The sequence below is a fragment of the Benincasa hispida genome, chromosome 12 (genome assembly GCF_027475165.1).
Source record: "Benincasa hispida cultivar pf3 chromosome 12, pf3_genome.v1.1, whole genome shotgun sequence".
Classification (NCBI taxonomy): Eukaryota; Viridiplantae; Streptophyta; class Magnoliopsida; order Cucurbitales; family Cucurbitaceae; genus Benincasa; species Benincasa hispida.
The window spans coordinates 27,152,073-27,224,161 of record NC_143489.1 but is presented as its reverse complement, the minus strand read 5'-3'; the positions used below and the strand labels follow the sequence as shown (position 1 = coordinate 27,224,161).

General features: G+C 32.7%; 1 protein-coding gene and 1 long non-coding RNA gene across 4 annotated transcripts; one reads left to right on the top strand and one right to left on the bottom strand.

The window, feature by feature from the left end:
• The first annotated feature begins 3,558 nt into the window (after positions 1-3,558).
• Positions 3,559-6,316, top strand: LOC150031900 (uncharacterized). Its single transcript, XR_016525174.1, has 2 exons — positions 3,559-5,359; positions 5,696-6,316. It is a non-coding gene; the product is annotated as an uncharacterized LOC150031900 (long non-coding RNA).
• Positions 6,317-44,065: 37,749 nt separating this feature from the next.
• Positions 44,066-68,587, bottom strand: LOC120092929 (protein CROWDED NUCLEI 1). 3 transcript variants are annotated; one of them, XM_039051173.2, is made up of 9 exons: positions 68,407-68,550; positions 67,979-68,294; positions 66,516-66,725; positions 58,927-59,180; positions 54,800-55,070; positions 54,575-54,658; positions 51,909-53,953; positions 44,675-44,837; positions 44,066-44,590 (listed from the first exon to the last, which is right to left on the bottom strand). In XM_039051173.2, the coding sequence occupies exons 2-9, from the start codon at positions 68,276-68,278 to the stop codon at positions 44,390-44,392; spliced, it is 3,528 nt and encodes a 1,175-aa protein (XP_038907101.1). In that variant the 5' UTR covers positions 68,279-68,294; positions 68,407-68,550; the 3' UTR covers positions 44,066-44,389. The 3 variants fall into 3 exon arrangements, with proteins under 3 accessions (XP_038907101.1, XP_090164366.1, XP_038907102.1); XM_090308240.1 differs by having other exon boundaries at positions 44,066-44,578; XM_039051174.2 differs by having other exon boundaries at positions 44,066-44,578; positions 67,979-68,587.
• Between the last annotated feature and the right edge of the window lie 3,502 nt (positions 68,588-72,089).

Sequence of the window (72,089 nt, the reverse complement as noted above, 5' to 3'; positions counted from 1 at the left end):
ACAATTCTTGCTAACGATACTCGAGTATGCTGACAATCCCAGCCAAATCATACTGACAATCCTAATCAGTCCTCAAGGTATGCCAACACTACCAGTCAATACCAGGGTACAATTTCAGTTTCCCAACAAATCAAATCAAACATGCTTCAAGCAAATCCAGGGTCAAAACAGTCATTCAATTAAGACAATAGAAAACTAGTGATTAATTTCCAAGAAAACACATTTTCTGATCATGCCAAATTTTTCAAACCATAAATATATATAATATCATATATTTATATAGATTTATCCAAAAAAAATAAAATAAAACATTTACAGTTCACCAGTAAGGGTTTTCTAAGTTCCCTAGTTTCCTATTTCCTCCTGAATCTCGAGTTTGTATTAATCTAGTAATTAACTTAGAATCCCATGTTTAGGGTTAAAAATAATCTTAAAATATCTACTTAACCCTAAACCTAGCTTACCCATCTTATTAGACCCAAATTAAACCTTTGGATTGGCAAAAACAATTACGGACACAGGGCAACTTCCTCTCAACGCATAGACAGTCTCAGCTCAATGCATGGTACACTAACTCAACACATAGACAACCTCAGCTCAACGCATAGACAGCCTCAGCTCAAGCAGACCACTTTCAAACCCTAACTCATCCTCCAACACTCCCTTTTTAAGTCTTTTTTTAGATAACTTTGAGTTATTAGGTGAAATGAGACTCCCTCGGGGTATTTATAGGCCTTAGAAAACCATTCCCATCATCCTCTCACAGTATGGTTTCAACACTCAGTCAAATTTCTTCTTATTTACTATGTTGTGACTTCATAGCATAGTTTACATACTTAGTCAAAATTTTAGCTTAAACCTAATATACTCCCAACTTTTCCTTCACTATTTGTATACAACATTTTGTACCTATTCTCAACCACATGATCTCGACACTTAGGAAATATTTTTCTTAAGTGTCAACACTTTTTGAATGGAAGAGTTCGAGGGCTTACAAAAAGGCACTTTGATATTCTAAGACAATCTTCAGTAATGCTACCTTGAGCCTATTAGCAATAACTTTTGCGATAGTTTTGTAATTAACGTTACACATGCTAATAGGTCTAAAGTCTGATGTATCCTTTGGGATTTTTTCTTAGGAATAAGCACAATGAACATGTTATTAAATGGGCTGACAGAGGCCTTACTATTCAGCACATCCAAACAAGCCATGACAATTTTTCCTTCACGATCACCCAATATTTTTTATAAAACAACGCAGGAAAGCCATCCGAGTCAGGGCTTTGGATGCCCCCATTTGAAACACAGCATTGTAAATCTCTTCCTTCATGTAAGGCCTAATCAAGAAATCATTCATCTCACTAGTTACCTTTCTCTTAACAAAACCAATAGCAAATTCCATCTAATCATATCCATCACAGGTTGACAAAAAAAAAACTGAAAATACTGAAAAAATATTGATTCAATTTGTTCAGCATTTGAGGTCCACCCACCATCTCCAACCCGATTCCCTTTAATTTTATTTTTCTAATGATGGATCGAAGCTTTTTTATGAAACAAATTGGTATTTCTTTCACCCCGTTTCAGCCAACATTCTCTCGATCACTGTCTCTAATAAATCTCATCCATTTCTAACACCTTGTCAAGCCCACCTTCCAATGAGTGAATAAGGTTAAAGTCAGGTCTATCCATAGCATTCATAACAACCTGAATTTGATCACGAATACACTCAACCTCCTTAGAATAATTTTTTTGCTTGTTTTGCCCTTCATTTCTAGAGATGGCATCCACAATGAATAAGAGCTTCAATTATCTTATATTCATTATTAACATACCCACCAGTCAATACCGCAACATCAGTCTTCTTTTTATTAATTAGGATCCCACACTTCTCATCTTCTCCTCACACCTCTTCAAACTTGAAAATTTTAGTACTATGTTTCCATACCATCTGCTCTTGTTCAACATTTAACTCAAGGAAAATAGGTATGTGGTCAGAAAAATACCACTTTAAATGCCTAGCCTAGAGTTTTGAAAATAACTCTATGAAAACCTCATTTTCCACAAAATGATCAAGCCATTTAAATATGGGAGGTCCTGAAGAGCATTTGTTCACCCAGACAAAAGGTTTCCCAAAATAACCCAGATCAAATAGCCTTTCCTCTTCAAAAACTTCTCTTACATTAGTCATGCTTGATCTAGAACAAGATGCCCCGCCCTTTTGCTCACCGTCCCAAAAAGCTTCATTCAAGTCTCCACCAACAATCCAAACCGAATCATCTTTATCATGTAGACGCCTAATTAGCTCACATGTGAATGTGTTGTTTCGAGGTTGCGGATATCGATATAGCCTAGTAAACCACCAATGGAAACCTTCCCAGTGAACCCTACAATCAATATGACCCTTCAAAAAAAGATCGAATAGTAATCTCCCCTCCCTCCACCTCCCCTCCATAGTAAACCCAGCCCACCACTTCTCCCTTCACACCCAACAGTGAAACAACCTGCATACTATAACCATCCTCTAATATTCTCCAACCTACGAGCTACACGTTTAGTTTCAGATAAAAATAAAATAAGGAGATCATATTTATCAACCATATGTTTCAACTCCCTAAACACTGTCAGGTTTTCCATACCTCGAGCGTTCCAACATAAAATTTTCATTACGATTGGTAGGGCCCTGTTTAGGTCTCTGCCGATATCTCAGATTCCACCTCCTCACCCTCTACTCCTATTTTTTGACATAAAGTGGTTCGAGTTAATTAATAGCAATGCAATCTGTAAACATCTTTTGTTTTCCTTTTGTCAGACAATTTTCATTCCCAAACACCTCAGTTTCTCTCATCATGTTCTTAACCTTCTGAAAACATTTCAGTGGACTATTATGTACCTCCTTTTCATTAGCCAACTCCAATCCATTAGTTGGCCTTACTTCCCGTTCCTCGCATATCTCATCTGTAATAACAAGAATCATTACATTATTCACTTCTATACCCTATCTCCCATTAATCTCACTAGCCCCTGTCTCTTTGTCATTGGACAAATGAGTCTCTTCTCCCTCTCATCCTCCACCCTCTTTTAGCCCTCTTCATCACAATTCCCCTTTCCAACTCTCATATGCTCTGTACTCCCTAATTCTCCTCCCACCTTTTCATCCTCATATGATCTCCCTCTTTCCTCCTCCCTCACTACTATAAATTTGGTCTTTCATGATGTAGAGAATTTTTGTTTTCTTGATGGTCATGGCAAAAGACCATCAAGAAAAGTATATTTCTTGATGCAATTAATTTTTATATTTAACTTGACGTATATGCACATTAAGAAAAATATATTTTGACACAAAAATAGTAAGTTTCCTCAAAATAGTAAATTCTCGATTTTTGGATTCATTGATAGCCAAAAACTATCAAGAAAACCTCTTTCTTGATGGGTGATGGCCATCAAGAAAGAAGCAATACTTGACGGGTACGGTCCATTAACGAATCTATCCATCAAAACAAATATTTAATTCGTGCACGATTTCAATTTTTGTCGTGTGGATGTAGTCAAGTGAAAACGGCGTCGTTTCCATGTAAGCTTTTTTTCATGGGCAATGACCTTTAAGAAAAATGGTTTCATTGATGGGCAAAAGCCATCAAGGAATCTTGGGCCCTCCTTTCCAAAAATAAATTTGTTTCGGTATCTCCCCTAAATCATTAGGAACCCTAGTATTGTTGCCGCCCAAATGAAGATTGTTGCTATCGCTACCCAAGTGAAGATCGTTGTCGCCATCGCCATGAAGAATGTTGTTACTGACGTCGTCGTGAAGATCAACTGTGTCGCGTCGCCCATATGAAGAACGATTGCTGCCGTGTTGCCCAAATGCAGATCGACTACTGTCACACCGCCCAATTGGCCATGATGTTCGATTACTGCTCAAAATCAAACCTAATCTGCCGCCGTGACTTAGAATAGTGATCTGCCACCATGACTTAGAACACAGTCGTCGTGACACGTCGATTTGATCCAACCGATTTGTTTCTAAATCGATTTCTTAGCTTCTATTTCATTATGTGGTGTATGGTTCTGTTTTGTGGAATTTATGTTTGTGTTTGTTGTTGTGTTTTCTTAGTTTCTAATGTTATTGTGCAAAAGATTGAATTTAATTTCTGAAAAAATTATAATTCTCAAACCTTTGAAAGAACAAAAAAATGACCAAATTACTCTCGATCTATGAGATTTAGTCTTAGTATATATATTTTGTTTATAACATTTCAATTTTCTAACTATATTGATTAATAATTTGGTTTCAATACTTTAAATTTTGTTTTTATCATATGAAAAATATTATTAAGATTTGATGAGATTTCTTACCAATATGTATTTGATAAACTCATTAGAGGTCAATATATTTGCAAACAACGAAAACTATATTAACAATTAAAATATAGGATCTTAATTGTTATAATATACTCAACCTTCGGACATAATTGTTATGAATTAAATATACATAAACTAATTTGTGAAGTTAACCTACTAAATGGAACAAGACTAAAAGCATAAGGACTAAAAAATGTTTCAAGTTTTGTTCCTTGCTCTTTTTTTTTTTTTTTTTTTTTTTTGTAGATTTGCTTTGTACGCTATGGAATGACTATCTTACAGTTATGGTAGTCACTTAACTTCTTTTTTTAAGGAGTTACTTATATAGGTTGATTAATTTAGTTATGGAATGACTATCCTGCAGTTATGATAGTCACTTAGATACTTTGTTATAAGTTTAGTTTAAGTTAAGGGTGACTCTCTCCCCCAATTTTATTTAACTTCCTTATATTAGATAATGTGGTTTGTGTCATAGGTTTACTTTTTCAAGAATGACTATATATTGATAGTTTTGTCTCATTGGCCTCATTGATTTAATGAAATCGAAGATCGATGCGTTAAAATTGCCAATAGCGATAAGGTTCGTGTTGAGACTTATGAATGAGGAGATGGAAAATGAATATCTTCATATCCCAATTCCTAAGCAGATTTTTTGGTATCAATTTAATTACTACTTGATGAAGGATAACATCAAACAGTTTTGTCAGATGGAGGAATTAGCACTTTAGTTATAACGAGTTATATAATATATGTACTAATTGCTAAAATCATTTATATTACTAATATATTAAAACATTTCTAATCTTAAAGTTTTTTTTGTTTTGCTCTTTAGATGTTTATGTGAATCTGATCCAAGTATTATGGAGGAATATGCATTCATCCATCCTACACAAATTTCAAGTGGTTCAGGCACTGATGAGCAGAGATCTCGATTATTCATGTGTGATAGGTCGGTGTCGATGAAAAATAAGTTATTGATATGTCCGTGTAATTCCAGGTAAGTTTAGAAAATGAGTATTTTTCTTTATAGTTTTTTAATTGGAAATATTTTTATTTAACTTTATTGAGATGTCTTTTATATAGATTTAATTGGGTAGTGTTTGTTATCTCCTTTCAAACTAATACAGTGAATTCAATTGACTCTATGGGACATGGTGTCCAAGAAGGGGTGAAGACTATGGTCAATATTTATAAGTATATAATAGTTATATCACATTATGTATATTATGTAAACATTCTGATAGCTTGTTGTTGGAGCTATAAAAGCACTATTTCCTTAGGCTTAATTTCGGCTCGTTAATGGATTTTACATGTTAATTATGTTATTTTGTAGGTATTAAGCACCAAAGGGGTAGAATCGAGCTTAAGATATCAAATGAGGATAAGTTGAAGCAATTTGGAGGTAGTTTGAGCATCCGGACTTCAAATGAGGATAAATGACCAAAATACCCCTGATCGAAGTGTTACAACCCTCATTCGTCGCTATAATGCAACGTTGTAAGGCAGTAGGCTCGTATACAGGGTAGCATCGCAACGTTACTCCTAGCGTTGCAACGCTGCAAAGATTAACAGAACACCAACACATCCGCGTGCGCGCTCGCCACAAGAAAGCATCACGCCTCTACCTCAACGCTCGAGGGCTGGATCGACAAGAATGTTGAGAATGTCGTAACATTCCTACTAGCATTGCAACACTGTAGGTGTAATATAAATTATCTCTTTCTGAATTAGATAGGAGGGAAGAGAGTTAGGCCATCTTAGAGAGCATGTTGCTCGTTTTTGGCCATTTCAGGCCAAAACTCATGAGACTTTTTTTAATTTTGAGTTGTAATTGTTAAATCTTGGCATCGTAAGTCGGATTTGAGGAATAGTTGAAGGCCAGGACGTCGATTTTTTAGGTTTGTAGGGATTTTCTTGAATTTTATGAGATTTGTTATGGATTTTTTATTGGATCTTTCTATTTCTTTATGATTTTTATTCTTTGATTCAATTTCTAGCACAAGCATATAGGATGATAAATTGAAGACTCAAATTTCTTGTATGTTTGTCTTTGCTATATGTGTTTTTTATGTTCGCAATGGTATTGAAAGCATGATTAATTCAATGGCAATAGGTTTTAGTTTGAATTATGGCATGATTTCTAGGCTATCTAGGATCACCTAATTGATAACAAAACCTAAAGATCGGGAATGCATTAGGATAGAATTTCCATTCTTGCTTAATGTTTTAATCAATCCAAGAATATTATGCAATTAACTAAGTAAGTTGTCTTTGTAACAAGCTTACTTAATTTAGAGATTAACGACATGTTGATTCTCATTGGGGAGTTTGTATGGCCTGCCCCTACATTTGATTAAGCTTAAGAAATAGTTAGTTCATAATTATTTTCATAATTAATCAATGACTAGATTCATAGAAAACCCTATGATCTCTAAATCGGCGAAGGTAATCTTGTGTTCAATCTCTCTTTTTCTCAATCTATCTTACCTTTTCGTATTTTAATTCCCACATTTAGTTTTTCTATCAATCAAACAACAAAATCCCTCATTTTTATTGCTTTCCATAGTCAAATTAAGCTTAAGAGAGATTTAATTCTTGGCTTCCCTATGGTTTAATCCAAGACTTGCCACTTATATTACTAGTTGGTATAAGAAGAGGTTCGGTGATTACAAATTTATTTGTTTAGGTTTAGGTTTTATTAACGACGTAAATTAGATCGGACAAATTGGCGTCATTGCTGGGGAGGCAAGCCAATTAATATCTTTTAGTTAAATTTGACTTGTAAAGTTTAAGAACCCCAAAAATATTTTTCTTTTTCTTGTATCTGCTTGTTTTATCATGGTAGATGATTTAAACATTTATTATGCACTTCTTGCGAGGGAAGCAACTTAGAAATAAAATGTCTGAACTAACCTCTCTTGTGCAAGTTATGGCTACTATGCAATTGCAGGAGCTTGAAATAGGTCGAGTCTATTTACTTCAAGGACCTTCATCCGAAGCATGTCCTCAACTTTTGTATGGTTTTGTGTGCGATACCTATTTTCCCTTGGAGATGCCTAGCCCGAGCTTGACGTCGATGCATTATCTTTCTGTCAGTTCAAGTAAGTCATTAGAAGAATTGGTTATGGAGATTTCTAACAACTCTTATGAGTTTTCTCAGGAAATCCATAGGCAATGGGAATTTTCGTTGTAACCATCCTCTGATCATACCAAGCTAAGCAGTGAGTTAACCGACATCGACTATCATATTGAGCAGCTAATTCCTCAAGCTTCCGGTCAAGGTAAGATGTTAGATAATATAATGTGTAAACTTGCTAATGGTTCTTCTCAATGTGAGTAGGAGACTATTGAGTCTCACTTGGAGACTCAAGCTCCCATGCTAGTTGAGATCGATCCTATCCCTCAGCTTGCACATTTTGTGCTAACATTGGAGAGTCATTTAGAGCATCCCTATCGTCTGTGGCATCGAGGTCGATCTTATTAAGGAATTCTCATGGACCGATGATGATGAAGATGTTTATTCACTGTCATGCCAAGAACAAGTCTGTGAGGTTAAGTATGAGTTTGGACTTTATTTCAAGGAGCCTTGGAGTTAGAGGCTACCAAGCCTCATCCTATTTTTTCTCTAGCTTCTCATTTAATTCTAAACATTGCTCATCTTTACCTCATGAGTCCGAGTCTTTATTTTCATTTGAGTCAGTCGAGTCTGCATCTATTTTTTTAAAAACAAAAAAATTCAAAAATATTTCTGTCTCTGGAGCCCTTGAATGCTTCGAAAACTCACTTCCATTGTACAGCTTCGTGGATTCAAGGAAGAAAGGGCTCAAGAAATATGAGAATTTTTTCGTACCTTGACAGAAAAATAATGTCGAGAAAATGATGTTAAAAATTTGTCCTTCCATGAAGGAGCCAAGTGAACAAATTTACTTGCTTTCTTTTATTGCTTTCCTAACTTAGTTTTTAGTTTTCTTTTATAAGTCCCTCTCCTTGATCCTGAAGAAGAAAGAATAATCAAATGAAGTCGTCATCTTACCCACGATCCCATGCATGTAAATGTTATCAAGGGAGATTTTCTGTTCCCTTGTTTTATTTTTCGTTAAGCTAACTAGAAATATATTGGGGACAATGTATCAACTTAAGTTAGGGGTAGGGTACCCGTTAAGTAGTTTATATATTAACTTGGGGTTCTTAAGCGTTGTGCTCGGACAATGTTGTGTACTTAATTATTATCTTGCTCTGTTGCTTAGTTTGTTATGGTGATAGTTTATGACGCACTCTTCCTATGATAAAATTTGCATGAAATAAAGTTAGGAGAGCATATCATAATTTTTAACCCAATTTTAAAAAATTTTCTTGTCTCTCATGCATCTTTAAGTTATTACTCTTGCGAAATTAAATTCTTGCATGCTTAGAATTGTATTATCTGGTTTGTATTCATGTTGTCACTCCAAAAGGCCCACCTTTGGCTTAGGAGTAACCCTACTTGTTTTCGAGCAAAACTAGACAAAGTGGATAAAAAGGGGGCCTAGTGTGAATAAAAAAAAACGATTAGTTGATCCAAAAAAAAAAAAAAGAGAAAAACTAGAAATAAAAAAGTGAGACAATTGCTAACTTTCCTGCATATATATATATATAATAGTATTTATGTGTGTGCATGGATAGATGCAAAAAGAGTTGCCTTCGCCGTGTCGAGTTAGGGCCCCGCAAGAAAAGAGTTGATAGCTTCTCGGCGGTTGAGTGTGAAAGCTAGCCCTCTAAGTAAAATCAAATACCTTCTATGTTTTGTGTACGTGAGTTTAGGCATCCTTGTCTTAGGATATCAAATAGGATACATTTGAAGCAATTTGGAGGTAATTTGAGCATCCGGACTTCAATGGAGGAAAAATTACCAAAATACCCCTGACCAGAGCATTGCAACCTTCACTTAAATATAATTGGATGTGATAAAAAATGAAAGAGTCTATGATTGATTCCCGTTTCAAATATAGATAAACAACCCCAAATGTAATCTGATGAGACTCATTTGTATGTAGATAAATGCGGCATTAGTTCCAAACTAGGACATTCTTAATTTCTTTTTGACAAGAATTTTAGAAACAATTTAGTTAAATTACAAGTTTAGTCCCTAAACTTTCAAGTTTGTATCCGAAAAGTCCTAAACTTCAAAAAAAAAAAAAATCCAATAAGTCCTTAAACTTAGTTTTGTGTCATAAAGATCATTGAACTTTTCAAAATGTCTAAGAAATTTTTAAATTTTCAATGATTTTTTTGTCTAATAAATCCTCTCATATTCAATTTAAAAAAAAAAAAAATTAACTAGTATATTAAATATAAATTGTATTTTATGTATGGTGGAGCTCTAAATTTTAAGTTTAGTATCTAGTAAGTTTGTAAATTTTAAAAAGCGTCCAACTAGTGAAGAATCTATTTACCACTAAATTAAAATTTTAAGAATTTATTACACACGCAATTTAAAGTCTAAAAATCTATTATATGGATTTTAAATTTTATACACTAAAAAAATACAAATTTGAATGTAAACCATTTTTTTGGGGGGGACAAAAAATTTGAATGTAAACTTATTATTTATCTTACATCTCTAATTTCCAAATTGACGGTAATAAATGAATGAAATAAAAGTTTGACTCCTTCCAAAGAGTCAAAAAAAAAAAATGCTACTCACCATAAGAAATCGGTGAAAATTACTCTAAACGATTTTTTTTCTTTTTCTAAAAAATCAACCCTATAGCACCAAAATCTAACGGACCTTTAATATTAATATTGTTGTTTTCAAAACTTATTAGAGAAATATTGTTATTTTGAAACTTATTAGAGAAATATTGTTGTTTTGGGAGTTCGAGGCTAGAAGTCGAGGGTTGAGGATTCGATTAGTGTAGAGGTCGAACGTTGAGAACTCGACAAACAAATAAAAACTTGGAAACAATACGTAAATTAGGGTTGTCGAGGGTTGAAGTTTCGACAAACAAAGAAACACTTTAGGGTTGTCGAGGGTTGAAGTTTCGACATACATGGAAATCTCGCTAATTTTGTGATGAGGATCTCGCTCTAGAAAGAAATCTCGCTAATTTTGTATAGTCTTGACATACATAAGTTGAAACTTCAACCCTCGACAAGGAAGATAAGTGGGTGAAGCAGATTGTAAAAGAGAGCGAGATTGAGAGAGCAAGATTGAAAGCGAGATTGTAGAAGAGAGCGGCCATGACTAATGCTCTTTACACAATCAGGATAGGCTTAGTTGAATTAATCCTATGCAATCATCCCATATCCTCAACATTTCTCATACATACGTTGTTAAAAGGTTTTAATTAATTTAACCATAAGAACTATCATTAATGGATGCTATGTTATCATTAATTAATACACTTTGAATTAACTCAAGATGTTACATATCTGTACGGTAAAATGTTCAAACTTCCATCTTTTATATAATTAAACTAAAAACAAAGGTTTAGTTATGCAAGTTACCACGCTCGAGAACGGACTTTCATCTAACATGATTTACATACAAACAAAATAACCAAAATTCTGAGAAAATAATGATAAATTCTCTCAGTAGGCAACGGCTGAGATAAATTCAATGATCGAATGAAATAACGAAAGATTGATTCTCAAAGATGGGTTTGTATATTACTTCCATTGGAGCTTCCATTCTCAGAGATTGTAGGAGAGAGCGAGATTGTAGGAGAGAGTGAGATTGAAGGAGAGAGCGAGATTGAGAGTATCTCGCTGAACATCTCGCTTTCTCAATCTCGCTCTCTCCTACAATCTCGTTGAACATCTCGCTCTCTCAATCTCGCTCTCTCCTATTGTATATTCAATTTTTTTATATTATAAAGTTGTACATTATTCTTTTAATTAAATTGTACATTATTATTTTAATTAACTTGTACATTACTCTTTTAATTAACTTGTACATTATTCTTTTAATTAACTTGTACATTATTCTTTTAATTAACTTGTACATAACTTTTAATTAACTTGTCTTGTACATTATTCTTCTAATTAAGTTATACATTATTCTTCTAATTAAGTTGTACATTATTCTTTTAATTAAGTTGTACATTATTCTTCTAATTAAGTTGTACATTATTCTTTTAACTAAGTTGTACATTATTCTTCTAATTAAGTTGTACATTATTCTTTTAATTGAGAAACAAATATTTTTTTTAATTGAGAAATAAATATTTTTTTTTTTAAGATCATGGCTTTAAACCCATGACCTGTTGATCCCGATGTTTTGTACAACCAGTCCATTCATCGATCATCTGTTGTATGGCGAGATTGTACTACTGGAGAAATATCTTGCAGGCGTCGAGAGACAGTTCTCCAGCACACTATCCAGCTCCACCCTCGAATACTACCGCTACTGCGCACATCTGGATTCTATGGGGTTGTTAGATTGGTGTTTATTCAGTTGAACTGACATCTAATCATAGCCTTGGTCGAAAGATGAAGGCCCGAGACGTATACATTTCATATGTCTGTTGGAGAGTGCACTATCACTCTACAAGACATAGAAGTGTTGTTGAAGTTACCTGTTGACGGTGTGATGTACGATGACTGGTTAGAAGTTTGTCAACTGTATCTCGGTGCTACCCCATCTGCTGACAAGATTAAAGGATCGAGGTTAAGTTTAATATGGTTAGGAACACAATTTCGTCAGCTCACAGATGATGCAGACGAGGAAACCGTCATAAGATATGCGCGAGCATATATACTACAAATGATGGGTGGAAGTCTGTTTTCAGATAAATCAAGTTATTTTGTTCACTTGATGTTCCTGCCACTGTTAGCTAACCTCCATGATGCGGGGTGGTATTGGTGGGGTGGAGCATGCTTGGCATGGTTGTATAGACAATTATGCAAAGCAACAAGACCTGAGGTTCGAAAAATAGCTGGGCCTCTCATACTTTTGCAACTATGGGCTTGGGAGCGATTTTCGACAATGACTCCACAGCTACATGTTAATGACGCTCAATTAGTTGGACGAGTCTACGGTTCTTGGTATGTTGTTTTAATTCAATTTAATTTTTATATCACTGATCTAGTTAATTTAAATTCTAAATCATCAATTTAAAAATTTAGGTGGAGAGACAAATTTTGTGTGACTAGGACAGCCACACATGTAGTCAGCCAGTATAGATACATGTTTGATCTGCTTCAACATGAACAGATATATTACACTGAACCTAATTGATTATTTTATACACATTTTTATTGTATTTGTCTTTAATATTCTCTAATATAATATTTTGTGTTTCAGGTTATTTGGGAGCTGTACAAAATTATTATGCATACTTTGCCTAATTTTTGTACGAATGGTCAAAACATATGGCGGACAATGAGTCCTCTCATATGTTTTCACATTGGTGAGTGGCATCTTCCTGACAGGGTGATGAGACAATTCGGTTTTTAGCAGGATGTCCCATCGCCTTGTAATACTGAACCCATACTGCATGATATTGACCTAAGAAATGGAGATTGGTCCGAAAAAGTTGCACATTTGGTAGTGCGATGGCACTATCATGCAAGGTTTATTGTAGTGGGGGTTTCTCTTGAACAGTTTGACACATATGTCACTCCAGAATATATTCATTGGTATAATAATATCACAAGGCGCTACGTCACTCGTCCGAGAGCAGTTGTGGGTCACTTGGTAAATGAATATTATCTAATTATTTTTAATTTAAATTTATTTTAAATATTATCTAATTGTTTTATAATTCACAGAGATCGAACAACCGTAGACTCCGTGAGGTTGCGAATGATACGAACCAGGTTCTTGCTATATGTAGTGACAACCAAAGCTATATGGAGGAAATTCATTATATGTACGATATACCTATTGTTCCTCCACTAACTCCTAGACGTAGAGGACCTGTTCGGGAAGAGGATGAGTTTGATGAGGTTGCGTATAATGTGGAAGAGTTTCCCCCAATGATGCAGACGCAGAGTCAAACTGATTATGTTAGTCCGATGATGATGATGCCAGCATTTGGTTCAGAATATTATGACTCAGAGGCTGGTCCTTTGTCTTCATACGTGCATGGACATGGTCGGGGTCGTGGAGAGCATAATGAATATTTATATTATGAAGCGCCTGCAGAGGTACCAGAGCAACATCAAGAAGAACCCGAGCAACCTTAAGTTCGAAGTCGACGACAACAACCAACTCGAAATCGACAACGTCCACCTTATGAGACACATCGATTTTTGTAATTATTTTTATATAAATGAGATATTTAATTTACATTTTTTTTATTTTTATGAGATATTATTTTTTTAATTTATTTTTTTTATATATTATGAATAGTAATTATTTTGATATAGAAGCTTTTAAATGTCACTGACATAAATAATAACATCAGATAGTCTAAATCTAAAAAGTTAGGCAAAAAAAACTTCAAAATTCAAATTTACATATTTTAGATAATAATTTGGGGACATAATAAATCAAATCAACACTCAAAACCTTCACATGCAAGTCTATAAATAAGACTAATTGATATAAAAAACAGAAATTTTAATCACAATAGTGAGGTCAATAGTTTAAAAGATTTTACAACAATGATCTTGGATTCCTTTTGTACATTTGGTACCAAGATTTTGATGGAGTTTTTTTTTTTCTTTTTTTTAAAATTATAAATAATAATAAATTATTTTTAGAAATTATTTTTATAAAATGAAAAAAAAAAAAAGAAAGAAAGAAGAAGGTGGAATGGGGAATTAAATAAAGAAAAAAAAAAAAGAAAAATGTGTACGAATATCTCACTTTCGCTAACATCTCGCTCTCGTTCTCAGGATCTCTCTCTCAAACTCTCGCTCTCTCTCAAAATCTCGCTCTCTTACTCTTCCCTCTTTCGTTCTCTCCTAATACAAAATTATTTATCACACATTAAATAATTATGAGTGTTATGAGGAAGGTCTTTCGTTCTCTTCACATTAAATCACTTGAGATAAAAAAAAACTACCCTTCATAAAGTTTCCAAAAAAAAAAATCAAACCAAAAAAGAAAAAAACTGGAACTCCCAAGTTAAGAAGCTTCGTGCCAGATATGCACCAATAAATGGGTTAGAAAGAATAACATATCAAGCTGAAAACTCCCAAGTTAAAAAGAAAAAAATGGAAACTCTCGCTCTCTCTCAATATCTCTCTCTCTCAGCTCTCTCTTAATATCTCTCTCTCTCAATATCTCGCTCTCTATCTTACTCTTCCCTCTTTCGTTCTCTCCCAATACAAAATTATTTTTAACACATCAAATAATTATGAGTGTTATGAAGAAGGTCTTTCATTCTCTCCACATCAAATAATTATGAGGAAGGTCTCCAGAATGATAATTAAACAAGACTCAATAATAATGTTAGGGCAAGGTAGAGGGTTCAAAGTTCGACGTACAAAAAATACGAAAGAGGAAGGTCGAGGGTTCAAAATTCAACCTATGTAGGTCGAATTTTCAACCCTCGACTTATTTAAAAAAATAAAAAACAACAATATTTTTACAAATAGTTTGAGAACAACAATATTTACCTAAATAGTTTCTAAAAGGACAATATCCTTTTAATTTTCCTAAATCCAACACCTACAAATACCAAATGTAAAAATTGGGGGAAAATACATTTTAGTAAGAAAACTACTTTGACCATGTAAGTAGGTTAAATTACAAGTTTTTAAATCTATGATTTTTTATGTTTTTCCGAATTTTCAAGTGTTAAAAGTCTCTAAAATTTAATTTGTGATTTTATGTTTAATAAACTCCTACAAATTTAAAATTAAAAAAATGAGTTATTGAATATAAATTCAAATTTTATGACAAATGGAACTCTAAACTTTCAAACTTGTTTAGTAGATTCATAACTTTAAAAAAAATAAAATAAAGGTAATTCTATGGGTATCGCTTTTAGGGTTAGCAAAATCTATTTCCTATCAGTAATATAGTCGACTAGTTTTAGTAGACTATTAGAACTAGATCTAAATGTTGTTATATCTACAAATTATTTTACATTATATTATATCACTAATATTTTGAATTTGGTTGCTATATTTAACTGTCAAAAAAATAGATCAAGTAAAATATTGATATTTTCTTTAAAAAAAAAAGGAGAGAAAAAAGTGGTGGGTTGGGGGCCTACAACACCGACAAAGTAAAATAGGTCAAAGTGGGTTTGAATTTAGAAATCAAAGAATTATAACCCAAAATAGTGGAGTCGGGTCGGGTGGCACCATTAATTGAAATAACTACACACAAAATCCTCATTTTCTTCCCTTAATTAGGAAACAGGCTTCCTAATTAACAGCCATAACATCCTCCTAATATATATATTATCCCCCCACCTACTACTATTACTACTTCTCTTTTTACACCTTTTTTACCATCCCTTTAATTTCAATCTTTTTTCAACATCTCTTTTTTAAATCAAATACAAATTCTAGTTGCTTCTCGTTTTTGTCCAAATATTGATTTAAACCCTAAACTTTTATACGTGAAAATAAGTTTAAATCTTCTGTATATTAGTTTTTATTTTAAAATCGTTAATGCATAACTTTCACGTATGTATAAGACTAATTATTATTCAATTAACTTCTTTTTTTTAATTTAATAGTTATTATTATTATTATGAATAATGTGACAGTGGCATGAGAATATATTTATTTCAATGAAAGATTGTAGAAGAACACAATATTCCAACTATGGTCTAAACCACATGCCTTTGATATGGGAAGTTTAGTCAAAAGTGCAATATAATGTTTTTATTTCCAAATAATGTTTTGATCTTAAATGTCAAAGTTATAGCAGTTTTTGTAAACACTTTCTCCACTTCTCTTTTTTCCAACTCCTTGCCTCTACTTGTTAGTCATGTCTCCATTAACAAAAAAAAGTTTAAATTTGTAGTTGAACACTGACTTTAGCATAGAAAAATTAAATGCAATGCTTGTTTCAGCAAACAAGAAAATTTGGGTAGGTTTGTTACTTATTTTTAGGTTAAAGAATTATTTGGCAATGATAAAAATGTACAAAAGTTTAAAACATATACTTTTTAAAAATATGTGCACATTTTTTTTACACAAATGTTTTAGATTTTTTCCACCTTGCATGTGAAAATTTTGAATTTATGGCCACGTTGTTGAAAACGTAATAAATCAATGGTAATGGAAAAAATAGATCCCATTTGATTATATTTAGTATTGTTTACTTATGTTCTATACCCTTATTAACATCTGGGGTCCACTTCAAAATTATGTTGTATCGTTATCGTTATGATTACCTGTTACAAGTATCATTATTGTTACTGTTCCAAAGGAAAAATTATGAATTTGGACATTTTGACTGTTATCATTACCGTTTGATCCTTAGAAGTAAAGGTAATGGTAAGGGTAACAGTATATGTAACAAAATTCATAATTTAAAAAAAAAATAATAATAATCCAATTACATTTGTGATTCAAGCTCATTCGATTATACCAATTTTTATTAGGATTTGGTGAACGTGGCCTAAGTTCAGTATCTCGAATATAATATGTATTTACCTATATTTACCTCAAAGAATAAGTTATATAAAGATTTATATTTTATAGCTTATATTTAATTGGTAAGTTAAATAGTATATAAATGTGGGAGCTTGGACTAGATATTATGAAATTCAATAATTAAAGAAACATAAACAAACTATCAGTTTATTATTAAAAAAGAAAGAAAAAAAGAAGAAGAAGATGCTAGCAAGATAGGCTTTTACTTTTGAATTTTTCTTTTCTTTGTTTTTTTTTTTTTTTAGGACCATATCCATTTCAAAAGTTACAGCTGTATACAGTCTCTCAAATTCACTTGACCAAATCTTACTTCCATCTTTTAAATTGAAATGCCTAAAGTACCCTAATCCTTAACTTACAGTTAAATTGTAATTAATTAGTTTAATTAAACTTTCATGAATAACTATACTAAAAAATTTTTAAAAAAAAATCCAAATTGTAGGGATGAAATAAGAAATTAGTAGTTTTCTGCATTCAAAACTATATTGATTTAAATTTAAACCTCAAAGAAAAAGGAAAAGAAAAGCCCAATTGTGAGGGAGAGAAGCAAAAATTGAATTTATTGTTATGAACCAAAAATAAAAGGGAAAAAAAAAAAAAGGACATTTTTGGAAATTTGATGAAAAAGGCATGCATCAAATCAATAATAAACTCATCCAAGCTGTCTTTTTGAAACTTCACTTTCTTCTGTGAACTACACCTGCCTAATATGGATTCATCTAGGACCACCCAATTTCCATAAAAAATTATATAATTATTTCAACAAAAAAAAAAAAAAAAAAACATAGATGGATTATAATTACCGGAATCACAAAATTAAGAACTCTCTTTCACATAAAAACAAATGGAATTTTGTATAGACAATAATATCTATATACATATATATTCTTCCCAAAAAGAAAAAAAGAAAAATGAAGCTGTAAATTGTAATTACGATCAGAGATGATCCCATTGAGAATCCAGATCAGAGGCGTTGGAAAAAATCGTGATAATGAAGAAAAAGATTAGGAGGAGTTGAGAACTCAGTTCTGTGGGGCCGAGTTGACGAGCGAGTTGTGTCTCTTGGAGGGAGCGGAGGGCGGAATGGGGGTGCCTTTGGGAAGGAAGCTGAAGATTTGATGACCGTACCGGAAGGCGGTGGTGGGGGTGGAGGGCGCCGCCGTTGTTGTGGTTGCCGGAAATGGCCTTGCGGAGGTGAAATTAGGAAGAATGAGGAGGAAGATGAAGAGAAGGGAGTTGTTAATGGAAGCCATGAGAGAAGAGAGGAGAATTTTGATTGAATGGTAATATTATTATTATTATTATTAGTGAGAAAAAGGGAATGGGATTATATATAGAGAGATATTTGGATGAATTAAGAATGGAAAGTTTGGAGAAATTAGGGTTCACACGTTAACGCGCTACGACTATTGGACATTTTTGCAATGTCAACGCCTTCGGGAACAAGGATTCATTTTTACTCTTTTTCTTTTTTAATTTTGTTTATATATTACAAAACAAAACCTAGTTCAACGTAATCGTACACCTATTTGGTGCCGCCTTCGACTACACCCACCGCGCCCTCTCATATATATATATATATATATATATATATATATATATATATTAATTTATAAATTAAGATTGTACCAAAATTATATTTTTTAGAATGTGTTTAGTTTAATTTTTCGAGTGTTAAAATAAGTCATTTTAAAATAAATAAATAAAAAGTTAACAGTTATTCTTAATAGGTTCCAATAGTCTTTCGAAATGAATCAAAAAATTAATGTAAGAATAATTTTTGTTTGTAATGGGTATCTCTTTTTAAGTAAAAATAAGTTAATACAATAATGAATCTCTAGTCAGGTTATAGAAGAGTCTCTGAAGAATATTTCAAAAGAGACATAAGGATTCCCTTACACTAACGATCGAAATGATTCCAAAATGACGACAATTAGAAAACCAAGTCACACGTGATCATCCCTTCTAACTCCTATCACTGTAAAATGTATCTGCCATGAGAGTTCTACCAACTATCTAAAACTAGATGACGAAACCCATAATAAATTTTTATAAGGTCAAATTATACAAATTTCTCTCCATCTAATTTTGGGTAGGTTTCAATTATGTTCCTATAAGTTTTGAAATGTTTCATTTTTATCATTAAAATTCGGAACGTATTCCAAAAATATTCTTAGAGAGTTTCTTCATTAAAATAATAAGATGGAACCTGACACAATGTGTATATAAATTGAAAGGCATGTAACATCATTTACAATATCATTCAAGTAATGACGTGACAATTAAGGTACATAAATTGAATGTGTAAGTAATTTTAATGATATTTTTTGAGATGAAATATAGCAATGTCAGAGGTCTAGAATCCCCTCCCACCCATGTGTTTGTTCTATATAGTTAGTTATTCTAACTTCCACGCCACACCAGTTTTCATCTTTTGTAATTTCAATGATTTTTTTTAAAAAAAACATATTTTCAAAGTTAAAAAGATATATATTTTTTGGAATAAATTTCTAAATTTTACGAGTAAAAATGAAAATTTTCTAAGTCTAAATTAGAATATAGATTCTAGGTTTAGAAATAGTTTTTATGGTTAAACTTTTTACATTTTTTTAAACTTAAAAAACAAGTATATCAATTCATACCTCTAAACTTTGAGGTTAATCAAATAAAGTTTTAAATTAATACAATTTCAATTTTGATACCAATTTACACTCTATATTAATTATTTTTTAATCAATTTTATGTGAGACTTTTAATTTTTCAATTACAAACTTTAAAACTTTTATAATCAAAATAGTTTAGACTCTTTATCATGATTTTTCAACCTATACACTAATTCTCCAATCGGTCATGTTTTGTTAATCTAATATTTGAAGAAATCTACATACATATAATAATTGATCCATTGATTATTTTTAAAGACCATCTCCATTAATTTTTTTTTTTTTAAAAAAAACCAATTCATTTATTGGAGTTTAAATTGATACAATTGTAAATCTCACACAATGATTTTTAAACAAAATATGAAAGAGAGTGTAAATTAATATAACTATAAAAGTTCAAAGTTTGAATTTATACATTTATTATTTCAGAATTTTAATTGGTACAACTCAAACATTTAAAATAGTTAATTGTTATTTTTTCTGAAATTAATTTTATTTAGCTCATAGATTTTGTAAACATGGCACGTGAGTGGATGATACAGTTATTGTAAGATCAATTACAAAATTGCTACTATCTATCTAGTCGTAATCTTCAATGATTAATTACAACAATTTTGGAAAAAAAAAAAAGACATAACAATTCAATCATAAGACTAATTATCAACATACATATATTATGGTTTTCTTTATAGGTACAAAATCATGGCTTGAAAAGGTAAACCTTTTATTTTGAAGGATGATAATCTAAAATACTTTGGAAGTTTGTAATATAATATGGGATGGAAGATTTGAATAAAAAAAAACCTAACAATTTTCTTATATTCGCTGAGCTAAGTTCACATTAATCACGATGATTAATATATAAAAAAATCTGAAATTATAAATGGAAAGAAACATACTCCATTCCCAAATTGACATTATCTTATATCTCTTTAATCTTAAAATTTTATTAGATTGAATTATTATGGTTTTTTTAATTTTTTTTAATTTTTATATTTCAATACAAACTAATAAATAAAAAATTAATTTAATTTAATCTATCTATATTTTTTTCAGCTACATTGCGTCACCCAAAGAATCCTTTTAATTTCCTTCCCGTTTTGGAGTAAATGGATGGAGATTTCCAGGGTACTGTAAATGAGAAACCCATCAATTGTAAGCGCGTGTAAAACACCTCCCTTCACTAGCCTTTCAAACACACTTGTTATTTATTTTCATTGGCACGTGTCGCTCACGCTTAAAAAATGGCGATTGGAACAAAATTATTTGACTAGATGTTTGTCACACACGCGCCATAAAACGGACTCCATACATGGCAAGTACCCCGTCATTAAGAATTATCTCAGATTTTTTTATATTAAGTTAAATAAAAAGTCAAATTATTATTTATAAAATTACCTATTTCGGTTCTCTTATCGGATGCCACGTTCATTATTTTCTTTCTTTCTTTTTCTTATTATGATTCAAAATTTCAAATTCAGTGATCTTACCACAAATAATTTGAGTCACTTAATTTTCAAAAAATTGGACTAAAAAAATTATTCTTGTTATCTCAATTATTTGCGGGTCCTTTTAAATATAAAAAAATATTTAAAAATATTTATCTTTTATTACAAAAAGTTTTAAGTACAAACATTTTAATATATCAATTTGGTTCAAGTTTAAAAGTACGTCAAAAATAAAAATATATATTTTGTTTATACTTTTTTCCTGATTCTACAATTAAAAGTACTAAAAGATATTTTTAAATTAATTAGATACTCATTTAACAGAAATTTAATCCCAAGTAATTTTAACGACGATAACAGATTTAAAAAATATTAATGTTTAAAATATTATTTTAATTTCTATACTTTATTCAATTTTAGTTTCTATAATTTTAAATGTTTAATTTTAATACATTTACTTTCAAATAAACTTAAACTTTTTAAAGTTAATATTTATCAAAGTTGACTAAATAATAATAAAAAAAAAAATTCATGTAAAAAAATATAAAATGAGAATATGTTTTCAAAATTTATAATGAAAATGCTAATAAATAACAAAAAGTTTTTGAAAAGTCAACAATAAACGAACAGTAGAGACTAAAATTAAAATTTATTGAAAATACAATCACTAAAATTTGAAAGTATAGAAAACAAAACAATATTTTTAATGAACTAAAAAAAAAAACAAATAATCACGTCCACAATTAGTGGTGTTCGTGCTTGGGTTGAATAACCTTTTAGACCTAACCCAATTGTTAGGATTGGGTTGGTTAGGGTTACTTGGATCATTTATTTAAATTTTTGTTTTAAAAGAAAGTAAAATGTTAATACGTAAAAATTTGATTTGATTATTTTCATATATTGAATTAAGATTAACAACTTAATCTTCAATTTATATAAGGTAAAATATCTTTCTTAAATGGTAAAGAAACTATTTTTAAGAACATTGGTGAATAAATTATCCAAAAACTAATTAAATTAAATAAAATTAAAATAAAAAATATATATATTATAACAAAATATATATACATATAGATCTGATTTGGTTTGAATTAACACAATCATGAATTTTCCAACAAAGACAGTAAGGAAATTAGCAATAAAGTGTGAGGGGTTAATATTTGAAAAATGATATAATGTATTATTATTAAGAGAATAATACCATTTTAGTCCTCAGGTTTTCACTCTAGCTTCTATTTATTCTCTAAATTTTAAAACGTTACACTTTTAGTCTTTAAATTTTAAATTTTGTTTCAATTTAGTCCCTAAATTTCAAAATGTTACAACTTTATCCTTGAGTTTTTTAATTTTGTTTTAATTTAATCCATAGATTTCAAAATTTTTCACATTTTTAACCTCAAATTTTCATTAAATACTTACTTTCGTTCATTGATGTCAATTTCTATTAATTAATTAAAAATAATTTGAAGTTAAATTTTAAATTTAATTATAACTTAATAATTATAATTATTTTATCAATTTTTAATTTATAACATAAATCAACTCCAAAAGACAGAAAGTGAATATTTAGTGAGACCAAATTGAAGCAAAATTCAAATGTCAAATGTCAAATTGTAGCATTTTAAAATTTAAAGACTAAATTAATATCAAACTCAAAACTTAAAGATTAAACATATAACATTTTGAAACTTAAACACTAAATAGAAAGTACCTAAGATAAAAAAAGTGATTTTTCATATTATTAAAAGGAAAAAGGAAAAAGAAAAAAGAAATAATTAGGTAATCTTTTGCGTGCGAAGGTGTTGTAAGGAAACTAGGTGTGAGTGGGGCCCACCACCGATCTTTGATAAAAACATTCAAATTTTTTTTTTATTTATTTATTGGTAGATATCTGGAATCTGCCACGTCGGTTTATGTATGACTCACTCGTACCGTATTTTATTTGTGCACTACCGCATCCTATCAGTATCTCAAAGTCTTTGCTAATCACTTCCATTCCCTAACCGGCAACGCCAACCGCATTCAATTTTCAGCTTTTCTTTTTCACTTTCTAAATTATATTTAAATATTTTCATTTCTTTTTTTCGAACTTAAATTATACCACATTCAATCTCAAAACATATTACTAAATATTAATATAAATAATATTTTTTTAAAAAAATATTTGGACCGAAAGATCAAACCCCTAATATAACAATTATTTCAGTTAAGGTATGCTCATTTTGTAAATGATATTATAAATGCTTCTAGTTTTTACACACCTATCATCCTTTGAAATTTTTCACTATCTCACGTGTTATTGAACTCAAAATGGAAAGGTATGTTCTCCATTAGTTGAGGTGTTTTTCTTAAAAGGTAGGACAAATATTAATTTAAAGACTTCTAAACTTGTTGTATCGATCTAAGCTCTACACTAATAACTATACTAATTTGAATAATAAACTTTTATAAGTGTATCAATTTGAACCCTCCATTATGTTTTGTTTGGATAAACATCATGTGAGAATTGTAATTTTATCAATTAAAGCTCTAAACTTACATAAGCAAGTCAACTTAGACTCTCAATTAAGATTTATTGAAAAATTGTGCATTCAAACTATAATCGTCAATTTTGTTAAACGGCATTTGTAGAAGTGACGTATAAGAATTTATGCATTGATGATTTTCAAATATAATCCTAATAAAGTTTTTAAATAGATTCACTTATGACAATGTATAAATTTAATTGAAGAATTAAATATTTTGTATGATATTTTTTAAATTAAATCTAAAGAATGGTATAAATTGATATACATTTATAAAAAATTAGGATTTAAATCGATACACTTATAAATAAGATTTAACTTTAAAGTTAAAAATAAAATTTTAGAAAAACAAAAACGTCTGATTTTCTACTCTTACGTCTATGATGCACAAAATTTGACTGAAGAATTTACATATTTTAATGTTGAAAAAAGATGAATCGTATTGATGAAGAAATGTGAATATATATATATATATGGAGTTGAAAATGGTCGATTTCAAAGCTTTGAAAGAAAGGGTTTCAAAGTTGAACCAAGTGGGGATTTGTTTACAAAAGGTTAGGTATGCTTATATTTGAGGTAATTAATAAATTAAAATTTGTGACATTAATGCCAATTTTTCAATTCATTCTTTTAACCATCATCATCATCATCTTCTTACATTTAAATATAATTTTATTCTTAACAAACATTGTACATTTTAATATTAACACACAAACTCTTATACCAAATTTCCAAGGACTATTTGTTGAATTTAGGTACAACATTCATCACTCCTTCCAAAAATCTATGGCTTTTATTCAGTTAAAATACCATTTAGTTTATATACTTTAGGTTATATTCATTTTACTTTAGTTTTAGTATTTTTATATATTCAAAATTTTAGTTCATAGATGTTCAATATATAATAGTAATAATTTTCATTCGAGAAAAGACTATATATGAATATTGATCCAAAATTTATAGATAGAAGGCTAATAGAGACTATTTTTGAGATTTATTGAAAATATAGGAACTAAATTTCAAATTATATACTCCTATATTTTGAGCATTATATCAATTAAAATTATTAATTATTAATTATATATTAATTTAAATCGTGAATTTTCGTAAATATCTCAATGTACACAACCTTTCAAATTTTATTTAAAAAATATCATTTAAAACTTATAATTTGTATAAATTAAACTCCTATATATTTTTATAAGAACTAATAAGAGAAGTAGCTAAATCTTAATAGCACAACTCTTATTAGTAGCTAAATCTTAATAGCACAACTCAAAAAAATAGCTAAACCTACTACTTGTTTTCACAAATGGCTAAACATGTTTTTCAATTGAATACTTTAATTTCATTGTTACAAAAGTACTTATAGTAAAAGCTTCAAACTCTTAAATGCCTAAAAGAAAGGCTACAACTATTGAACATCATAGGACATGGTATATAATTATTATAAATGCATGTTGTATATTCTAGACATTTTCTTCATAGATCTGATGAATACATTTCTTATAATATAGGTCCATAAAGATCTACTAGATACTTTCTCGAAGTATGAGTTGTTGAAAAGAAATGTACGATTAGAATTTATTCATGAACAATTCTTAAAGAAAATTCTAATTGAGTGTCTAAATCGATTTAAGTTATGAAAATTTAGGAGTTTAATTGATACAATTATCAATTTCACATATTGCTTTTTGAAACAATAGATAATGGAGAGGTTAAATTGACACTTATAAAAATTTAGAATTTAAATTGATAAATTATCCGTTAGATATAATTGATGCAACCTAAAAAATTAAGAATATAATTTGATACTTTTCTATTTAATTACTAATATATAGACACGCGGGTTTTGTAAATTAATGAAAAGTTTTTAAAATATTTTTGGTTTTTATATTCAAAATAATTTAGTCATTAAGATCTCATTTGCTAACCATGTGGATATTTGAAAACGATTTGGCTTTTGAGTTTTTGTTTTTTAAAGTTAAGCCTATAGATACACTATTTCCATCTCCAATTTTTTTTCCTTGTTATCTATTTTTTACCAATGTTTTAAAAAATAAGTTAGATTTAGAAAACTAAGAAAAGCAACTTTTTAAAAGCTTGGTTTTGTTTTTGAAATTTGACTATGAATTCAACCATTGTACTTGATTAAGAAAGATGCAAATAAATGTAAGAAATGAGGAAGAAATAGGTCTAATTTTCAAAAACCAAAAACTAAAAACAAAATGGTTATCAAACGGGTCCTTAGTTTTTAGTTTTCTGTTTTTAAAAATTAAACCTATAAACATTATCACTTCCACCTATTTTCTATGTTGTTATGTCTATATTTTAATAGAGTTTTTAAATGAAAGCCAAAATTTAAAAACTAAAAAAAAAATAGTTTTTAGAAATTTATTTTTATTTTTAAAAATTAGCTAAGAATTCAAATTTGAGCCTAAATTTGAGCATCTATTTATCACCGTTTGAATTCTATAGGTGACAGAAAGGAGAGAGAACTTTTCTTATGGCTGAAAAATGGGACATTGCTAATTCGTACTTTACATTTGACTGTTAAATAGTTGGAATTAGATGGGGTGTGAAAATGAAAATGTTATATTAAAGGAAAGGGTGTTGTTTGAAAAATGTCATATACATGCATTACTCACATGCACATGGGTGTGTGTGAGAGACTTTTTCTTTCTTTCTTGGGGGATGTTTAAATTATCCCATTGGGTGTGTGGGTCATCTTTGTCTTCATATCCAAATGTCTCTTCATTTTTCCTTCTTATTTTCCCCCTCAACTTTCCTCTTTTACATTTCTCACAAAGAGCTTGCTTGTACAAGTCAACTTATTCAAACTTTCATTTAGAATAATTGTGTCAAGGGGTTTGTAAGTAGGTCGACTCGAGTTGTTTTTCAAAATCATTGTACTTTGAAAATTCGTATCAATTAAGATCTTCATATATCTTTTAATTTTGTATGTGTTAGTTTCTAACATTAACACTGTTACAATAATGTTGATAACTATATAACTTAAAGATTGATTACTTAATGCTTATTTTTAAATTATTTAAATATTGGAGACCAAAACATAACTAATGAAATAGATCTGTTAAACATAAAGTTGAAGACTCAAAATATTGAAACAACTTTTTACCATGGCAAGAAATTAAATAATTACTTTGACAAAGTACACCATGTATTAATTTCAATCTTTTTCTTGATAAGAATGAACAAAAATGGAGGTCTATTGTCACAAAGGGTTGTCGTAAAGAGAAACAACCCCTTTATTTAAAGGAGGATAGGCATGACCAACAAAATGGTTAATTTTGAAAGATACTTGATAAAGTAAAACATGTATTTTCTTTTTCAAAAATAGATTTCTATTATTTTTTAAAACTAAAGTCTAGTGAAAATATTTTTAAAAATAACTTTTTTTTTTTTTTTTTTGTCAACATGTGTATAGCACAACTGACAAGAATATATATTTTCAACCAAGAGTTTGTATGTTCAAAAAAGAGGGAAAAAAACTTCAATAAAAAAATTAAAGTGAATTTGGGTCTATGATGTTGGCATGATTTTCGTACTTAGAAATTGGAGACAGAGATTCAATTTTCTATGATAGTATGGGAAAAATATTTTGAAATAATGTTAAGTTTCGTACACTTTTTCAATACATTTATTATGAGGATTAAATATCATTCGTGAAACGTACAAGAAATTCTCTATGGGTCCATAGGAGAATTTGAAAAGGTCAATATCACTTAATTAATATTAGCTTCTTGGTCAGATGACCATTAAGAATCATATATATTTAATATTTTGCAAAGACATATTTAATATTGCATAGAAAATGCGATATGAAAATTGTCAACCAAAAAAAATGAGGTTGCATTAATTTAGACTCTTATTGAATTAGTTTAGATTTTATTAGTGATTTGCAGTTATTTTCACTCGATTCTATTTAAAATCAAATCAAAGTTATCTAAATAAAATTATTCTTTTTCGAAAACATATTCTCTAATTTACTTTTAACAGTTGCATTTAAAGAATTTTTAAAACGTGTGAAAGTTAGGTTAATTAACAAAATTATGACCGAGGATTTATAAAAATTTAGAATTTAAATTGATATAATTATTAATTTAGGATTATAATTGATACAAATTCTAAAATTTAGGTATATAAAAGATTTTTCCCAATCAAAATTTCATGAGTAGACAGATAGATATGCATTTAAGTGTCAAACAACTGTTTTTTTATTGGTTGAACAAAAATATTTAATATTTATGAGTGTAAAATTTCATAATTAATTTATAATTTTTTTCTTCCAACTCCTTTCTATAGCTCACTAATATTATGGTGAAATTTATCAATATGTTTGACTCAAAATTTTATAAAGATTTTGTGGCTTTCAGAATTGTGTTTGTTTTAAGGATCATCCTTTGGAAAAATGAAGTTTCCTTGTTTCCTCACATTAAATTCATTTTTACTTCTGAGTGTAATAAAATTTGAATATTTTTCTATCATAGTGCATTTGTCAAAATAATTTGATTTTTTTTTTTAATTCTAAATACACCCAAGTATATTTAAATTTCTAACTCTCTTATAGTCAAAGTATAATATTTTTACATCCATTAACTATAATAATCGTTGACAATGATTTGAAATATTTAACATTTGAGACACTATTTTTATATAAAGAATAATCAATTTTTGTTTTTAAAATTCAACAAGATAATGATTTAGTTATTAAACTTAGTTGTGTATGACAAGTTTTAAAAGTACCAATGAAGTTTGAAAAACAAATGTATAATAACAAAAATTAATCTCAGGACTAATTTTTTAAGATTGTCATAAAATATTTAAATTCACAAAATCAAAGTTTGAGTAAATCATTATATGTAAAGTCTAAACATAAACATATAAACTTCATCAAATAAAGTCGGGTATTATCTTCTTTGAAGTTTCATCCATTTTGTACAAAACTTGTGTTCATAATCTCTTAAACATCCATAAATATAATAATTTAAAGATGAGTTATTAAATAATGTGCAATGCATATACCACATTTCACCTACTCAAATTGAATATCTTCTTTTTTCCAAATTATCAATAAAATAAAGTAACAAAAATTTCATTTGATGTAATAGAGAAATAATTGTCAATGATCTAAAGAATATTAAAATGACATAGAGACGAGTAGTGGGTGACATCATTTCATGAAATTCATAAGGAAATTGATGGATAAATTACAATTATATCCTTAAACTTTTAAATTTAAAAATTGAGCCCTCAATCTTATCTAAATATTAAAATTGGACCCTCAAATTTACATAATTAGATCAACTGTAATAATTATATAAGTTTGAGAGTTCAATTTTTACAACTATTATATTGTTGAGGGTCCAATTTTAACACTTTTATAAGTTTAAGGGCCAAATTATTACTATTGAAAGTACAAGGGTATAATTGCTACTACCACTATGCTTTAAGGGTGGTTTTTACAATTTGTCCAAATTTGATTCATATAATCCTAGGGAAGGAAATAGAGTACATATTTCATATAATCTAATTCTCTTTAAAAAAAAAATACAATATATTTACTCCCCTCATGGAAACATCACTTGAGATCCCTAGGTCGTCGCATTCCAATATTGTGCACCAATTTCTCAAAGGTTGCGGTTCGTAATGATTTTGTAACTAAGTCTGCTAGGTTATCCTTCGAACAAATTTGTTGTACAGTGATGTCACCATTTTCTTCAAGATCATGAATGTAGAAAAGTTTTGGTGAAATATGTTTTTTTTCTATCTTCTTTAATATATCATCATTTTCTTTGGAATATGCATACTGTGTTGTCTTCGTATAATATCGTTGGAAGATTTTACTAGAAGATAAACTACATATTCCATGAATGTGCTGAGTCATTGACCTTAGCCATACACATTCTCAACTAGACTCGTGAATTACAAGAGTTTCAGCATGATTTGAGGAAGTAGCCATTATAGTCTGATTCATTGATCGTCATGATATAAAAATTCTTCTCCATGTACCAAGTAAACTGTTTAAGATCTAGCTTGTATAGGTTAGATAACTAACATGCATCTTCATAACCAACTAGATCATAATTAGATTTATTAGAACAAAGTAAATCAATGTAAACAAATTCTCAAATAGGACGTACCATATGTTTAACTCTACTCCAATATCCTCCTTGTGGAGGAATATCATATATATGTAATAAGGTTACTGAAAAATACTACAAAGTGCAGTGTATAAACTAGTCAAATTATATAAGTGCACTTATTTCTCAAAATTTATGGTTCTTTAGGACATAATATTCTTCGTCATCTTTCTGAGATTAGATGATATATCCTTGGAATATTCGATAAAGTACATAATCTACAAAAGATATTTAATATATAAACTGATGCAATTCCATTTGCGTTGTGCTTTATTTGCAAGCTAAGACAAAATTTATCATCTCAATTTCTTTCTTCAAAAATTTTGTTGTCTTTGAAACCTCTTAAGGTGTATCTGCTCAAATCATCACTGTCATCAACATATAGTAAATCTCAGGTTGTGATTTTAAAAAAAAAGGATATGGACAAATAGGGTTATTTTTGTACCCTCATACCAACAAATATTGAATGAGATGATTATATCACATTCCTCAGAATATTTTATAAGAATCTCTATGATATATATATAATTCTCTAATATTTGAATTATAAGATTATGGTACCTTTAATTCTTCAGAAATTTTCATAAATAAATATCATTATTAAGAAATTCATATACATGTGGTATGATTGCATCCATAAGATGTATATTAAACTTTTCAAGCACAATCAAATAAATTGAATATCTCATGGTATTGTATATCGACCATTAGAGAATATGTTTTTTCATAATTAATATCAATCTATTGCGAGAATTATTGTGGGATCTGTCTCCCTTTATATCTTGTGACTTCACTCTATTTGTTTTACAAATACTCCACTTGTATCCTGCACGTTTGATATTCTCTAATGCCTTGACTACTAGTCCTCACGATTTGAAAAATGAGTTTATTTATATTCGATTGTTTCTTTCTACATAAGTCAATCATTTCTATGTCGATATTTTTCATACTCACTTTCATAAATAATATTGTGAGTAGCAATGTATGCAAAAATATTGTCAACTTATATGGTTCCATAATTTTTTAGATCTCATTATTATCCTCATTTACTTCAAGATCCTTATGAGTACTCATATCTAAGATTTCTTCAAGAACATCCATATTCTTAATTGAATCATTTATTGACCTTTTTTTGATGATTTTTATCTTTGGAACTGAATGGTCTATCACGCTTCTAGCGTATCCCAGACTCACTAGTGATAATTTCTACATTTAACGGAGCATTTGTAGTTGATATATGTGACTTAGTAACTTTCTTAGCATTTATAAATGGATATGGTAACTAATTAGCTACATTTACAAATAAATTATTTTCTGGACTTCAGGTTTACATTGATCTATACGATGATCTAAATGAGACAATAACGATGCACTCCATGTAATTCATTTTTCCAACTTTTTAATTCCTCCCCCTAAAGTTGAAAAAATTTATCTCATTAAAATGACAATCAGCAAATCATGCAGTAAATACATCACCCATCAGGGGTTCAAGATATTTAATAATTGATGGGGAATCATATCCAATATATATTCCTAACCTTCTTTGAGGACCCATCTTAGTACGTTGTGATGGAGCAATTGGAACATATACAACACATCAAAAAATTCTCAAATGAGAAATATTTGGCTCATGGCCATAAGCTAATTGTAATGGCAAGTACTTATGATAAGTTACTAGCCTAATGCATATAAATGACGTTGCATGCAAAATAGTATGTCCCCATACAGATGTAGGAAGCTTAACTCTTATAAGCAATGGTCTAGCAATTAACTGCAAATGTTTTATGAATGATTCTGCAAACCATTTTGTGTATGAACATGAGCTACATGATGTTTGTTGAAATGTATCAGCAAGAATGGAAGCAATAAGGATCAATAAGCACTCTAATTCATTAATTTTGGCAGTAACTAAAGCATGCTCATACTAAAACAAGAGGGTTTCAAGCCATACATTTGTAGAACTCTTTGAATCTTGATTCTCAATGGCAAACTTCTCCAAATCTTGATGTGAACTACCTCAAGATTTTCCTCACTATTATCTTAAAGCTTTAGATTGAGTTGTGGGACTCAAAATAAGCTTGAATGAAAGGAACTTGTAGAAGAACTCACAGCAGCAACCCACTCGAAGAACACCTTCTTCTATACAAAATTTTCAGTAAAAATTCTATAGATGCATGCCCCAATTCCACTCCAATCGTCTCAATATATTGCAAGACCTTCATGCAAAGAAGATGGTTGCATGAGATATAGCTCATGCTTGGAGTTATTGAAGCGAAATGAAGTGTGTTTTTTGTGAGCTACTTTGAAGGTGTAATGGAAAAAACCAAAATTTCATTTTTTTTTTCAAACTGTTTCAATTTTTCCAAAATGATTTCAAAAAATTAATTTGATTTCTAAAATTGAAAATATTATTAATTTTACTAAATTAATTTTCTTAATAAAATTAATGAATAATTATTTAAACAATTTAAATAATTATATTAATTTAATATAAAATATTAAATTTTTACACAAATCCACCTTCATATATTTAAATCATATTAATTCTCCTATTCTGTTTAATTCTTAAAATTAAACGTGTAATTATATCTCATATAATTACTAATTCCTTTAATTCTAATTTGAACATTTCAAATTAACTTATCATGCTACTTTAAAGCTAATCCATTTACGAGCTACTAGGGGGACCTCGCGAACCTACAAATCATGGGCTCCAACGATCCGAGATTAATTGGCTAAACTCATTACATCGAATTAACTCTCATTCGTTAACTAATGGGTCACTCCATTAAAGCCCATAGTTGCATACCCCCGTCACTGTAGATATATTATGTTCACATGATTCAACCATAATTAGTAAGTCGACCCTTCACAGGTTGTTCATAATAACGGCTAGGTCAAATGTCTGTTTTACCCCTGAGACTACGTCTTGTTCCTTAAGTTCCTACTGATCCTCTAATGAACACCTGGTTTGTGATCCAGTCACTAAACCAAAACTCTCTCAGCCTAGTGAGAGGGTGACCATTTGTTCAAGACTTAGATTCAGTACTTGAGAGAACAATATTTCTTTTATCCCTAAATCGGGTAGGTGTAAATTCTGTCTTGCATCCTATGTCCCCAGCTATCTATTCGGTCTTACCCCTGAAATGGGAGGTTTATTGAGCCGGCACTGTTAAGCCAACCCTGACCTATGCAAGTCTAAGGATAATCCCGAATAAACAAGAGTTCATAGTTAGCTCAGGATTAAGATCGACTTACCTAGGTCATCTAAGTGAAATAGTCAGTCATATACAGTAAACATCGTTATAAAATAAGAGTGATTTATTTCTTGGTCCGATCTTATGCAAACTCATTGCATATGATGCCCCCACTCCTCATGTCATAACATGTACGAATTAGGATCACTTCATTTGTAGCACTTTACAACTCTTTGGAACAACTACATATTAGGTCGCATTCAATAGTGTTACTAGAATAAGGTATCCAACCTTAATCATGTACTATAGATCGTTTTTGCTATTTATTCGAACTTGATCCATCTTTATGTCTCTACATAAAGTTCAAGTATTCATATAATAGTCATGGATCTTAGTTTATTGGATTTAGACTTTTATGTTTACAATTTATAAAATCAATGATAAGTTTATTGACTATAAAAAATGTTTATCTTTTTACAAACTGCGCGTTTTAGGACATAAAACCCAACAATGTTCAACACTTATCCCAATCGATATACAATAATTATCAAAAGCTTGAGATGTAAATTTACCAGCATTATCAAGACGAATGGTCTTAATTGTATAATCAGAAAATTGTGCTCTTAACTTAATTATTTAATGCAAGATTTCAACTTCATAATAAGCACATGTGTGACCATTTGCTAGATGCATCTAATAATACCATGAAATATCTAAATGGTCCATTTGGTGGGTCAATAGGTGATTCAGTCCCCACTTTAGTTGGTGATAGTCTAATTATCCATTTTCCTTTAAAGCAAGCATCACATGATAATTCATTAGATTGAAGAATCTTCTAGCGCTTCAATAGGTGTTTATTTGATAATTCTTCTCATCATTATAGACCCTGGATGACCCAATCAGTCATGTCAAATTGTAAATATGTCTGGATTCATGAACTTCAGGTTCATTCTTGCATATATTTCAATTACTCGTATGTAAGCATAATATAATCCAGAAGATAAAGTAGGCAACTCTTCCAATATATGTTTTTCATATAAGACCGTGGATATGATAAAAAGATACTCCACATTATTCTTTCTATCAGTCTCGACATGATAACCGTTGCAACCTATATCTTTAAAACTAAGTAGACTTCTCTTTGATTGACAAGAGAACAATGCATTGTCAATTGCAAATTTTGTTCGATTGACTAGAGAACAATGCATTGTTAATTGAAAATTTTGTTCCTCTAGGAAAACTACTACAAAAACAGTATTTCTTAACATTTTTTAAATGTCAAGAATCATTTTTCTCTACGTTTTAAAAAATGTCAAGGAAGTCAGTGTCAAGAATGTCGATTTTCTTGATGTTTTAAAAACGTCAAGAAAAGTGACACTTGATATTTAAAAAATGTCAAGAAACACTGACACTTGACATGTTAGAAATGTCAAGAATATGGGAGTTCTTGACCTGTTAAACATGTTAAGAATATCTATAATCTTGACACGGAAAAAACGTCAAGAAATTTGCTTGTGATTTTTTTAGCAAAATCTATAATGTTGACGTTTTTACCTATAATTGTTCCTATATTTTGATCCAACAACCACATTTGGTACATATATGACATACATTCACCAATCAAATAAACAATACACGCATTTTCAATGTTATATATCAACTAAATTTCCACCAATATCTCTTTATAAAAACTTCACTTCTTTAACATTGTCAATATTACAACCTCATAAAGTATTTCTAAGTTAAAAGAATATGGAAAATCCTATATGAACAATTCCAACATTATAGTCAACCCCATATGAACAATTTCAAAAGTATAACAACTATCAATCCCCATATGAACACATTTCTTATTGTACAATCAACAACCTCATCCCCTCTAAGAACAATTAAAAAAAAATACACCTATCAATCCCGTATGAAGTAATCCTAGCCAAATCTCGCTCACTAGGCTCCTACCTACACCAGAATAATGTAGTCCACCTTGAACTCGTCGCTTTGAACACCTACATCAATGAAATAATATACCAAAACTACAACATATAGATTGAAACAACTTAAAATTACTAAATGTAAGCACCACAATCTACAAAGTCCTAATAAGACTTTACAAATCCATGGAAGATTTTATAAGTTAATTAGAAGAATATGGACAGACTCATATGGGCACTTCCAAAACAATATAAGGAACATAATTCTTACAGTCAACCAAATATGAATAGTATCAAAAAATACATTTCCAAAACATCTATCAAAACTATCCATCTACCCACATAACAACTATCACATGTAGCAATCCAAAACTACCTTTGACATTGTATTATGGTACCTAATTATGAAACTTGTCGAATGTATATAACTCGGGACAAAAGAGCTGCATAATAATTTTATATCATACCTTTTGAAGGAAAAGCAACTAGACATAATAAAATGAAGCCCAACAGCTCAAACATCCACAAATTACTTTTTACGAAGCTAGAACTTTTCTAATAGCAGCATCTTGACGTCAATAAAGAACCACTCCGTATAAAATATCCTACAAATGATATAAACACAAAGTTTCAAACAAATATCCCCAATTTTGCCCAACACATCAAGATCAATGTAAAATATCCTACAAATCTTGTAGACACAGAGCTTCAAACAAATATATCCAACATAAATATAACTATGTAACAAGTTACCTAAAAAAGAATGACCTTCGGCATAGGAAGAAGTTTATTTCTATAAAAATAAAAAAATAATAAATATAAATATATATATATATATATATATATATATAAAAACTACACTTGCAAGTCGCTGCCACTTAACTACAATACAAAAGGGAACGTGCAAATGACTTCAAATAAAGCAAGAAAGATCAAAATGATAATTTAAAAATACGCAAGCAAAAATCTCCATTTTACCTTCTTTTTTATTCTTTTTTTCCCCTGCTCCCCCTAATTTTAGAGAGGTCCTTAGCCAAAGTTGCATTTAAAACAAAGAGGTAATCAACTTTTGAAATGGTAATCAAGCCATTTTTAAATGTGTGACTTTCTAGACAAAATATATGGCTAGAGGTAATGAAAAATGGAAGAAATGCAACATACCAATAGCACATAGTGTCTTCAAATCAAATTTCTCAGCTAAATCAGCATGTCTTGCCACATGCACCGTAATACAATGTCAATAACTTTGAAAGTTATAATATCACATGTAGATTCAAGAATATATATGAGAGATTAAGCCCTAATTTTGAAAGTTCAAACCTCAAACCAAGAAAATCAAGCCTTAACTTTGAAGATTCAAGCCTCAAACCAAGAAAATCAAGAATTAAACCTAATATAAACTAAATCTACTTACCTCAATGAAGAATCTCTTCAAGATTGATGGAATAAAATCAAGCCTTAACTTTGAAAGTTCATGTCTCAAACCAAAAACAATATGAAAGAAGAATTTATTATGAGATTCAAGAATATACATGAGAGATTAAGCCCTAATTTTGAAAGTTCAAGCCTCAAACAAAAAAAATCAAACCCTAACTTTGAAAGTTATGTCTCAAACCAAGAAAATCAAGAATTAAACCTAATCTAAACTAAATCTATTTAATTCAATGAAGAATCTCTTCAAGATTGATGGAATAACAAAGATGCGTCAAAGGAAAGTGAAAAACCAAGAAGAATTTCATAAATTTTGCGAGGAGAAAAAAGAAAAACAAGCAGTTCGACTGAAAATTTTCTTTTAAATATGTCTTATAGCATTGCAACGCTATTGAGAGCATTGCAACGTTGTTTGCATGAGGCGCACACATTTTTCATTTTTCTATCAAAATCCGTAGCGTTGCAACGTTGCCCTATATATTCTAATATTCTTGACATTGTTAAAACGTCAAGAAACCATTAATTGAACTTGACATTTTTAAAACGTCAAGTACAATATTTTTCGGAAACCTCCGCTTTTTTAAAACATTTTTAACGTTTTTTTCTTTAAAATCACCTATTTATTGACATTTTTTTCATAAAAACCTCAAGTATTTAAAATTACAAACACCAAAAAATGTGGTTTTTCTTGTAGTGGCAAAATAATATTTGCTTTTCCAAATTCTTAAATTAGGTTTGCAAATATTATATTGACTCTTGCTTCCAGCATTGTCAGATTGGAAAAATACTTTCTACTTGTAATTATTAGATGTATAATTGCACTATCTACCGGGATCTTCTTTACTCATTTTTTAATCACCCAACATATGAAAATGATCCAAGTTTCTTTAGGACTTCAGTAGAAAAAATGAAAGAAGCTACGTGTCGTGAACTTGAAGAGTACAACGAAAACATGGATACCAATAAAATATAATATTAAAATAAATATAATATAATATAATATTAAAATAAAATAAATATATGAAATAAATAAATAACAAAAGTAAATAAAATAAAAAGGATAGATTTCTCCATTTTCTCCAATCTTTTTGGATGCCTAATGTGTGTATTCCAAAACCCATCAAATATGCAAGTAGGAGGTAGATTACATAGACACTAATAATGCATAATGTGGAGACACATGGATAATACTCTGGGAAATGAGGGCATGACACATGATCAATGAACACTAAGCACGAGAATCTAATGAGCATCTATTATCATAATTTTTATAATAGTATAATTATTATTTTGTAATGTTATATAATTTATAGGATAAACAGAACAATTTGGTTCGTAATTTGGAGGAAGTTAGAATTTAGGTCATATAATTTATAATTAGAATTTAGTCCCTATGATTTGATGAAAGTTTCATAAATAGTCCCTATGGTAGAGATTATTTAAGAGAATAGAAAAATTTTAACAAACCATAGAGAATATATATGAAGTTATATCAAATTATAGAGACTAAAATCTAACTTTTAAAACCATAGGGACTAACCCCTAACTTTATCCAAATCATAGGGACCAAATTTGTATTTAATCTAATTTATAATACATTACGCAATACATATTTTCATTTTTTAAAAAATGAATTGAGTTTATAATATGACATATTGTATTTTTGAATATTTTTATCTTTACTTAATATAATTTTGCATTTTAAATTTTTAAAATTTAAATTCTAGATAAAATAAAATCATAAAAATGTTATTTTCTAAATTTGCACTATTTGGATCTCAAAGTCTAAAAATAGTTTTCAAAAAAGAATATGAGTTATCTACTAAATATATATTCGTTGAAGTCAATGAATCTGAAAACATAAAACAGAATCCAGATTGTCAATCAAACAGACCCTAAACTTATCTTTTGATTTTTTTTTCTCATTTAAAAATCTCCACAATTCTCACTAAATATTACATTAAAAAATTGAAACCTATTAAAAAAAACGACCAAGCATCAAAGACTAAAACGTGTATGAAAAAGACATACATTTTTGGATATAATTTTTTTTTTTAAAAAAAAAAGTTTTAAAGTATATGATTCTAAAGAAATTTCTTGTGTTAACTGCAGTTCATGTCGAGAAGATTCATATGTAGATATTTTTATCGATATTTTTCTGCTTTTATGGACTTGAGATCATGAGGGGTAGATCGATATTTCCATTATATTATTTAAAAAATCTACAAAACATATAGAATAAGTAATATAATGTCATTAATATAGGATTTTTTTTCTGAGAACGTGTGGACCAGAGAAATTAAATCTCCGACTATAAGATTTGCTAGTATAAGCATTATGCTAATTGAGGTATGCTCGTTTCGATTTCACTAATCTAAATTTAACATATTAGAGATGTTAATTTGTTTAAAAATCATTTAAAAAAAAGTTTAAAAATCATAAAAAGATTATTTACTAATTTAAATTTATTTTTTAAATATTTTGTTTCTAGTATTTTTTTTAAAATATCCATCAATATTGACATTTTATCGATATTTCCATCAGTATTTTCATAAAATTAAGACATCGATATTTCTATCAATATCGAAATTTCAAAATTTGATTCTAAAAAAAAAATAATTAACTTCATTAATAATGATTTTTATGATTATTTTTTTAGTAATACAAAATCAAACAAAAACACTAAATATATTTGTGATATAAAAAGAGTTTAAAATATTGATATTAACGAAAATATCAATGTCTCAATTTAAAGGAATGTCGTTAGAATTATCGATAAAATCTTAATGTATATTTTAATAATTAAATAAATATTTTATAGCTTTTAAATAAATTTAACATGTTTATTATTTATATTAATTTTAGATGAGTGACTTTTTGCTATTTTTTGTGTTCCATAGAATTTTCTTTTTACGATAAAGTGTGAAATAATCGATTAAGAAATGTAAGATGGAAATCTAATACCTATGAATTTTGTATATATATATTAAAATTGAATGGGGACAGGGTCAAGGTGACGTTAAAACAAGTGCTTTGGTTGGAGACCAAATTCAATTGCATTTATGAGCCCAACTGTCTCTCTGTCCCATAACAACAATCAAATCCAAATAATAAAAAAATGTAGAACAATGATAAATATATTGAGGATATGACACAAAATTAATGTCAGATATCATTGATAGAAGCGGTCAGTGATAACTATATAGATAAATGACTAAAAAGCCCACATGCAGCCCACCATTTCACGCTTCTTCTTATTTTCTCAAATTGAAAACTCACGCATAGCCATAGCAGATATCAATGATAGCATTTGATAGCAGCTATCTATGAAACTATCGGTGATAGCCACTGATAGCTACTATTAGTTACTATCATTGATAGTTGCTATTAGTAAACTTTCAATTTGAGAAATATTAATACAACCTTAAAATAGTAACACTTGAAATATCACCTTTCAAGTTGGTATCAGTTTTTAATGGCTACCATTGATACACTTTGATCAATTGAAATCATACTTTAAATATTAACACCTAAGGCTATCAGTGAATATCAATGGTAGACTTTTATAAGTAGTTATCAACTTTTGAAAGGAAACTACCATCATTCAAAATTAACATTTAAAACTATAAGTGATAGAAGTCTATCAATGAAAGGTCTATAAGTGACTATCTCTGATATTTACCTAAGTCATATCACTAATATCATTCGTTTTACTGATATATATCTAAGTCAAATCACCAATATACGGATATCACTAGTAGACATGACTATCATTGATAGCTTCAATCAGTGACTATCACCATTAGCTTTTAGCAGTGGCTATGAATGATAGAATTTCATCAAATGGAATTGACTTTTATATCATTGATATCATCGATATATAGATATCACCTAAGTTATATCACCGATATCACTGATATCTCTTATATCGTAATTATCAGTGATAGCTTTTATCATTGATAACATGCTATTATAGATAACTTCTGTCATTCCTTTTTACCATCAAATAATATATCATTGTTGATAGCTTCTATCACCGATAGCATACTATTAGTGATAACTTCTAGGCATTCTACTTACACTTTAGTTCGAGATTTAACTTTATTAATTAAATTCACTAAGTTGGCTATCAATGATAAACTTTTATAAGTGCCTATTAACTGTGAAAAAAATCATCAACGATTAAGCTATCAATGATAAAAAAAAATATTAGTGGCTATTACTAATATACTTTCATTAGTGACTATTAATTTTGAAAAATTTATACTCAAAGCTACCAGTAGCTATTATTGAGAAACTTTTATCAATAATAGATTTCTACCACTAATATCTACCTAAATTCAATATCACTAAACATGATTATGACTAATATCTATCTAAGTTCTACCACTAATATCATTAAATATTGATATTATCAATACACAAATATTACGGTACACAAATACACAAATATTTTAATTTGTGCCCTTCATTTTGGATCATCTATGCCATTTTTTCAACTTTATTTCTAATAGACATCATACTCTTAAAGTCCTATAAAAAGGAAAAAAAACTATTGTTATGTTTGATACCGTTCACATTTCTCATTTTTTGAGAAATAAACTTGTTTAATAACTATTCTCGTTTCTTATTTCAAAGTTTTAAGAAATGTGTATAAAAATAGTGTAAATTTGTGGACTAAAAAAAGTAGTTTCTTTCAAATCTGTTTTCATTTGTTATTTATATTTAATGTTTCGTTATAATAATTAAACTCGATGATTGGTTTGTTGATATTAAGTCACTTATGAATTGAGTACTTTTCAAGTTTTGAGATGAAACTCAGCCTCATAATTCTTATGAAAAAAAAAAAAAAAGAGGAAGTAAAAATTGGATAAAAGAAAGAAAATTAAGAGAGAGGGTGAGAGAGAGAAAGGGATCAAACACTGGAGAAAGGAAAAAAATTTTTAAAAAAATAACAAAAGAAAGGAAACAAAAATTGGATAAAGAAAATAAAATTAAAAAAAAGAAGAAGAAACAAAAAATCGGAAAAAGAAAAGAAAATTAAAAATTAAAAATTAAAAAAAAAAAAGAAAAAAGAAAAAAAGAAGGAGGAGGAGGAGGAGGAGGAAATGAAAGAAAAAATGAAAGGAAAGAAGCAAAAACTAAGGAATTTTTTTTTAAAAAAAAATAGGTAGGTTTGCAACCAGACAAAATAATGAAGGACAAAATTGGAATTATAAAAAATTTAAAAGTTGAGTAATTAACCATTCCATATTTGGAAATATTTTAAAGAGGTGATATTTTTAGATTTTTCTCTTATTTTACTATCTATTACAAATATCCAATCATTGTCACTCATAAATGACTTATCAATTGTCTTTTTTCCTTAAAAAAAAGTGTATTTTTGTCTTGAATTTTGAATTTAGTATCTATTGTCATTAATTTTAGATTAAAATATCATTTTGGTTTCCGTACTTTGAAATTTGTTCAAATTATAGTCCTTTTACTTCTAAACGTCTAATTTTAGTCTCTGTATTTTTTGTAAATCTTAAATTTAGTCCCTCAAAGTTAATTTTATCGAAATTGATTAAATAATCATAACAATTTTTACGTAAAGCACAATATATGAATATATTTTCAAAATTTATAGGGAAAATAGAAAAAAAATGAGAAAAACCATAATAAACTAGTGGTAAGGACTAAATTGAAGATTTATTGAAAATACAAAGACTAAAATCCATCATTTGAAAGTAGAAAGACTAAAATTGAGTAAACTATAAAAATATAGAGACTATAATGATATTTTGACCTTAATTTTAAAAAGAATACCTTAGTCCTTAGTATCCTTTGGCTCATTTGATCAAGCTTTACTAAACTTTTAAGAAATGACGTTTGTTGAATGAAATTACAAATTTTGAAAGTTTTATTCATTTTTTTATTTCTTAAAATGTTATTTTAGTTTCAAATTTATACTTTTAATAAATTTTAAATTTAATCTTTACTGTTTATTGTTTCTGTTCAAAAACATGTTTAAGATATTCACATGTAAAAATAAATTGTAAAAGCCAAATCACTTTCTGAGTAATTTGTAAGAAAGCAATGGGAAGATTTTCATACGAAGTGTTTGACTAAAAACATATGAAAATTGAATGGAAAAAGTGTTATGTTTCCCCAAACCAAAGTGTCATTTAATGCAGAAGCTATAAAGCCTTTTGACACGAATCTCAAGAGAAATTTATGAGGCAAAGGCTTAACATTACATGTAGAATTTTAGATTACTTTACACATGAGAGAGACAGAATTTTGTCCCCTTTCTTATTCTTTTGAGATTTGGATGATCTTTTACTATTCAACGTTTCATGCCAAACTCCCATGCATATGCTTTGGTCTTCCATTCACATTCTATTTTTTCAATTGCTCCAAATCTCAACCCACATGTTGGTCGGCAACTACACTATTTTTGCCAAAAGCAAAAATCTCCCTCTTAAATGCCCAATTCGTTAGCTTATTATTATTATTTTTTTAAATAGGTGAGAATGGAAGATTAAATCTTAATCTTTAGGATTGATAGTACAAGTTCATGTTAGTTGAGTTATGTTGTTCATGTTGACGATTTGATAGAACTTTTGTACTGTTGAAAAATATATATTTTTTGTATAACTATCTTTTGATGTGATTTAATTGTATGATTATTAAAAGTAGTTTTGAAATTTATAATAAGGGTCAATGAGTTTAGGAACCCAAGATAATTGTATAGAAGCCCCCAACAAAAATATCCAAAGTATATTTTGCTTTCTGAAACTTAAGAATTTTGTCATTTTGCTTATGTCATCGTCAACCAACATTACCAAAATAGCCTTGATTTTTTCTCTCTTCTCTCTCTTCCCCCCCCCCCCCCCCCCTAATTGCTATTGCATAGGGTTTTTGGTCATGTTTCAACTGGAGAGGTTGTGGGCTTGTCGAGAGAGATCGTCAGTGTATAGAATGTGTGGGTTTTTCGCTAGAATGGTTTATTTGCAAGGGGTTTCACTAAAATGGGTTCGTTTGCAAAGGAGGGTTTACACTGAAATAGGTTCGTCGTATCCGTGGGTTTCCGCTCAAGAGAGTGAAAAAGAGAGAGGAGACCGAGAGTGGGGAGGATCGAGAGTGAGAGGCCCAATCTGCATGCACGATGTTGCGTTTTGGTCATTTCATTTGTATGACGTAAGAGGGAAAAAATCTTAAAATTTAGAAAGTAGGTCAAATCTCATTTTTGTCCAATATTTTAGGTTATCTTTACGGTTATCGCTTTTTCCGACAGCAAAATTCCTTTTAAATAAACACATTCAGCCCAATACACATTAAACTTATATAACTAGTTTTCTATATAATCTTTACTTTTTCTCACTCCCTCCCTCTTCAAACTGTTTTTCTTACCAATCCTTCTACTACTTCAACAAACAACAGTTACTAGATTGCAACACCACGGACTCAAAATTGACACATGGCTACTGCAAATGCAACTATATGTAAACTTATGTTGAATTCACCATTGGAAGTCACGTTGTGTAATGGTTTTACCAACATTTAGAAACAGGAAAAACCCTCTCATTCTTCTACTCAAAACTCCTCTTTTTTTTTTTTTCTTTATTAAACGCCTCTTGTTTTATTCAAATGTTGCTAAAATAGCTAACATTGAATTCTAGATATCATTGAAAAAATTTCTACACCAATATTAATTGGAGTTCAAAAAGGTCAACCATTGCTTATTATTTTATTTTAGCTTTTTAAGTACTTCCAATTTCATGATATTGAACTTTAGTACTTTACCATTCAATAATTCTTCAAACTAATGCCTCTTATTTGGCTTCCATTTCAAAATTGTTGAAAAATACTGGAGAAAAATTGGGTTCCCCCTCCCCATATTAAAAAGGGACTTTGAGTGGGTAAAAGTAAATATTACAAGAATTGGTTGGGAGGATATCAAATATTAAACAACAGCAATAGAAAACTCAAAATAATGTCCTACTCTAAGTTGAATGCTAAAAGAAGTCCTGCAAATGATAATATTAACAAGTCAAAGGAGCCTACAGGCATCATCTTCTCCAAATCCTTTTCTCGGCGGTAATGCACAATGGAGTGAGAATTGGAACAATTTTGTTCACTAAGTTGTGAAAAAGGTCCAGATTTTCTTTCCAATTGATCCCACATCAGGCTGCTCTCCGTCGTACTCATCTTCGTCATCAAGTATGCTTTGATCTTCATCTTCATATTCTGCTGAACCATTGGCTTCATCGCACAATTCATCGACTGTAACCAACTTCTCCATGGAAGTATCATCTTTAGCAGTTCTCTGCGATTCAAACTATATAGAAATCACTAGGAAATAATTAAACATAACTAAGAATAAAACAGCAAGGTAAATCACTATATCAAACAGGAATTTTACCTGAACTACTCTATCCTCAGAACGATAGATAGTTCTGACTGTTGTAATCTGCACAGAGTCCATTCTTTTCCTGTTTTCACCAACACTAGGCGTTCCTTCGTTTTCTTTCTCCATCACCGTTGTCAGGTTTGGTGAAACCTGACTTGTACTAGCTTTGCCAGCACTGCACCAAACTTGCTAAATTAAGGTTGGATATAGAAGTAGAAGCTTGATGGGTAGAGAGAAGGATAAAAAGTACTTTGGACGTGACCAAAAGCATCTCACTCAAATCCATCAAACCTGGGATTTGGGAGTGCTTTGTGATCAAGGCTAAGTGCTTAACCAAGAAACACACAAAAGCACATGGTCCAAAATACACCAAACACGTACATTTGCAAAAAGCGTCCAAAATAGACTTATATTCTTGTGAATTTTACACTAAAAAGCATGCTAGATCAGCAAATTATTCAGGAGGCCATGCAGATCAATTTGAAAAGAGAACTGTTGGATTAGTACGCTATGTCCCACCAAAAATAATTCAGGTAGTCAAGCAAGATCAATTCAGATTCACCATTCAATCAAAACCCATTGTAAACACAGACAGGTTGAGTACCGATACACATAGATGCATGCCGTCATAAAAGACGGAGAAAAACACACAAAACAGAACAAAAAGCTCAACTGACATTGGACAAGGGAGGAATTTGAATAGGAAATAAACAAGGATTTAAAGAGGAGGAAGTAGGGGAAAAGTTCTCAATATCTAAATTCTTGAAAAGTTAGGGAAGAAAAAGAAAACACCAAAGTTACGTGGAAAACCCTAGACTGATAAAAGACAAAAACACCCTTAGGACTAAAATATAATTTCAACACTCCCCTCCAGTTGGGACGTAGATGTCAATGAGACCCAACTTGCTAACACAGGTATCAAAAGTCTGTCTAGGTAACCCTTTGGTGAGAACATCCGCAACTTGTTGGTTGGACGGAACATAAGGAATGCAAATGCTACCGTTATCCAGTTTTTCTTTGATGAAGCGTCGATCAATCTCAACGTATTTGGTTTTGTCATGTTGAACCGGATTGATTGCAATATTAATGGCAGCCTTGTTATCACAGTAAAGTCTCATCGGGTCATGACTTTCTTGATGTAGATCTACCAGAACCTTCTTCAACCAAATCTCTTCACATATACCCAAGCTCATAGCCCTGTATTCGGCTTCGGCACTGCTTCTAGCCACGACACCTTGCTTCTTACTTCTCTAGGTAACTAAGTTTCCCCACACAAAGGTATAGTATCCTGAGGTAGATTTCCTATCTATAACAGAACCGGCCCAGTCAGAATCTGTGTAGGCCTCAATACACCTTTTATCATGCTTTCTGAAAACCAAGGTCTTTCCAAGAGAAGACTTCAGATACCTCAGGATCCGTGTGACTGCCTCCATGTGTCTTTCATACAGAGCCTGCATGAACTGACTGACCAAGCTAACTGCATATGATATATCAGGTCTGGTATGTGACAGATATATCAATTTTCCCACAAGTTGTTGATATCTCTCTTTGTTTACAGGAACATCATCTACTGACTCTATCAGATTGAGGTTGGCTTCTACAGGTGTATCTGCAGGTTTACACCCTGTCATTCCAATCTCTCTCAACAAATTGAGTGTGTATTTCCTCTGAGACACTGAGATTCCTTCTACTGATCTTGCTATCTCCATTCCTAGGAAAAATCTCAAGGTACCGAAATCTTTTATCTCAAACTCATCTGCCATTCGTCGTTTCAACCTGTCAATCTCTGCTGAATCATCTCCTGACAGTATAATATCATCAACATAGACAATCAAGACCGCTATTTTCCCTGGTGCTGACTTCTTAGCGAACAAGGTGTGATCTGAATGCCCTTGAACAAACCCCTGAGATTTGATAAAGGTGGTGAACCGATCGAACCAAGCTCTAGGGGACTGCTTTAGGCCATATAAGGATTTTTTTAATTTGCACACCTGATTGCCAAACTGTACTTCAAAACCTGGAGGTGGGTTCATATAAACCTCTTCTTCCAGTTCACCATTCAGGAACGCATTTTTTACATCCAACTGATAGAGAGGCCAGTCTTGATTAATAGCCACAAAAAGGAGAACATGAATAGTGTTAAGTTTTGCCACAGGTGAGAAAATTTCTGAGTAATCCACTCCATACGTCTGAGTGAATCCTTTTGCAACCAATCTGGCCTTATATCTGTCGAGAGTTCCATCTGACTTGTATTTGACAGTGAAAATCCACTTACACCCTACGGTTTTGTGACCTCTCGGAAGACTAACCAGATCCCACGTTTTGTTAGTCTCAAGGGCCCGCATTTTCTCCATAATTGCACCTCGCCATTCAGGAATTTCCAGAGCCTTGTGCACATTGCCTAGAATTATCACATTATCCAGACTGGTGGTGAAAGCTCTAAATTTCGTAGACAGGTTACTGTAAGACAAGAAGCTTGTCATAGAGTGTTTAGTGCACGACCTAGTACCTTTTCGCATAGCTATCGGCAAATCCAAGGTAGCATCAACCTCAATCTCATTGGTCTTGTCAATCTGTTGATCTGTACCCAACTGTTGTTCATTTTCAGTCCCCTGAACACCACTTGGCGCTTCATTACTGCCATCATCCTTGACTTCGCCTGAGTCCCCTATATCACCTTCAACATACTCATTGTCATTATGACTAGGGGTACCTTGAACCTGAGCCGGTTCCGATTCTGACTCTTGAACACCTTCCAACGAAGCAACAGGGGAAACAATTTTGGGAACTATTTCCTTTCGGAGATGCTTCCTATAGTAGGTTATCCAAGGCACTTGTTTTGTAGGGAAGATAGGTTCATTTGTTTCAGGGATAGGTTCAGGAAACAAGTCTAGGGAACAGAGTAGGTGGAAGTGTTAGCCTCTTCACTCGAAGTCTCCCCCTAAAGAGGACTAACGGGAAAGAAGGGCTTGTCCTCCAGAAATGTGACATCCATGGTGACAAAATACTTTCGAGAGGAAAGTTGAAAGCACTTGTAGTCTCGTTGATGGAGCGGATACCCAACAAAGACACATTTTTGGGCCCTAGGAGCAAATTTACTTTGGTGAGGACCATGATTATGGACGAAAACGGTGCACCCAAAAACTCTAAGAGAAACATCAGGGAAAAGGCGAGTGGATGAGATGGATTCTTTAAAATGTTCTAAGGGGGTTTGGAATTTGAGCACACGAGAGGGCATCCGATTTATGAGATGAGCTGCAGTAAGAACAACATCCCCCCATAGATACGAGGGTAAGGATGCAAGTATCATAAGGGATCGGGCTACTTTAATGAGGTGGCGATTTTTTCGTTCGGCCACCCCATTCTGTTGAGGTGTATAGGCACAGGAATTTTGGTGGACAATTCCTTTAGAGTTTAAGAACTCACGAAGGGTTTGATTAACAAATTCATGCCCATTGTCACTTCGAAGAATGGCGATTTTGGTATTGAACTGGGTTTCGACGGTGGTGTAAAATTGTTGAAAGACCGTCGTCACTTCAGACTTGTCTGTAAGAAGAAACACCCACGTAAGACGAGTATGATCATCAATGAAGGTAACAAACCACCGTTTACCTGATACCGCTGTGACATTCGAAGGGCCCCAAACGTCACTATGTATCAGGTGGAAGGGCCGGGAAGGTTTGTAGGGTTGTGAGGTAAAAGACGCCCTAGGCTGCTTAGCACGGATACAAACATCACACGACAAAGATGACACATTCACATTATGAAATAAATGGGGAAATAAATATTTCATATAATGAAAGTATGGATGTCCAAGACGAAAAAGCCATAATAAGAAATCTGTTTCAGAAATAGTAAGAGAAGATGGTAAACAAGTGCTAGATAAACTCCTAAAAGAAGCATCTTCGGAAAGAAAATAGAGCCCCTATTGTGCCAGGCAGTGCCAATCATCTTCCCCAAGCTCAGGTCCTGAAACGAAATATTATCTAGTGAGAACACAACTTTGCAGTTCAAATCTCTGGTTAACTTACTGATTGATAGCAAATTATACGATATTTTTGGCACATGTAAGACATCATACAAAATTAGTCCTTGAATTGGAGATAAGTGACCCTTTCCTGCAATAGAGGCAAATGACCCATTTGCAATTCTTATTCTCTCATTTCCAGCACTTGGATAATAGGAGAGGAATTGGTCAGATGATCCAGTTAGATGGTTCGTTGCTCCGGAATCAAGGATCCAGGATTCATCTCCCTCAGCAAAGAAACTAAAGGAATGGGGAGTACCTGACTGTGCAATATTGCCGATTCCGACCGTACCTGGATCCACCTGGCTCATCCCTGGAGGGGCACCATCAACTACTTCACTAACGAAGGCTCAACCGGACTTAGATTTGTCGTTCAAAGGACACCGCTTGCCATTTAGAGGTCGAGCATGTAATTTCCAGCACTGATCTTTCGTATGCCATGGTTTCTTGCAATGTTCACAAATTGGAGGGGTCTTTCCATTCTGTTTTTCGTTTTCTGAACCCGATGACTTGACTCCAAACACAGCAGAGTCCAGGGTATTAGGCGTTGTACCATTCATAGCGTTGGTTCGATCTTCTTCCAATCTGACCTCTGAGCAAACTTCCATCAGGGACAACATTGGTCTTTGTCCCAAAATTCAGCTCTGAACACCATCAAACTTCGAGTTTAAGCCAGCCAGAAAATCATAAACACGGTCAACCTCCTCAATCTTCGAATACTGAACCCCATCAACTGGGAAATTCCAAACTATTTCCTGACATAGATCCATCTCTTGCCACAACAGTGATAATTTATTGAAATAGGATGTTACGTCGAGTGTCCCCTGCTTGCACTCATGCACCTATTTTCTCAAGGTATAAATACGTGAAGCATTCTGCCTTTTCGAATAAAGTTTTGGACAGCTTCCCAGATATCCCGAGCAGAAGCTGAGTAAAGAAAAGGCTTCCCGATCTGAGGCTCCATACTATTTATTAAAATTGAGCAAAGGAGAGAATCCTCCCCCTTCTATATCCGTTCCTGAGGATCCCCAGGGTTTGGTCTGGGTATTTCCCCTGTTAGGCACCCGAACTTGTGCCGTCCCTCGAGAACCATCCTCACAGATTGTGACCAAGAAAAGTAATTTTGTCCATTAAGTTTTTCGTCAATAGAAATTCCTACAGAATTGCCTACAGACCCAGACATAATGTTTGTGAAAGGTAAAGTAGGGTAAGTAGTTACAGAAGTTTCTGAACATAACGGAACCCCCGGGTATGTATCTGGTAGAAAATCTGTTGAAGGATTGGCCGAAGATCTAACGGTTGCTCCAAGTGCAGAAATTTGCTGTTGAAGGTTTGCCAGTTGCTGTTGAACACTAACAGTCCCACCATGAATCGTAGTAGGTTGTTTCTGCCCATAAACCCCTGAAGATATCGTTTCTATCGGTGTGGGAAAACCAATGGGAGGAGCCGGCTGACCAGAAGGCAAATAGCGGGAGACAAGTTGTTGTAAGGGGTTCGGCTGGACCGGGTTCGATTGGACCGGGTTCGGCTGGACCGGCTGGTTCAAGTGATGTTGTGGGTTCTGGTAGACCAACATATCGGGCACATTCGGAGGGCTCGGAAGACACAATGGGCTACGGTAGATCAGTGGATCGGGATTGTTCAGAGGGTAGGAAGAACTCGGTAATGCCGGAAGGGAAAAAACCGGAGGAAGGGAAGACGACTGACCTGGAAAACTTCCGCCGGCGGGATCTGGAGCGGAATCAGTATTGCGATCTGTAAAACCCGGTGGCTGAAAAACAGAGGACGTCGAAGGCAGACGCTCGTATCTGGGCTGGGCTGGCGGCGGATGGTCGAGTCTCGACGGCAGCGGCAGTAGTGTGGTTGAAATCGTCGACGACAGCGGCGGGGGTCCTCCGACGGCGTCGACGACAGTGACGGCTGGATCAATTAGGGCTGGTTGGATCTGAATCGGTCCAAGTAATGATCGTAGATATTGATCAACGGTAGCCCTAACTTCAGCACTGTTAGAATTTTCTCTTGGAGTTCCATCCCCTACTAGAGTCGATGACTGAATCTCTTCTATTCCAGCGATATTCTCATCACCATGCTCTGATACCATCTTGAAAAGTTAGGGAAGAAAAAGAAAACACCAGAGTTACGTGGAAAACCCTAGACTGATAAAAGACAAAAACGCCCTTAGGGCTAAAATATAATTTCAACATAAATAATCAACTTAAGTATTCAATGGAATTCATCCTATAAGCTTCAGTTTCTGCCTCTCTAGACTACTGCTCAAGATTCGTATATTGATCTCTTTATTTATATAGTGGTCAAAGACCAAGTTAAAACGATGAATGCAAACTCGATAGCTCCTTTTGTCATGGGTACAAAATGCCATGGGTTCCGATCTTGTCAATATCACCTATTACTTCTCTTCAGATCACAGTAACAAGGTGCCCACAGAAGCCTTTTCAAATTGGGCATGCAAATTTTTTTTTATCTAATCACTATATGCATGCCCATTAGCATTACCAAAAATAAAATAAAATAAGATAGATAATTATTTAAAAAAAAAGACATTTTCTAAATATTTACATAAGCAAAATCAACAATAAAATGAAATCGTAATTTATATAACAAAACCAACGCTGACCTATGGAAAGAAACAAAGAAACCAACTGGAAGTATTTGACAGATTTTCATTTTAGCAGTCAAAAGCAAATGCACAGCAAAAATGTTTTGTTTTAATATGACATGCAATTAACTGCAGATAGATTAAATAACAATAAGAAAAAATTATATATTTATAAAAAAAAAAAAAAAATTGAATAGATCAAGAGAATCGAGGAGACAAAAATGGGTCAATAGAGCGCAAGAAAGAGATGTGAAGATGAAAATGTTGAGTTAAAAAAACAAGAAAAAGGAAATGCAACATCAAAATATATTCCACAAGTACTTGTTATTGGTTATGGCGTCAGTTGCTTTGGTTAAGGATATAAATTTTAACCAAAGCTGGATAGCTAAAACGATTGATCAAGGTTTTTTCCAAATTTTAAAAGAATCATGATACTACAGCCATTTAGTATTATGTGTAGGCTAAATAGGTGGTTGTCCTTGGAAGTCTTTCATGCAAAACACACAACCCTATTCTTCATGCATTGTACCTATATCAAACAACAAATGGCTAAATCGAATCACGGCAGAACCAAGTTGCAAATTCAGTCGTAGGAAACTAACTTCTTAGGTCGCCTCAGATTATATCGGCTTTCTCCTTGCACCTGCACAGAAGAAATTTTTTGTTGCCGTTTACGTTGCCTGGCTGTTGTAATACTATCAGAACATCCTTCACTCTCATCTCCATCTTGCTCACTAATAGAAACTGTAGAAGATTCTGGCAATGGCCGCTTCCGAACATTGCTGGCTCCTTTATTTAAAGAATTCAAATCACTTTTCTGTACAGGTATATTATGATCCAACTGTCCCGCAGTTTCCCCAAGAAAAAATTTTGCATCTTGAACAGTTGCCTTCACTGAACGTGTTCTATGACCAGACTTGAGTCTTTTCTCATGTTTTGGCCTCTCTCTCTTCATGTCAGGTTGTTTGGAAGCTTCTGAAGCTTCTTCAAACTTGCTGTCTAAGTTGCTAAAATCATCTAACGTGTGTGCATGTCTATCCTCCGCCACTATGATGTTATCACTGAATGAAAATTTTTCAACATCAGATGGTTCACTCTCGTTAAAAAAAGATTGTTGCCGTTCGTGAGCAATATCAGACCTTTCCACATTGCCAACATTAACACTAGGCTCCTTGACTTCTAAATCAGTACAATCCGCAGCCAACTTCATGGAAACAGGAGGAACTACATGTCCAATTTTCTTAATAGGAGATAGATTTAAAATCTTTCTGCTGCATCTTCTGAGCCAAGACATGCGACCTCCAGAATCTGAAGAACCAAACTCTGAAGTAGCGAATTCTCTTTGGAGGGTTTGTAGAGAATCAGCATCTAACTTTGCTAGAGGGTGTGATTCTCTGATTTCTTCAGGTATTTGGAGGTCAGGAACTATAAATTCTTCAATGGACACACCACACTTCCCACAACTCTTATGCTTATCAACAAAGGTCAAAAAGCGAACCCTATCCCGAATAAGTTGTTCTCTCTGAATTTTAAGCTCCTTACTTAATATGTTGAGCTTATCAATATCTTGACAAATTTCTAGATGGTCCGCTATCAAGTGCTTCCTATTCAGGGAAACCACCTCCTTTTCCTTTTCCAATTGATGCCTCTCAGATAATAACTCTTCTGTTTCTTTTTGAGCAATGTCTCTCAAGCAAAACAATTCATTCTGTTCTCTCTCTCTCTCCTCTTCAAATGCTAGCTCCCTTTCCTGCCATATTTTCTCTAGTTCCTTCTGGCTATTCTGCAAGTGACTTTCAAGATCTTTTCTTTGAAATTCTATATCTTGAAGTAGTTGGTTGTGCTTATTTTGAGCCTGCTCAGACAAGGCTCGCTGCTCATACCTTGTAGTTGAGGCAAATAATTCTTTTTCTTGTTTGACATTCTCCAACTCTCTCTTCATATAAATTAGCATCTCATTTTTCTCCTTTCTCAACCTTTCCTCCTCTGTCCCTTGCAAGATCTCGAATTTCTTTCTCTCCTCCACAAGATCTCTAAGTTCATTATGTATTTCAGCCCTTCTTTCATCCAAGGCTTCCCAGTCTCTCTCAAATTTGACCCTTTCCTGCTTAAGATCCTCATGTTCTTTCATAACTATCTTGTTCTGAAGCCTATAACTCTCAATTTCCTGCATCAATTGACACTGTAAACGAATGTGCTCTGATCTCTCTTCTTTAATCACCTGCAATTTCTCCCTCTCCTCATGAAATTGCCGCTCCTTCTGAGAACTCTCAGTCCTGATTTCCTCAATCTCATTAATGAGAAACTGTAAGCTTTCTCTATCAGCTAGCATTTGCAACCTTTCCACCTCCAGCTTTCTCTCATCAGCTTTCAAAATCTTATCTTTTGATCTCAAAGTCTTAATCTTTTGTTCAAGATCACCCTCTTTCGCCTTTGCTCGAAGCATCTTTTTATCCAAAGCTTGCTCTTGTTTCACCAACTTTTCTTTCTCATGATTAGTTTCAAGATCCTTCCGTCTGATTGCTTCTACCCTGGTACTACCTTCATTATCCAGAGCCTGCCTCCTTTCTTCAAATTGTAATTCAAACTCTTCTTTCTTCTTCTGTAGAATTACTCTTTGCTCGTCAAGCAGCTGCTGGATCTCCATCTGAAATGAACGTCAAGGAGACAAGTATAAGGACACGAAGAATTATATTACCTTCAAGTTAAATTCCATGAGATCAGTTACCATATTTTCCTTCCAATACTCAAATATTCTTTTTTTTGTATGGTGATGACACTTTAATTGCACGGCAACTGAAACACCAAGGATCAAACCTTGAATGAAAATTCGAACAGGAAACAATATGCACGGAAATTATCTATGTACAAAGAAAGATATATGAGAATCAAGAGAAAGAAGAACACGAGGACCAGCATCATCATACATCTTGTTTTTATATATCTTTAGAAATCAACGAATCTCAGCCATCATGATATCAACATGCGTAAATTCATCACAATGTAATAAACTGAAACGTGCTACAAGTAATAGAATTTCAAGAAAACACTCGCCACAAACCCTATGACTTTAGAGTGAAAATTCAAGTCTGCTACCAGAAGAAACAATTTAAATTTCAGTTCTCTTTCCTTTTTCTCGCCTACTCAATATCTTTTAAACTATACCTGCATCCCATGCAAACTAACATTTTGGTACAACTACATACAAGTGCAAGTTGCATGTCAAAAATCACCAAAGCAGGAATAAGAAACATAGTGTTTGACTTACCATTTCTCTCCCACGGAGGTTTTCTTCCATCTGACGTAACTCTTCTTGTTTTTTCTCTAAGAGACTTTTTGAATAATCAGCTTCCTGCAAACCATTTTTGTTGTGGGAGGGGGAATACAAAAGAAGTCATACGCCTACACCCATTGCCTTAAAAATAATAATAAAATAATAATAATATAATTTTTTTAAAAAAATAAGGAAGTGGCTAATTTAATTAGTTTTCACCTTCTCTTTTGCTTCAACATCTGCTAATCGTCTATTTACATCATCTTCCCTCCCTTTCAGGACTGAACTTGACAGATCAATCTTCTTCTTTATCTCTTCAATATCCTTCTCTTTCTGCTTCATAATTGAGCTATTTTCACTTACCTTCTGCTCTTTACCATTGAGCAATTCACGACTCTTGCTGAGTCTTTCTTCCCATTCCTGCAACTTCTGCTGCCACTTACGTAAGCCTTCTCTTTCTTTATGGGAGGTCGCCTGATGTGCTTCTTTCCTAAACCAGTAATTAACAATAATAAGTGAAGAAGAAAGTACCCTTTAGTGAATACTGGCATATGCCCCAAACTGGCCACACAGTTAACTTCTTTTACTCTAACAAAATTGATTAAAAAATCAACATTCCACTAGCCCCCGATGTCTGTTTTTTATTACTTGGTGAGTATCCTGTCAGTATGTGTGAGTTCAGGTATATTAATTTGAAATAAATAGTTTTTTTAAAATAAAATATCAATCAATGACCAAATTATGAAAGGAAAATAACTTTTGGCACATTGAGTGCGAGGTACTTCTACCGCATCAAAAAGGTACCTTCGAGCTCAGCTTTGTAAGTGGGTTCTCCCCTATTTTCGGGCCAGGATGTTTGGAAAGAGGGTTGTTATTGTCTCTAGTTAGCTTTCTTTCACAAAATATTTTGGTCGTTACCATTTGGATCCCATCAACTCCAAATGGAGAGCTTTCTCATCATATCCTACTTATTTCTTGATTTTTTTTTCCTTTGTCGTAAACGGCCACACAAATATATGTATGTATGTATATTTATGTGGTTGTGAGTATATTTTTTTGAACTAGTCCAAGGGTAAAAACTCCTGATGGGAGTAAAGGGGAAAAAAAGAAATTAAAAAAAATAAAGATATAAATAAATAAATAAATAAATAAAAACTTAAGTGAAAAGGGTATATAAAAAGCTCCATTCCATAAAGAGAAATCAGCAAATAACCTTCTTTAGTACAACAATGGCATAGATGGGAGATCAAACTTCTAACCTTAAGTGAGGAAATGCATGCCAATTACCACCGAACTAGGCTCACTTTGGCAAGAATCAGCAAATAATTTGGAATGAGAAACCATGAAACTTCCAATTTGAAAATCTCTTACCCATAACAAATGTGATCTTGGAGACAAAAGAGGATGGAGGCTTCTCTTGTAGCACATGGATGAAGACTGCTGTTTAACATAATTCAAGTATGGATATTGATTCTTCAGACTTTTGGAAGAAAAAGACTTTCATATAAACAAGAACCTTTCTTATTCTTCCTTTTTTTTCCTTCCTTTTTTTGGATAGCATAATGTAAATAAGAACTTGCAAGCTGTCTGGTAAGGGATCTAACAGAGAACAAGGATGGAACACGATTTGCTCCCTCTCCTCTTTTGAAATGATAAAGGGGAATCTCCTAACCAATGATCCTACCAAAAGAAAATTTTCTTCCCATTTCCAATTTTGAAATGCAAATACTGCTGATTTGTTGATGAAAATAAAAAATACAGAAGGGAGGAAGTCTCCAAATTGCTGGTTTCATTGATTAAATGAAATGGTTTCCTTTCTGTTTCCTATTAAAAACTTGAAAAGGAAAGAAAGAAAGAAATATACAGAAGGGAGGAAGTCTCCAAATTGCTACCTTTTCCACTGGGTCAAGCTATAACCAGAGAATTGATGTATACATTTCGAGTAGACCAATATAGTGGCAAAATAATTGCTCAATTTATAAAAGATTCAAATGATTCACTCGTATACATGAAGGTATGTTGTTCCTCTCCAACCAAAGTTTCCAAAAGCAAGCCTTGTTAATGTAAGTCCAAAGTGTTCTTGGATGAATTTCTCGGTGGTCTAGGCACCACCAAACAGAGAATGTAAAGTATTAAGGAATTACAAATTTTCTTTTGATAATAACTTTCATTGAGAAAAAAAAAATGAAAGAATACAAGGACATACAAATACCAACCCCACAAAAGTTAGTCCACCTAAAGAAAGGGACTCCAACTATGTAAAAGGGTTCCTGTGGAGCAATTACAAATAATCTTCGAAATCGAAACCTATAAATAAACACGAAAATTAATTAGAGACCAAACATCACTAGAATCTTCAACCCTCTAAACATTGTGCCGTTCCACTCCCCTAAAGATCCTACAATATAGCACACACCTGACACCCTAGCAAGCCATAAAAACCGGCCCTTTTCGCGAAGGAGGAAAGGAGGAGCAATTCTCCAATCATATCACTCGAATACTTGTGTCCTGCAAGTAAGAAGCCAAACACATGAAAGAAATGATTCCACATGGACGTTGCAAACTCACATCTCCAAAAAATGTGATTCCTCCACCTTTCAACAGAGAATACAACAAAGCAAGTCAACTAACGAGGGCATCTTCCTCAAGCAAGTCGATCCATAGTGTTAGTTCTTCGTATAAAACTTGCCAAACAAAGAATTTCACTTTCTTGAGAATTTTAATCCTCCAGAGAGCAGAAAAAATGACTCACGAATGGGAGAAAGGTCCAACAAGTTACGAAAGAAAGATTTACAAGAGAGCCCATCCGACAGCCACTTAAAAAGATGAGGATTAAACTTACTAGCAATAGTCCTACGCCGAAAAGCATCATGCTCAAGGGAAAAATGCCAAAGCCATTTGGCTGACAAAGCTTTGATACAAATTCTTAAATTCTCAATTTCTAACCCTCCCAAGGAAATCAACCTCTCAACAACCTTCCATTTAACCACCTTTTCCTTCTTCCACTCCTTCCCGAAGGAACTTACGCATAAGCTTCTCGATATCCTTACAAACTAGAACTGCATATAAGGCTCTAAAAAGGGAAAAATAATAAATGGGAATACCACACCAAACCGAGCACATCAAAGTTGGTCAATCAACCTTGTAGAGAAAAAAACCTTCTTCCAAGAGGCCAACCTTTTCCAACATTGTCCACATCGAATTCAAAAAGGAAATGGACTTGAGATTACTTCCAAGAGGGAGACCTAGATAAGATGACGAAAAGGAGCCAATTTTCACACCCACCTCACAGCCCATCTCCTGAGCTTCTCCAGTTCACAATTAATACCCACAATATAGCACTTATTCCTATCAAGCTCGAGTCCAAACAAACTTTCAAAGAAAGCTAATATATAATTCAAGATTAAGAACAAGCCTTCATCTCCTTAGCAGAAGAAAATAGTATGATCAACAAATTGAAAGTGGGAAGAGCCATAATATATACTTGAAATAGGAATAACTTTCACATCTATATATTCTAAATAGGCTCCATTATGTTCCTTCTGTGGATTTCTCATCCTCCATGAATACAATCCCTCCTTTGTGATGGTCACAAAATGTTAAGTCTAGTTTTTTAAATGACAAACCAAGTTTTCGATGAGAAAATGAAAGAGTATATAAGGGCATAGAAAAAACAACAAGCCCACAAAGGATTCCTCAACTACCTACCAGAAAGGGCTCCAATACAAAAGAATAAAAGGAATCATCAACAATCTATTGGAATAGATTCGAATCCAAAAGAATAAGACCAAGCTTCTTACACGGATGAGCCCTAGCCCTGTAAGCTCACACCTAATCAGTGAAAAATTCTGACACAAATCATTGTAGAGTGAGTATTACACCGATAATTACAAAAAGTCCAATAAACTAACACCCATAGAGATGTATCAATGTTGGGTCCTGTGTTATAGTACACTTGTTTACCAAAAGCTTAAGCTGACACATTACGGCAAAATGTAATCCCATTAATATTTGATCACTCTCCCTCACTTATGGGCTTGACCATTTGTAGAAGGCCTAACAACTACAACTAGAAATTAATATTAATTGAGAAAATGACATTATGAGAGTTTGGACACAAGATGATCTCTTGTTCTAATACCATGTTAAATTACCAGTGAATCCATGTTGATAAATTATAGAAATTTTAATCTAATATTAATACTTGAAAAGCTTCTCATTACGGTCAAATTTATGACTATAAGAAATCAAGGACAATAATTCAAACAAAAGGATTTCTCCCAAATCCATACAAATCATGGATTGATGGGCCATATGCTCGAAGAAAAGGAGATTCAGAAGAATACCCCATGACTAAGGATATCTGCTCAGTTTGAAGCACACTTTCACGAGCTTCAACTTCATGCATTCGCATCTCCAACTCTGAACTCTTCCTATTTACCTCAGCAAGCTTGGCTTCAGCAGCATTCAACTTTTTCTGCAACTCCGAAGATTTCTCCTCAATTCCATGCATCAAAGCATTTGCATCAGCCAACTTCTTCTGAGATGTACGCTTGATTTCTGCACGCTCCTCATTTACTTCACATAAAGCCTTTTTAAGCTGAACCAAGAGCAGGCATGAAAACTACTTTCAACCTTGACATTCAAGAATAAAAAATGGTTCACAAAATTACAAAATTCTAAGTTTTTTCTTTTCTTTTCTTCTCTTTTTTTATTTTTTTATTATTTTTTTTTGTTTTGGGGGGGGGGCGGGGGTGGGTAATAAACAATCATTCATGAAAGAATACATGGGGAATACAAAAACAACACCCCAAGAGGAGCCAAAAAACTATCTGGAATGTACCTAGATAAGAATATTAGAGTATAGTATTAGTAAGGGGTATATTGATAATTAGATAGAAGTTAATTACTGAAAATTGTTATAAACAGTGTTGTCGAGGCGATGGGAGGCCATACCGCCTTGCAAGTACCTTGGGCGAGCACCTTCAATCGGGCCCCCGCCTTTTGCACCTTTTTGATGTTCAAGGCGACACAGGTGCTCTCTTTTTTTTTCTTTTTTTTTCTAATGATTCTTCAAGTTTTCTAGTTTTCTGCTTTCTTCTTTAATGTCAAGAATCAAGATTTAAACAAGAAGTCAAGAAAAACCAAAGAAAGGAAGAAGAAATGAAGAAAAAGAATAGCACAAGTAGTAGAAAAAAGTTGAATAAGTCATCTTTTTGTTTACCCATCAGGCCATCCATCGGTTGCTTTTCAAAAATGAAGCAAAGGAAGAAGAAGAGGGGTCGAAAATCAGAAGGGAAGAAGAAATATTCTTTTATTTTTTACACTTCCTTGAAGAGAAATGAAGGGTTGGCTGCCAGCATTAAAGTAATGTTGGCTGCATGCCAACCAAAGTCCCAAATGGAAAAATTTCTACCCCATTACTCAAAGAACTAATTTTTACCTATTTAAAATCATTTCTATTTCTATTTCTTTTTCCAAATATATATTTCTTTCTCATATTGTTTTAGTTAATTTTCATTTTAATTCTTAATAATATTGTTAGTATTTTAATATTTTAACATTTTAATAATCTATGTATTTTCTTTTATCAATAATTGTAAAAATAATATTTATTAATTTTTTTTAAGTGCGCCTTGCTTCAGTCGGGCAACGCTTTTTGGTCGCCTCTCGCCTTGAGGTGATACCATAACAATCCAACATATTGAGCGGCTACAAAGGTGGGCCAGGTCCTTAGTAGCTTCCCTACAAAGGATTATAACAATGGAACCCAATCAACTTAGGGAAAAATCTCGGAACATGATCCAAAATGTTCACCCAGCTTAAGGAGGGCCTGCCACACAAAAAATTTAAACTTCTTCAAAATTGTACCCTTCCAAAGTAGAAAGAAGAGAAAAAGTCCAAGAAGGACCCACCCGAAAATGAAAGAACGACCAACAAGCACTCCTCCTGAGATTGTATTTCTTTTTTAAAATGGAAACAACAACAAACTTTTCATGGATAAAATGAAAAGAGACTAATGCTCAAATTACAATGAGACATGGTAAGCTCAAAAAAGCCTTCTTGTCAGGAAGGGCCAATGGAATCCAAGGAAAAAAGAGGACGAGTTTCTAAGAGACACGAATATGGAAGCCACAAAGAAGAGCTTTGCATTATGATAAAGATGGGGAAACACAAAGCAAAGAGGGCTGTCCTCCAACCACTTGTCTTCCTAAAAGCAAGTACTTGTCCAATCCCCACTACACAATGAACAAACTGAGGAAAGAAAGGGAGCCTATCCGTTTGGCTTTCCAAGGATTTTTGCCCAAACCTCCACAAGCTCCATCGGATCTCCCACAACTTCCCAACTAACCAAGTGAAAACCCTTCCCTTCCTCCACCCCTCCCATAAAAAGTTTCGCACAAGTCTCTCCAAACCTTTATAGGATCTAAATGAAAATAAAAAATAAGCAGGGAGACCCTTAAAGACTAGCTAGATCAAAGTAAGTCTCCCTCCCTTTGAGAAAAAAGTTTTCTTTCAAGAGGATAAATGTTTATGAATCTTTTCCACCATGGAGTACCAGAATGGAGTACACTTACTCTTGGGATTATAACAGGAGTGGGATACCCAAGTATGAAGAAGGGAACAACCCCACCTCACAGCCCGCTAACAGGCTCATCTCCCAACTTAGAAGGGTTGCACTGGATACCAATAGCTGGGCATTTGCCTTTGTTAATCTTTAAAACCTGAGATAGATTCAAAGAACTTCAAGATCTTAAGCGTGACAAAAGACTTCTCTTTCTCCAAGCAAAAGAAAATACTGTCATCAACAAGTTGGGTCTAGAGATGAGACAAAGATGAATAATCCTTCCCACCTGCAAACTCTCAACAAGGCCCTTCTCCACTCCTCTAGTAACAATTCTACTCTGAATGTCCACCAACTAAGAGGAAACGGAAGAGAACGATCACCTTGTCATAGACTCCAAGTGGTGTAAATCCTGTATCTAGGTTTTCCATCAATAAGAATAGACTACCTTACCATCCTAATCCAACTCCAGATCAAAGACCTGCATTTTTACCCAAAACTATTTCAGCCAGAACTTTATCCAAGAAATCCCATACCACCTGATCATAAGCCTTTTCAAAGTCAATCTTGAATAAAAACCCCTCGCGCTTACGACTACAACAATAATCGATGACTTTATTGGCTATTAGTGTTCGATCCAAGATTTTCCTTTGGGCAATGAAGGCCTCTTGCGAACCTTGAAATTTTCATTGAAGGACTTTCCTGAGTCTATTTGCCAAAACCTTGGCCAAAATTACATACAGCTACAAATGAGCCTAAAACCTTAAAATCCTTGACCCTTTTCACCATTTCCTTTTTAGGGGCCATTTGGTTTAAGGTTTTATAGATGTCTGAGAATAAAGGATGCCTGGAAATTAAAAATGACTATGTTTGGTTCTGCATGGAAATGCTATCAGAATTTTATGAACAAAAATTATGTTTGTATTTAATTTATGAAATTAAGTATGAAAATTTTATATAATTGTAATAGATTAATAAATTAAACAATGAACAACATTCAATATATCGATAAAAAATTAACTAATTATGAATCAATGATAACTTTAATTATAACTATTTGAAAATTGAGTAATTTATAATTAAAATTGATCGATTAATCTATTTAATAAACATCATACTAATTATAATCTAATATTTAATCATTTTTATAATTAATTAAGTTCAACATAGTAATTAAATTACTATATTTTAATAACCAGTATATTATATATGAGATAAAAATATGATATTTTAGTTTAAAAAAATATTAAAAAAAGTTTTGTAATTATGATATGCTAATAATGAATGAAGTAATAAAAAATAATCACAATAAATAATTAACTGATTATAAATAATCAATAATGATTATATGTTTATAATGATTGATCAAATTAAAATTAATCTCAATAAATAATTACTTGATTATTAAAACAATAAAGTAATAAATTATTACTATTGCAAAATGAATTTTTGTACTAACTAAATTTAACTAATCCTAGTTTACTAATTAAATATATTTAAGATATTATTGGCTAATAAATTAATAATTTATGTAAAAAAGTAATTGCATTCATTTATTAAATTTTTATTGTAAAAATAAGCTAAGTAAATATTTTAATAGATTATTATTGATTGATTAAAATAAATATTTATATTCTTTTTGTTAAATTAATATTAATTAATTACCTATATTCAAAGTGAAAGTATATATGAAATGGAAAAACAGATGGAAAGGGGAAAAGAGAAAACCCACAGTTTTGGAAGGGAATAGAAAACCCTTGTCTGTGTGATGTAAGGCCAAAAAGCCCTTTTCTGTAATTACATAAGAAGTTGTTAGTTGTTATAGTTAGTTAATCATTTTGTAACTAGTCTCTTCGATAAATAAGATCCTCCTCTCTCATTTTGAAGAGAGATTCATTTCTTGATAAACTTCTAGAGTATGGTTTGATACCAAAGTGGTATCAGAGCGGTCCAAGACTCCTCAAATCAATGGCTGGAAAAAGAAACCAGCCGGTGGGTGGGAACATTCACCAAGAACAAGAGGTGGAGGAGTTCCCCACCCCCTCGCCAAGATTTTCCTCAAGATGCTTGCTGTCTATTGAGGCCTCTGTGGGAGATTTACAGAATATGATGAGCACGGTGCAAGAAACATCGAAAGCTTTGTCAAGGAAGATGGAGATGATGTCAGCAACACCACAAAACCAAGAAAATGTCCAACCATTCGTTCAAGAATGGGGAAGGAGAGGAAGAAGGGGTCTCGGGCATCCATGGGGGTTGCGAGCTTGCCAAGAAAATCATCAAGAAAGGGAGCAAGATAATCTTTTCCATTGAAGACACCCTCCAGATCATCAAGAACCTTGGCCTCAATATCAAGAACCATGGCCAAACTATTAAGAATGCATCCAAGTATTCCAAGATTGGAGTTCTTCTAGTGGGGAGGAGCAAAACGTTGAGTTTGATAGAGTTTAGGAGAGGAGCAAATGGCTATTATGGAGGAAGAAGGGAACCTCAAGAATTCAAGATGAAAATTGACCTATCGGGGAAGCGTAATATGGAGTTGTTCTTGGATTGGATCAAGAATACCGAGAATTTCTTCAATTACATGAACACCCTCGAGCATAAGAAATTCCACTTAGTAGCATTGAAGTTAAAAGGTGGTGCTTCGGCATGGTGGGAACAACTTGAAGGAAATCAACAAAGAAGGGGCAAGGGACCAATTCGGTCATGGGAGAAGATGAAGAAGTTGATGAAGGAACGTTTCCTACCTCCTAAGTATGAGCAAACCTTGTACAGCCACTACCAAAATGGTAGATAGGGGGCTTGGTCATTGGCTGATTATATCGAAGAGTTTCACCGTTTGGGGGGAAGAACCAATCTAATGGAGAATGAACAACATCCTAATTGCTCGGTTTTTTGGAGGTCTACAGCTGGAAAATGAAAGAAAAGGTGAAGCTCCAACCTTTTCATTCTCTTGCTAAAGCAATTTTTTTTGTTGAAACAGTAGATGAATGAAATGAGTCACGCTCCAAGAGAATTTCAAGAAGAGGACCATGTGAGATTGCCTTAAGCAAGAAAAGTGGCATGTCGAATACATCCCACAATCAGCCATCATTCTCGAAGGAGAAGGACCAAGATAAACCCAATGATAAGAATGAAAAGAAAGAAGATCTTGAACTCAAGAAGAAAGTCCGGAATCCATACGATCGTCCCTCACTTGGTAAATGCTTTCGATGTGGCCAAAGTGGGAACCTTTCCAATGCTTGCTCTCAACGAAAAATGGTTGCAATTGTAGAAGAAGAAGATGATTCTTGTGGAGATGATGAGGGATTAGAGGAGGAAGCAGAAATCCTTGAACCTGATGAGGGGGATAGACTATCTTGCGTTCTTCAACGAATTTTGATTCACCAAAGGGAGAATCTCACCCACAAAGGCATTGCCTTTCCAAAACCCGTTGCTAGATCGATACCAAGGTATGCAATGTCATTATTGACAGTGAAAATTTTGTGTCGAAGAAGCTCGTGACAGCACTAAGTCTCAAAGTGGAACCTCATCCTAGTCTATACAAAATTGGATGGATTAAGAAGGGAGGTGAAGCACAGGTTAATGAGATTTGTTCAGTCCCTCTTTCAATTGGAAATAGCCACAAAGATCAAGTAGTGTGTGATGTGCTAGACATGGATGTATGCCATGTCTTGTTGGAAGTCCGTGGCAATATGACACTCAGGCTACACAAAAAGGGAGGGAAAATACTTACGAGTTTCAATGGATAGACAAGAAAGTAGTATTGTTGCCTTTAAACAAGAAGAATGAAGATGGAATCAACTCCAAGTAGAGTGGGACCAACCATCTTTTCATCACAATCAGGGGGAAGAAATTTGCTAGAGAAAGGGAAGCTGACATCTCGGGGTTGGTAGTTTCTGGCAATAAAGTGGAAGAAACATTCCACAAAATTCCTCCACAAGTACAAGCCTTGTTTGAAAATTTTCAAAAAATTAAAGAAAATCCTATAAACTTACCTCCTCTACGTGAGATTCAACACAGCATTGACCTAATTCCAGGAGCTTCACTTTCTCATCTACCACATTATCGAATGAGCCCAATGGAATATGAAATTCTACACCAACATATTGAAGAACTCTCAAGAAAGGCCACATCCAACCAAGCTTGAGTCCATGTGAAGTGTCTGCCCTTCTTACTCCAAAAAAGGATGGAAGTTGGAGGAGGTGTGTAGATAGCCGAGCAATCAACCGAATAACCGTGAAAAACCGCTTCCCAATCCCAAGAATTAGTGACTTACTTGATCAACTTGGAGGGGCATTGATCTTCTCAAAGGTTGATTTGAAGAGTGGCTACCATCAAATAAGAATAAGGTCGAGCGATGAGTGGAAAACGACTTTCAAGACTAATGGGGGACTCTTTGAATGGTTTGTCATGCCATTCAGACTATCAAATGCCCCTAGCACATTTATGAGGCTCATGAACCATGTACTACATCTTTTCCTTAATAAATTCATTGTAGTTTATTTTGATGATATCTTGACATACCAGGAATGAAGAAGAACATTTGCAGCACCAAGATGATCTTTTTCACGCCTTGTCTGAGAATAAATCGTATATCAACCTCAAGAAATGCATTTTCCTTCTTCAAGAAATTTCATTTCTTGGCTTCCTCATTGGCAAAGATCAAATAAGGATGGATGAGAAGAAAATTGAAGCAATTAGATGTTGGTCGGTTCCTACATCAGTCAAGGATCAAAGCACATGCCAATACCACTAAACTAAGCTTACTTTGGCCCTTTTGATGATTTTTAACAATTGGAAGGCTCTCCTTTGTTAGTTCCTTGGGGAGCTCAACCCCTTGGCCTTTAGGTTGTGTTTTTCTTTTGCCTTGTTTGAACATATTACGTTGTTTCCTCTCCAAAAAAAAAAAGAAAGAAAGAGAGAACTTACTTTGGCGCCTTTTAAGTATATATACATAGTAAAATAAGAGACTGATTTTCAGAATAGGCAATTGTGATAGAACTTGGTATTATTTATGACAAGTATATGACAAGTAGGGACAAGTACAAACTTGGGAATGATCAGAGAGCTCCCTCCTCTCCCATACTGCAAAACTCTTCTAAACTAAAGCATACTCCCTAAGAGTAGATGCTAGACTCCAATATTCCCTCGGTTACAACTTCTCTTGCTTAATTACAAGGGCCCACCAAAGCTAATTAACAATCTATTCCCAATAAAAGTCCCCCTCCCCCCACCCACCAGTTACATGTTTTCTTTGGTACGCATTAGCGATTGATAACCTAACTAAGAATGGAAAACAAAAGGGAAATGACAACATTAAGTAATAAGCAAATCTGGTAATGAGGAATGGAATGGTCAAAAGTAGCATACACTAGAAACATGTTGCTTCTCAGCAGCTAGAGCTTTCTTCAAATTATCCCTCCTCGTTTCAACTTCAGATAATGCAATTAAATGTGCTGATTGTTCGCGTTTGAAGATCTCCTCAGTTTCTGCTAAATCTTGCCCTAGTTGGTTATACTTTGAAGCCCAATCTTTCTTCTCTATCAAAAGAAGTCCTAAATTGTGCTGATAATCAAAAAGCTGCGCAAAAAAAATAATCTGATAAATCCATGTAAGAGCAACATATAAGGTCTAACAGAAACTATAAAAGAAAAGTTGCAAGCAATGGAGTCATTTAATCCCACCTTGTAGGATGTTTATATTACATACTACAACATTGTAATGTGCAGGCATCTATTACATTCAAAAACATATATATGTATATATATTCACCACCCCATTCCCTAGCTGTTCTACCAAAAAATTATCATTTCTTCAACAGAAGTATATGAGTGTGTGTGTGTGCGTGCATCAAATAAAATATTCTCATGTGCATAATAAATATTAAACATGTCTAATATGGAATTAATGAAGCTCTTTGGAGAAAAACAAGTTCAGCCAGTATATTACAGTATATTACTAACGAGTTTCTTGCTATCTCCAGTCACTTCTAGAGGATACTTCCCCATCAACTATTTATTAACAGCTCCCTAAAGCTGGACAAGCCAAAAGATGTCAAAGTAGTAAACAAATCATCTAAATCCTATTCAGCAACCAGCACTCTGACCAAGAAAAGAGAGAGAATGAAGAAAGGACAACTGAATGCAGTTTAGTTCATTTCCTACAAGCCACTGCAAGGTTGAAAAGAACAATCCTTTTTTAAAACCTTGATATCCAAATAGTCTTAAGAGGAAGGAGATAAATCTATGGAGAAGAATATAAGTTTGAGATAGATTCTTAGGTATATCGCTGAACTCTAAGTTTCAAAATTAAACATATGATCAGCCAAATTGCACTTAGTATTGCTATAGTATATCACGGAAGTGTATCACAAATGGTTCTTGGGAACTATTTCTGCTAGGCTGCCAGCAGAGAAAGATTAACAAGCTTAAATTGGGTTTTCTAGAATCTTATGATGCACGTCCATATGAGTGCGCAAGCTTGATATGTTGTAGGTTGCCTGATTTTTCCATGTGGATATTGAAATTGTTAATGGCTTAAGTTCTCTCCCGATGAAGCTTACAGATGACTAACAATGAAATAACTTCTATTCCTTTTCAATTGTTTGCTTAACCAGAAATAAAGAGCAAAATTAATCAAACAATTATATTCTGACAAGATTGCTTTCTTGTTTGCTTGAAATGAACCAACAGGAGTACCAATAAGAACTAGCTTTTACCAGGGACCAACGGTGTAGGCCAGTATATTACAGGAAACATAAGCCACCACGTTACAATTGACCCCCAATTGATCAAAAGATTAAAAATGAGTAAGACTTGATGATACTCGCTAACCTCGCTTTGAAGCCTTGAAGCCTTCTCGAGAAGCGCTTCCTGATCCTTCCGCTCCATTGCGGCTGCGTCCAACAACCCCGCCTTCTTAAACATACTCCAATCATCCATGTCTCCGGTATCCACCGCCGTCGCGGTTTTATACAATTCATCGTTCAGAGACCCCAACGGCGGTGGTGGGCTGCCTGTAAAAGTCACATCCTTGCCTTTCCCCACAAGAATGGAATTGGAAACTGCAAGTTTTGGTTCGGTTCGAGGCGTGAGGGATACAGCAGGCCACCCCGTCCTCTGAGGCGTGAACATGATGGGGTTCGATCTTCTATGCAATGTAGAGAAGATGAATTCGTAAAAATTGCAATCCAAAAATGGAAAGAAAAAAAACACACACACAAGAATTTGTGATGCTCCAACAAGTTCCGCAGAAACCCTACTTCAACCGTTGTGTTCAATGCAAGAGGAAGAGAACTATAACAACCATGAGCGCCTTTCAGAATCAACCTATCGATTACAAAAACAAAGGAAATTTTCCAAATTTCAAAGTTTTGAAGGAAAATTTCATAAAATAACCAAAAAGCAAAAATATCTCTTTCTAAAAACTTACCTTTTATATCCAAACAAGCACATATTCCATCTCGTTTCGTATTTCTATTTGCATTCAAGTACTTCTCTCAGTTTTCACTCAACGTCTTCCTTCGTCTATGACGTCTTTCACTGCTCGTCGATCGTATCTACTCATTTCCACTTTCGTTTGACTCCTTCTCCATCTTCCAATAATTTGAAAGATACAGTACTCTCATTTGTCGTTGTTTGAAATCGTTTAGTACATTAATTAAGGTTTAGAGTTCATTTAGTACATGGATCACATAGTTTTGTATAATTAATCATATAGCTCTACATAATCGATCGCATAGCTTTTCAATCATATAGCTTTTAGTACTAGATTGCATAGATTCATATACTAGGTTGTGTAGATTTATATAATCGATCGTATAGATTTTGCTAAATGATTGTTTAGCTTAATTTAGATGCTCGTTTAGCTTTTTTTTGTATACGATCATTTAGTTTTTCATACTCTATCCTTTAGCCTTTCATACTCGATCTCATATCTTTTAATACCTGATCATATATGTTTGCTATATTGTAGCTGGTGCACTCAGTCCCAGTTGAGAAATATTTTTCTGCTACCGTAACTTATTTGGCTCACATTAGCAAGAGGAATGCACTGATTAAGAAGAAACTAACAAAAACAGATATGGGCATATTCTGAAAAACATACTTTGGTCCATTATTGGACTTCGACCTTGTATTCAATGGCCAGCTTGTGCATCATTTTCTTCTAAGGAAAGTCACCGATGAGAATCCAAATATCATAAGCTTCAACATCATGGGGAAGAAACACTCACACGAGATGATTTTAATTTGGTTACTAGGTTGTGGCGGATAGAGGAAAAGTTAGAAAGGGGTACCAGCTTTAAGAGGCCACGACATCTCATCCTCAGACCGAAGGACGATAGCAAACCAATTCTCTGTAAGAATGTGGAGGCTACATTTGAAAATTCAAATATTCAAACAATGAAGATGTCATGAAGGTTGCATTGGCATTATACATAGAAATGGTGACGATGGGAAAAGACAAGAAAACCCAATTTGATTTGAAGACACTTAGGATCATCGATAACACCAAAGTCTTAAGACATTATGACTAGTCCTCGGTCATATATAAACGAACTTTGGAAAGTCTGAAGAACATTCTACGTGGGAAAAAAGAGGTATACGAATTAAGGAGACAATCAAATCCTAAACATGTCACATGTTACTATATAAAGGGATTTGCACGTGCATTTTAGGTATGCACTGTTCCAATCTATTTCAATATCAACTAATTTATATGTTATATGCTAACGATGTTGTCTATTTAATTGTGTAGGTATGGGCTCATGAATTATTGTCCTCAAGTTCATAGCCACCAAAATTAGCAAGAATGTAATCCCATATATTTTGAAATGGACATATTCGGTAGCATCATCCTGGAATCTACTAGAAAGGGATGTCTTCCAACCCAAAAAAGTAAGAATGTGTTTTTATATACACCAGAGTTTACCTGAAATTGTGAAGGTTAATATAAGAACGTTTATCTTATAGCTAAATGATCGTTTAGTATAAGCTAAAAGATCATCTAAATAAATCTAAAGATCTTTTAGCTTATACTATACGATCGTTTATCCTATAATAAACGATTGTTTGGCATAAATTAAATGGTCGTATAGCTTTAAGTACACGATCGTCGATCTTACACTGTTTGATCATGTAACTGATCGAGTAATCTTTCATGCTAATGTTAACTGCTTTTATTTATAGACTATTATTATGTCAAAACTTATCCTGACAAAAATGGGATAAGGTACAAAGAGGGTCGACTATTAGAGCTCGATATGACCCAAATGCTTAAAGAAAGAAGAATGGTTGATCGGGATATACCTGAAGGTGGTGATGTTGGGGTTGATCAACACTTCCCCGATCAATTCCCCTCAAACATTGAATTTGAGGAGTTTGATCATGATGAGGCGACTATGGGGTGATCATGATGAGCAACAGATAACCAACTCACCCTACATTCGGTCTAATATAGAGCAGCCTAACACACATATTTAGAGGCAGGTTGAACATGCAAAGAATCACACTAAATCCTCACAAAAACACAAGAAAAACAAGTCTTATAGAGTCATACGTGAGGAACTATCCGAAATTCACAATAATTTGGTGAGCTTGACTAGCATGGTTTGTCGGTTGGGTGAGTGGTAAGAGGAAAATGTAATCTCTTGATATGCGTTTTCTATGCATTGATGGCCATGCATTAAACTGTAAAGTATGCAATATACATTAATTGTGTATGCGGTGACCATGCGTCCTGTCACAAGTTTTATTGCTCTCTCACCAAGAATAACAAGAAAGCAAGTTTCTCGGGATGATCTAAAGTCGAACACAGGGACATGTAACTAAATGATGTTTGTGAAGTCATACGTTTGAGGCGATGAATAAAAGTAAAAAGAAAGAAGTTAATGGACTATGCGCTACTCCTACTCCTGGCTAAACAGACTGAGCAATGGAAGTTTGGCTATGAGAATTGGTAGAGATGCGGTAACTATTAACGCGTAATAAGATGCATGGAAAAATAGAATTGCGAAGGGGATAAATTCACCGCGTCATTAAGTTTGGCCATAAAGGTAATCCCAGCTCGCTACACTAACGCATCGCACACCTCTTAGTGGTCAGCCACATGCTTATATCTCTATAACGCATGGTTGCATTGAGCATAAGATTATTTCTATCTCTAGGAACAATGTTTACTTTGCTTAGTGAGTTCCAATACTTACCTTCTCGGGCAGTTGGTTATAGCTACTCAACTTATTGACAAGTATTGCAATAGTCTCGCACTAAGCAAAAAGGATTGACTCACTATACTCACGCAACTCATACCTCTTGATGGTTTGGTACATGCATCATATCTCTATGCCGCATGATTGAGTATGCGATAACTATTGTAATCTACACTTAACTCATGCGACGAGAGTAAAAGATGATAAAGAATAAGAAGATGATGTAAATGGTGCTGAAGAAACTAAAGAGATGCATTGATTACAAAATGTATTAATATCTTAAGCCAAAATGTAATACAATACAGAGATAAGAGGAGAGGTGGAGGGCTAAATGTGGGCAATCTCTTGCTTCTATCAGATGTACGTCAAGGTTGTCGGTGGTGCCATGGATGGGTGGTGGAATAGTCTCTCTCGAGCTCTATCTCTGACAAAGCTCCGGTCATCACTCGAAAAAGTTGTGAGAATGAAGAACTCTCAAAGACTGTCTGCTCATGTTCTCATCTATGATCACAAGAATTTGCCTAAGGCAGAGACTCGAATGCTTTGAATTTGGGCTCAAAGGCTCTATTTATAAAGCTCAAACGCCAACAACATTGGTAGTCCCGCTCTGAATCACTGCCACTTCTGACGCGATAGCATCATCTCATCTTTTTTATACTCCCAAGGTATACGTTCATAATTGTTTCTTCTGAAGTATCAACACATTCCACCCACTTTGCAATCGACCTTCTATCATA

Bases quoted from the DNA above. Each gene is read 5' to 3' on its own strand.
- LOC120092929 (XM_039051173.2), bottom strand. From the start codon at position 68,278: ATGTTCACGCCTCAGAGGACGGGGTGGCCTGCTGTATCCCTCACGCCT. The intron at 59,181-66,515 runs GTATGCTACTTT...CTCTTGGTTCAG, and splicing joins AGAAGCAACATGTTTCTAGT to CTTAAAAAGGCTTTATGTGA. The intron at 44,591-44,674 runs GTAAAATTCCTG...ATTTCTATATAG, and splicing joins CTGAGGATAGAGTAGTTCAG to TTTGAATCGCAGAGAACTGC.